The sequence below is a fragment of the Balaenoptera musculus genome, chromosome 5 (genome assembly GCF_009873245.2).
Source record: "Balaenoptera musculus isolate JJ_BM4_2016_0621 chromosome 5, mBalMus1.pri.v3, whole genome shotgun sequence".
Taxonomy (NCBI): Eukaryota; Metazoa; Chordata; class Mammalia; order Artiodactyla; family Balaenopteridae; genus Balaenoptera; species Balaenoptera musculus.
The window spans coordinates 119,654,934-119,727,022 of NC_045789.1; the positions used below are offsets into that span (position 1 = coordinate 119,654,934).

Sequence of the window (72,089 nt, forward strand, 5' to 3'; positions counted from 1 at the left end):
TTCCAATTCAAAAGGATTCATAAGATTCAAAGATGTACCATTGCAAACAAAGACTGTGACGCTGCAGTCTGGACCGACTGGGGGATTTTCTCCTGACTGTTGCTGAGCCTGCGAGTGGACTTGCTCATGGATAACACAGCTGTCTGCAAGCCCTACGGTTTTGTCTCAAAACTTGTAGCGACAGGTGCATCTTGTCACTCTCTGGTGTACATTACAGGCCTGCCTTGTTTATCATTCCAAGATGAGCTCTTGACGGGAGTGACCCTGACAGTACAGAATATAATCAAATGCCCTTTGAACCAAGGAAGTGGAATTTATTGCTGTTAACACATTTTACAGTTTATGGGGTCATCAGCCCTTTAGCTCCTGAGATCTTTTTCAAGCGTGGCTTTGAATCTACAAATACAACTGATTTATATCACAGAATTGACATGAAATGTGATACTTAGTGTTTCCTTTTATAAATTCCTTACCTCATATGTGAACTATAATAATAATTTTAAAAGAGTGAATAAGATAATTTTTTCCTTCCCTTATCTAGCTCAGCAAGGAATAATGGCATACTTCTTCAACAGTGAATTTTCTGTATTGGAGAAAAAGATGTTTCAACATTAATATAGTCAATTTTTAAATAACCGCATTACAATTTCAAATGCATTCTGTAAGCTCCAATCAATATATCTTAAGGTTATCTCTGAAAAATAATGTAATAAATAAATTAAATAAATAGAAATATTATCTTGAAATACTATAGAAATCTCACCTGTCCACTATTTTTATCAACTACAATCAATAACATTTTTTTGGAATATGAAAAAAATTTAAATTTAAAACAATTGCTATTTGCTAAGGGTGTGTGTATTTTAACGTAAGATCTGGGATTTAAATTAATAATTGATTAGAAGATAAATGTTTTTAAGCAAAAAGAAAGTATTGTTAAATTCTAACAAGAAAAAAAGAATGAAAGTAAGTCATATTGATTCAGTAACTCTACATGAAGTTGAAAACAATTGGTATTAAATTAAATGAGATATATTTCCTAATCATAACCAAGGACTCATTTACTCAGACACATGTTAGTTTACCTTAAATGCAATTAAAAGCAAAGCCATTTTAGTTCAAGTACAATGAGAATTAGTTCATTAAAATGGCTGTTTATCCTTAAAAAGCCATTTAAAGAATTTTGTGAACTTATACCATTGAATGACTGTCGCATTTTGTAATACATGATGAACCTCAAAGATGTGCAATATGATGACGTATATGTCCTTGACATGTTTCTTGGTTATATACAACAGAAATCAACTCTGACTAACTGGAGTCAAATAGATTTATTGGAAAAATTTCAGGTAACTAACAAATTTGGAGACATGTTGGCAAATAAGGTTAAGGGACCAGGAAGGATCAAAGGGAGGCTTGGTCACCAAGAACACAAGCACAGTCAAATGCTGCCCCTGGTGCAGCCGCCACTATTTCCTCCCCACAGAGCCCCTCTACTCTTAACCTCACTACCTCTGCTTCTCTAGAATACCAGTATAGCAGTGTCTGCCATAGCAATATCTAGTTCTGCTTCCTGGCATTATTTGGCTCAGGCTCAAGGTCCCAGAGAGAAGGTACCTCATATGGGTTTGAGGAGACCAACTGCATATTGCCAGGCAAAGCTCTAATGGGTTATGTGTTGAACCACATCCTCTCCCCACCTTCCCAAATTCATACGTTGCTTAGTACCTCAGAATGTGACCTTATTTGGAAATGGGGTCATTGCAGATGTAATCAGTTAAAATGAGATCATACTGGAGTAAAATGGACCCCTAATCCAATATGAGTGGTGTCCTTATAAAAAGAAGAAATTTGGAGATAGAGAGGCACACAGGGAGAATGCCAGGTGAACATCAAGATAGAGATCGGGGTGATGCATCTACAAACCAAGGAATGCCAGAGATTCCCAGCAAACAACTAGAGTAAGAGGAGAGGCATGTCACAGATTCCTCCTCATGGCCCTCGGAAGGAACATCTCTGCTAATACCTTGGTCTCAGATTTCTAGCCTCCAGAGCTGTAAGGTGTTTTTTTTCTGTTTTTTAAACCACCCAGTTTGTGGTACTCTGTAAGCCCCATCACAGGCAAACTAATACAGTCCATCTCTTACCAAGACTCCAGCAGTAGCATATTCTCCAAACCCAAGCAAAGGGTTTACACACAGCAGTTTTTTTCTTAAGTAAAGAAAACAGGAAAAAACAAAGTCTATATTTATCTGATACATTTCTTTAATATAAATAATAAGCCTGATAATTAAAATCTATAAGTAGATTTTACTTAACTGAATTTTTAATTAGGATACCTACACTGATGTTATTTAATTATTACTCTAGAATTAAAAATTGCTACATGCTAGCAATTTTCTTTTTATTTTTTTGGAAGAACTTGGTCATATTTGAGATTTAACCCCAAGTTATTTATTATCAAAAACATAAACTAATACAAATTGTGATCCTTGATAAATAGCTTAAAAGAATACATTAAATTCACTGTCTTTTCTACCTTATTTCTCAGCCTTTTCTCAAACAAAAGCAACCTAGCTTCCAGCTGAAAACTCCCCTACTAAAATTGCTCTGTCGAAATTCCAACAATATAGCCTTCCTAGTCGCTGAATTTGTGTTTGCCATTTACAGTCCTAATTCTCCTCGGGTTCTGCTGAATTTAATTGGGTTGAGCGAGTCTTCTCCTCAGCCACTGAATGATTTTAACTTTTCTTCTGCCCTTTGAGTGCTTTTGTAGTCACCATACTTTCTTCTGTTCTGTGGTCTTTGACGCATATTTTCTGCTTAGGTGATTTTTGTCTCCTTTCACAGCTTAAACTTTTTCTCTCCTCCAGATCTCTAACTCTGCCAACTTCTCTGAATTCCAGATCCTTATGGATATTTCCTTTCTGTCCACTTTGGCATTTGCATTCAACATGTTTCAAGGTCAGTTAATCATGATGCTTAATCTTTTTTCTTCTTTTTCTTCCCTCCTCCCATGTCCTCTGGTATAGATACCTCCAGCCTCTTTGTCCCCTAGGACCTACCTAAACATGAGTCCTGGGATTTCCTCATCTCTTTCACCTTATAAGTTCAGACGGTAGCTACAACAGTAATTATTATTATCTCATCCTTCATTATTCCAGTAATAGTTGCCCTGTTTTGAGGAAAACAGCCCATATACCAGGGGTTCCCAACCTCCGGGCCATGGACGGGTACTGGTCCGCGGCCTGTTAGGAACCGGGCCGCACAGCAGGAGGTGAGTGGCGGGAGGGTGAGCGAAGCTTCATCTGCCGCCCCTGCTCCCCATCGCTCCCCGTCGCTCCCCACTGCTTGTGTTACCGCCTGAACCGTCACTCTCATTACCGCCTAACCCATAATGCTGCCAACCCCTCACCCACCTCCCAGTCCATGGAAAAAATTGTCTTCCGCGAAACCGGTCCCTGGTGCCAGAAAGGTTGGAGACCGCTGCCATGTACCATTCATCTGTCACTCTACAGTTTTAGTGAGTAGATCAGGCTGACTTTCTGACCAGAGTGACACCTTGAGGAGTGACAACTTCACACAGTGGGGCAATTGGAGTCCTTCCCCACACGTGTTCAAAAGGTAGCTACAGGAAGAAGGCTTCTTTCCTTTCTAATGATGAAATTGTGAAAATGCAAGGCCAGAATATTCTGCCGACATGTTCCACTGCCCTATATCGCCCACCTGTCCATCTACTGTAAGAGAAAATAAAGCTGTTGTGTTAAGTGAGGAAGACACGAGAGGTGGAACATGATGAACAAAGCTAGCGTCCTTGGTTCCAGACACCCTGGAGGCCAGGTTGCTGTCCTTCCCCATCCAAAGGTTCGTTAGCTGGGATAGTCTTTGCCCACTTCTTTACTTACCCAGAATGCCACATTTGATGGATTTTCCCATTCATAATTTAATTACGTCACTCCCTGCTTAAAGGCGTTTCATCATCCTTCATTACCTGTGGAGTAAAGAACTTAAAGACACTCCAAGCCCCATACAATCTTGATGTAAAATTTCCCTTTTCATCTACTACAAGTTGTTCTCTTAATGAATTTTAGGCACATGTAATTTTATTTATATTATGTGATTTTATTTAACTTGCTGTCGATTTTACTTAACCTGTTGTATAGCAAGAAAATTATATGGTGTATAGCGCCCTTTTATATTTTTCTAAGATTCACAGAAGTCAAATAAGACCAATGTGAATATTCAAGTTTTGTGTAGGTTCTGAGTCATATTGAATTGTGCCCCTTCAGCAGTCATCTAGGGGGTTGTCTGAGAAACTGAAGCTAAACCTGTGTTTTCTGCTCAGAGAAAAGTGGAAGCAGAGCCAGCTGATATCCAGGAACCTGCCTTCAATTTGGTTCCACTAGTGATGTCCTAAAGGCTACCTGGAAGCTTTGTCCGTCCACCCAGAATTTCCTGGCTTTGCAGCATAGATGTAGGCCTGGTTGCACAATCGAATGCGTGTTACTATGCACACCTGTTCCAAAGTTGACTCCATGGAAGATACTCCCCCTTCCCCATCTCACTCTTTTGAGGCTGTCTTCAAATTTATAATAACCAGCTCTCCCCCACCCCAGAGAAGAAAATTTGTCCATTGAAAATTTTAGGTTTTACTTTAAAGATTTTCATTATAAATTTCATTGCTTTCATACCTTAAATACTCTTCAGTGAAACAACTTTATCTGCTGGCAGTGAATTGAAACAAATCTTTCATTCTAACACTTTTTGCCTTTTGTGGAACACTTAAATATTCTTGGGAAGAGTTGCCAAGTGCACTTAAAAAATTTTACCACCTCTTGTCTGAAGAAAATGTCTTGCCTGTTAAAAAGAACTGTGTCAATTTTCAGCAGCCTTCTGAAGGTGGGTTAATTTTTAAGATCAGTCTGTTGAAAAACAAAAGGAGTTTTGTGGGGGCCTGATCAACAGAAAAAAATTATTAAGAGTTCACAAGTCAGGCTGAAGATCTCTGAGTCCTCTAGGCTTTTCTTCCATGCGGTTGCAATTGTATTTTAATAATGAAACTGATGGGGTGTTTATAGCTTAAGAATCAGGAGTCACAGGATCTACCTTGGCTTGGAATCATTTATATAACCTCAGGCAAGTCACTTGCCAGTGAACGCCTCAACTCAATTATCATCAAAATTGTGATGTGAGAATCATCGGAGCGAATTCTGAGGTGTCATGTAGTTTGATACTGTTTGTCTTTCTTATGCCTTTGCATCTCATGTTCCAGCAATTTAGCCTTAGGCTCACAAAAGCACAGGTACTGCCAGGAGTCAATGCTTTGGAAAAAGGTTTCGTAGTTTCAGAAGTCAGCTCTGGCAATCTTTTATGTGGAACGCTCAAACCCTGTCTGTTAGCAAGACTGTGGTATTTGAAATGATTTGTTGGGTAATTTAAAATCACCCCTAGACATAGAAAAGTTCTGGCCAAAGATCAACTCTCTAATGGTGCAACAACGTCAATAGGTCAAAAGATCTCTGTTATTAATATTATTATCTACATGGTTTAACATTTTTAATATGGCAAAATATTTACAGGGCCATTTTCTCTGTTCTGTTAAGAGTTGTCTAGAAGGAAATTAATTTACACTCCTCATCTAGACTCTTTTTAAAGGCAATGGCACCTCCAATTTTCTCTTCTTCTGCACCCTGGTCATACATAGCACAAAACCTTCAAAAGCTGCTTAGGTCTATTTGCTCCATGTAACACAAGCTGTTTACAGCTCAGAATCTTTTCATCAGGACTGAATAGGGCTCTGGGTTTCTGCTACTTGCATTTCCTTCTTGTTGGAAACGAGTCACCTGTTTTGGATTCCTCAGCAGGACACTTTCATGGCTTTCTGTTCCTCAGTATCCTTTGATGGCTCCACTTCTACTGCCCGATCTTGGAGTCCTTGGCTTTCTTCTCCCTTTATTATCATAGCTTTCATGACCATATGTATTCTGATGACACACACGTTTGGAACTCCAGCCCAGAACAGCTTCTCTTAGACTAATTTTGAAACCTAAATGCCTAGTTGTAAACATACACTTCTCAGACTTGATGAAGACAGAAGTCTCACGTTCTACCCACTCGCTCCAACGTGGTTGCTCTCCTTGTTTGCTCTGCCTCAGTCAATAACCTCACCATCCGTCTTGTTGCTCCAGCTAATCTCCCTTTCCTATATGCTCCTCAGCAACAATCCCTGTCTGTTACCTCCGAGAGTATCTCAAATCCATTGTCTCTTCTGCCTCTCCCTGCCCGTCATCTCCATCCAATCCTTCATCGCAGTGAGGGCAGTGCCTGCCTTTCTCTGGTCTCTGGCTTCTAATCTCGCCGTCACCACACAGACGCCAGAGTGATCTCTTTAAAATGAAGAAATTACTCCTTTGTTCAAAAGATTTCCCTTTTTTGTCTTCACACCTAAAATAAAACCCTTTCTTCTTACCATAGCCTATAAGGTACTGCATAACTGGCCTCTACATACCTCTCTAAACCCATCTGGTGCTACCCTGCCTTTGTTCATTATGCTCCAGACATGCCGGCCCTCTGGCCACTGAGAGAACATTATAAGTCTTTCCCACTTCCAAGCCTTAGTCCTTTCTGTGTCCAAGATACGGAAAACACCCCCTGTCACTCCCACTGTTGTCGTGACTAGTTTATTCCGTTATCAGCTTTTCAAAGTCAACTTCTCAGAGAGGCCCTCTATGAATATATTCTTCCAACTTCATACCTATCATAGCACTTTTTGAATAAACACCTTTGAGTTTTTGTATTTTGTTTTGTTTGGCAGTGCCACATGGCCTGTGGGATCTTAGTTCCCTGACCAGGGATCGAACCCGGCGCCCTCGGCAGTGAAAGCGCAGAGTCCTAACCACTGGACCGCCAGGGAAGTCCCTCATAGCACTTTTAATCTTATGAAAGTCTTTCTAAAACCTACAATTACTGTCTTCATTTATTTGTTTGCCAGCACATTGTCTGTCTCCACCATTAGAACACAAGCTCTGTGAGAACAACGCCTATGCCTTCTTCAAACATTTTATCTTCAACTCTAGCATTATGTGAATATAGTAGGTACTTAATAAATACTGATTATTTTTTTAAATTAATGAGTGAATGAACACCAACCCTGATTCTTGGTTTCTATTCTGGTACTCCTCAGTAAAAGTATTTTATATAGTCTGTGTCTTCTATTTTAGCAATAATCAGTATAACATAGCCTTCTAACCAATATTTGTTTTAAATGTGCAGCTTATATGTGTGGTTTTACAATTATGCTCTCAAATTTGATGAGTGTGTGTAGTTTCACTGGTCACAGACTTTTCCTATCAGGAATACATTCCCATCAATAACACATTAGACCCCCTTAGCAATGAACTGTACTCTGTTTTCTACATTTTCTCTCACAGACAATGAGGCTGTGGGATAGCCTCATTCTTGTCAGCTGCCTGATTCGACTGAGGTTGTGGAGAAGCTTTCATTTGAGTACAATTTGGAGATCAGAGAAAATGATTTGTAAAGCACATCTTCAATTTCAAAATTTAGCACCATGGTTTCCCACCATCCTTAAGGCCTCTAATTGCTCCCCTAACACACAGAAGGTAATTATTGATAAAACATTGAACTTTTCTCATTTATTTACAGGCATGTAGCCTTGTAATAGTTAATATCCTCATGCTTGCATGTGAGCAGTAGATTATGATAGTTTATTCAGACCACAAATTCTGAGGGCCTAATATGTGCAGAGGTTGTGTGAGGTGGTGGGTATATAGAGATAAACACTACATAGTCCTTGCCTTCAAGGATGTTGCATTTCAGGAATGTACAATCATGATTCAGTGGGATAAATATCACGATATAGGTATAGATGAGTTACTACGGAAGAGCAGAGGTAAAGCAGGGGTGGGTTGAATTCCTGTTGCATTCTAGGCATTGTGCAATCATTTTACATGCAAAAATCTCATTGGATTTTTACAACCATCTGGGCTGATAGAAATTGAGCTCATGGAAATCTTGGAACTTGATCAATATCACATAGCTAGAAAGTGGTAGGGTGAGAATTCCAAGCTGGGTCTATCAAACTTCAGACCCCATACTCTTTCCACTATTGCAAGTTGCCTAATTCTTCATAGGACATGAGATGGTGGGAACTAGGAAGAATCAGGAATAGACTGAGAGATGACATGACATTTAGAATAAGGAAATATGCATGAGACTCACAGGTCATTTAATTGGGATTGTCTTTTTGGAGGGAGAGAAAACTACCAGCAGGTAGAAAGCATCAGGAACAAAGTGAACACATTCAAGAAATGGCAAGCATTTCAGAGCAGCTGAAGTTTAAGGAGAAAAAAATTCAAACTTAGATATGACCATTATTAGCCTGAGGACACAGCCATGAGCCACAATGGCATCAGTAATATTCACTTGATGGGCACTACTGGATTAATTCCATAGACACAGCATTTTGCTCCCATTACAAAAGGATTTTGATTAAAGTTCCACACTTCATCCACTTATAATGATACCATTAATCAAAGGAAATGCAGTCTTCTAAATTATCTTCTACAATTACATATCACACAGTGATCTGACTGCATTGTACAGAACCATCTTTTGCAATTCACTAATGCCAAGAGAGGTCACTGATGTTTTCTAACATTGTAGGTCTACCTCCGAGCCACTATGGAAACACAGTTGAACTCTCTGTGGCAAAATCTAGTCAAAGTATCTTTTACTTTTCTTCTTCAGTTTTCCCTATTTAAAAGAGGATGCATCTACTTAAAAATGAATGCTATGATACCTCATGAGTAAAATAACGGGCAATGATGTAACATATTTTTTTTCTTCATTTATTCTGATATATATCTTCTAAAAGACAGGATTTAAGTAAGTCTAATTATTTTTTTTTATCATTTTGCACCTTTATAGTATCAGTGAACACACCTGTCATTTTCCCTTCTAGCTAAATGACATCATCTAATCTTTGAACACATATGTGAGCTTACACTGAAAAGTGAACTCAAAGAAATATTGGAGTATTAAACATATATTGTACCTCTCATGTTTATAAAAATCATATCCACTTCTAGAGACCACTTGGTTTTATTTTTCTTACCGTTTGATATTATCTCACATCTGTGGAAATATGAGTGAAAGATCAACTCACTTGGCAAAAGAAAATTATGGAAACCCTTATGGAATGAAGTGTTCGATATGAAAACTGAACACCTGGTCTTAGGGGTAATTCCAAGTAGAATAGGGGGTCCCCAGGAGAATGTGAGCTGAAGTAACCATTTTAAAGACACTGCACACATTTCTCTTTGTGAAACTTGCTTGGCACCTCATAGTGAAAATATCATCTGTATTTCTCCATGAGAATGTTTGAAATTCTATGTTTAAAATAAATACTATATCCTTACCTTTAGTGTCTCTTTAAGCTCTAGAGTATAGTCATGCTTCCTTGTGAATCACGGAGGGAGAAGAATATTCGTATAACGCCTTTAGGTTCTTAATGCAGATACATACAAAACTAGGAGGGGAAAATAGCCTTCCATGTGCAGGCACACTCTCTGTCATTCCAACATGCTTAAAACTTGCAGGGGAATGTACCTAAATACTAGATGAACAAGGTCCGGACACAAGATTTTTTTCTGCTTTTCTGGGAAGGTGGAATGTGTCCTACAGATTTCACCAGTATATTCCCCTGACCTACAATCTATACTTGTCTTCATGATCAGAGCTCTTCTAAGACTTAAATGTGTTCTATAGATTTTGATCAGTAAGAAAGAAGTTATATTTACTCTAAGCTTCTATAAGACGTGAATTCTAGAACTACATGAACATTTCCTTCTGTGCTTATTACCCTTGTCAGCAGCACGAATTTCTGGCAAAGAAAAAATATATATATATGACAAACAATTATAAGGGAACTTGCAGGAAACAACTTCTATGTTAGAATGTCCACCATGTTTATATGATTTTTGAATTATTTCTTTTTACACCAACATCCCAGAAGATGTTTGCAAGTAGAATCACATTTGAATTGGCTTGAATGTAATTAAATTTTGTTGTATCCAAACCTCAGCAAATGCAAAGCCATTGCTACACAAAAGTAGTTGGCCAGGAAGGGAAAGATGGACGGTTGCATCTGAAAATATTCTCAGTACTTGTGCTGAATTAACAGAATGCTCCAGTACTATGTGAAATGATGGCTGTTAAGACTATGAGGAAAAGCTTTGGAAGAAGCCTTAAGAAACTGTCACACTGTGGGACACAGGGAGAAGAAAGGCAAAAAGTAACGCACCTTTTTCCCACCAACCAACACTAATGCCTTTCCTCCCATCTTGTTCCCCTGCTGTTAGAATATGGCTACTTAATTTTTTTAATAAAATTTAGGCAGATACTCAGTTTACACTGGGGTAGCAAGCAAGGTGTCCTGCTTAAAAACATGTTTTGCAATGACAAATACTGCCCGGGTTTATCCCTTTTTAACTTACTATGCCTGAAAGCAATATTAATCTTAAAAGCACCAGCATTCTAATCTGCATATGTGCGTGGGTTTTGCAGCCATGCTCTATGGAGTAGAAGTTAAACCCATTCATTTGCTCACCAAAGTTGACTGAAAATACCTTTCAAAGAAGAATCTTGGAGTAGTCTTCAGGCATTCACTTAGCCTTTTTATGCATTTTCAAAAATCTACACAAATATCTGAGAAGGCCTATGGGTGTGTTTTTAGCTGACAGTAAGAAAATAGTCCCACTCCAGGCACTTGATACTGAATACAACGTAGTACAAAGTGCTACTCAATGTTTGTCAAAAGCACTGGAATAGAATAAATACTCAGAAGAATTGTTTCCAGGACTCACTTCCAGGTACTGTAAACGCTGAGCCTGGTTAAACCAGCTGGGCCGAATGATGAGCTGCATCGTGTCTCTGCAGGATCGTGTTTTCTGAGTGGCTCCCTAAAGTGAGCCTGAAAACACGTGTTGTGGCATGTACTGCTTCAGTTCTTAGAGCTTTGCCTCAGCACAGCTCGTGGTCAGGAACAAGGAGTCTGGAGCTGGACTCCTTGGCTGTGTCCTGGGTCAGCCCCGCAGTAATTCAGTGACCTTAAGCAGGTCTCTTAATTTCCGTGCCTCTTTGCTGATCTGGACCTTTCCAGACTATATATGAACCTCAGGCTAAGAAAACCTAATTTACTCCACAATTCAAATGGAAGAAATTGCCCTTTTAGTTTTAAGTTAGTTGATCTGGTTTACACCAGTTTAAGCAAAATGGTAATTCATGGGATTATCTCAGAGAATCCAGGGGAATATTGTAAAATCTAGCCTCAGGAAGAAAAGGAACCAGGCCTTCTTCAGTCTTAGAATCAGGAGACCATACCTCCTGAGCATGGCTGTTAACAGCATGCTGAACACCGTGATCCTCAGTGAGGGCTATTCCAGCTGCACTTCCAGCTGCCAAGCAGGAGAGAACTCACTGAGCGCTCATTACATGAGAGGTATTATGCTAAGGACTTGAGATGCATCTGTGAAACTGATAGGTATAGAGCCACATCTATAGTTTAATTCTACACAGTGTATGGAACAATGTCTAATCCAAAATACATTTGCGGAAGGAAAGGAGGGAGGGAGGGAGGGAGGCAGGAAGGGAGGAAGGCAGGAAGGCAGGCAGGCAGGCATTTACACAGAGCATGTTGTGGCTCGGGATGGATTTATGGTATTCTATGCAGGCACTTAGGAGAAACCCTTAGCAAAAAACAGTTTTCTCTGCCCCTCTTCACAGCCCAACTTTAAAAAATATTGTGTTTATCTCTTGTTCCTTCTTCAACCAACTTGTATCCAGTTTCCACCCCATCAATTCATAAGAAAGGGTACTTGTCAAGACAACTCATGACCCCCCGCATTACCAAATTTACCAGGTGATTTTCTGTCTGCATCTTACACAAATTCTCAGTTGTATATGACATAGCAGAACACTCATTCCCTATTGAAAAATCCTCTTGTCTATGACATCATGGTCTCTTGATTTTCTCCTGCCTCTGAGAACACTTTACCTCAGATTTCTTTGCTAGTTCTTTCTCTTCTTCCCAACCTCTGAATGTGAGTTTTCCTCAAGGTTTACTCTTTGGCACTCTTCACTTATCCCCTCTTCCTCTCTTCCCCCTCTCTCTTCTCTGTCTCTCTTCATATATATATATATTCCTTTCATAGCTGATCTCATCCAATCCTGTGGTTTTAAATACCACTTTTATTCTAAGAAATCCTAAATTTATTTAGATTAATAATTAAATAATTTGTAATATATAAATTTATAATAATCTAATTAATCCTTAATTTATTAATTTAGAGCCTTCTCCCTCCAACATCTCTAATTGCCAGCATCTTCCCATGCTACTAAACTTTCACATCTCCGCTGATATTGCAACATCTCATTGGCTGTTAACAGGCCACCCTGATCACAGTCACTGAATACAGTTGACCTTTGGGCAACATGGGTTTGAACCACGGGGTCCACTCATACTCAGATTTTTTTCAGTAGTAGATACTGCAGTACGATCCGATCCACGATTGGTTGAATCCGTGGATTCAGAACCGTGAATACGGAAGAACCACATATGTGGAGTGCCGACTACAAGTTACATGTGGATTTCGGACTGTGCAGAGTGGGCGCCCCCAAACCCTCCACGTTGTTCAAGGGTCAACTGGATTCCCTTTATTTGGTTTACTTACTTTGTTTTCCCGACTCCACCACTAGTCTCTAAGCTTTCCAAAGCAGCACCATGTCTATTTTCATCACCCTATCCCAAGCCCCTGTCACAGGCCTGACACTTAAGTAGATCTTCGGGGAATGTTTGATTAAGAAATGATTGATATCTAACCAGGACACAGGAGTGTCCAACCAAGACACCTGGAGAAAGGAGGAAAACTAAGAATGTCTAGGTGGTATGGGGGTGACAGGGTAGAGAGAAGACTGCTCCGTTATAGGCAGAAGATGCAGCGTGTGCAAACATTTGTAGACGGGGTGTTTAGAGGGACGAGGGTAAGTGGGTGGCATGGTGCTTGGCAGTCTGTCATTTTAAACTAGACTGTACAAGAGGTTAGTGTTTTAGCTTTATGTGTGGTTTAAAACCTTTTAAAGCACATGCGTCTGATTGTTTATTACTTCTTATAATTACATGTTTGCATAGCTTTAATTTCCAGTTGACGCTTAATCAGCAGTGTCTTAGCGCACTTCAGTTTTTAGGTTTTTCCCCTGTAAACTACACCGTGACCTGTAAACAACCCCTTGAGAACCTGCTGCTTTAAGGAATCTTGCGATCACATTGTAAAAGGAGAAAATCTTTATGAATGTGAATTTTTTGTCCTTCAGATTATTATTTGAGATACGATGTTCAGATATTCATTTAGTTTGACAGTTTGTTTGATGAAATGGAAAGCTGCTCAGTGCAAAAAGGGTACACATCTATCGAAATTTCTTTTTCACCCTCTATCCCTGTGGTGGTTTCTGGTCCTGCTGTTAGAGACCCTGGGTGCAGGGAGGTAGGAGAAACACAAGAGGAAGGGCGAGAGAAGTAGAAATGAGATGCTGGGTGCTGAAAATCACATTAAGGACAAAGTCTTTGTATTTTTGTAACAACAGTTAGTAGCTATTAAATAATTTAAAGATATTCAAAATACATTTTAAAAATCATTATTGGCTACTGTATTAGTTTGCTGGGGTTGCTATAACAAAATACCATGGACCAAGTGGCTTAAACAACAGAAATTTATTTTCTCACAGTTCTGGAGGCTAGAAGTGAAAACCAAGGTGTTGGCTGAGTTGGTACCTTCTGAGGGTTGTGAGGGAAGGATCTGTTCCAGGTCTTTCTCTTTGCCTTGTAGATGGCCATCTACTCCCTATGTCTCTTCATATCGTCTTCCCTCTATGATGGTTCTGTGTCTAATTCCCTTTTTATAAAGACACTGATCATATTGGATTGGGGCCCACCCTAGTGACCTCATTTTAACTTACTTCTATAAAGACCCTATCTCCAAATAAGGTCACACTCTGAGGCACTGGAGATTAAGAGTTCACATACGAATTTGAGGGGACAAAATTTAGCCCATAGCAGTTACCATGTAGAGAATGGATTAAGGTGGAGATTTGGGTTGGAGTCAAGAACAGTTACAAAGGCAGTGAGCAAAACAGGTGACAAATGCTGTGAGTGGATCTTGGTTCTTGGACATATTTGTATAAAAATATAAGTGGATTTGAGAGTTGTTTAGGAATGCAAATTTGCAAATAGTGTTCGTTGTTTGTATGGATGGGTCAGGAGGAGGGTAGAGTCAAGAAGTTTCTATAAGCTTCCAGCATAAATCACTGTGAATACTGGTTCTAGTCACAATATAAGGAATACAAGAATAGTTTGAAGATGATGATTTCTCTTTTGGGTGTGATGATTTTAGGTGTCTGGAGAATGTCCCAGCAAAGATAACCAGGAAAATTGGGTCTGAATCTGAGCTGGAAACCACAGCGTTACACACTCAGCTTGTTTATTTCCTATGTTTCTTCCCTAAAATAAGCATGTAGGCTATAATTGGTTTGTTGAGTGTTTTAGCTGTATCTCACAAGTTGTGATATTCAGCAAATCCATACAGAACATCTGCTACGTGCCAGGCACTGTCTGGGCCATTAGGGATTTCTCAGTGCATAAACCAGAAAAGACCCCTGCCTTTATTCCAGTGGAGGGAGACACATAATAAAAAATAAATATATGATAAATATGTCAAATATATAATATGTTAGCAGGTGGTAAATGCAATTTTAAAAGATAATTAACTCAGGTTCATGGGATCAGGAATACCACAGGGCCCGGGGATGAGGGGAAACATGCAATATTTTTTTTTTTTTTTCAGATTTTTTTTGATGTGGACCGTTTTTACAGTCTTTATTGAATTTGTTACAGTATTGCCTCTGTTTCATGTTTTGGCTTTTTTGCCTGGGAGGCATGTGGGATCCTAGCTCCCTGACCAGGGATCGAACCCACATCCCCCCGCACTGGAAGGTGAAGTCTTAACAACTGGACCACCAGGGAAGTCCCAAGCATGCGATATTAAATAGGTTTGTAATGGAGCCTCAGTAAGAAGGAGAAATTTTCGGAAAGACTTGAAGATGATGAGATAATTCACCAAAGGTGTTTCTGGAAGAAGAGAGTTCTAGGTAGAGGGAAGAACTAGAGCATAAGGCCTAAGAGGGTGCATGCTTGATGCATTCTAGGAACCAGCAAAGGGGCTGGACCATGGAGTGAGCACTGTAGGAGTAGTAGAATAGGCGATTGGAGAGGTAATGGAGGGGAAGACTGTGAGAGCCTTATAGACCATTGTAAAGCTTTTCTTTTAAATGAGGTGGGAAGGCACTGCAGGGTTTTGCCAAGTGGTGACAGGATCCAACTTGCCATATAAAGGATCGTGTTGGCTACAGTGTTAAAAACAGACCACAGTGGGACAAGGGTAGACCAGTTAGAAGATAATGTGATAGAAGGTGGCTTACACTAGGGCAGTTGCAGTGTAGATGATGAGAACTAGTCTTATCTGGGATGTATTTTTTACAAGTAGAGTCCTCAGGATTTCTTCACCCACTGGATGTGGGTGAGAGAAAGAGGAGACAAGAATGATTCTAAGTCTTTTGGCCTAAGAACCTGAAGACAGGGAAACCTATGAGTGGAGTGGGTCTGGTGGGGAAGTTAGGTGTTTGCTCTTAGCCGGGCTCTGTATGAGATGTCTATTTATCATTCGAGTGATTATGCTGAGTGGGCAGTTGATTGAACAAGTATATGGTATTCTGAATAGAGACCTGTTCTGGTGATTTAAAATTGGGATTTGTGAAATTCATTTGTATTGTGGTCAGGGAATGTGATCTTTCTTTTACTGAATATTTGAGATCAATTGACATACTTGTTTTATGGTCTAATATGTGATCATTTTGTAAATTCATGTTTGCGAAGAATGCATAGTCTCTACTGGCTGTTCCCCTTGATTTCTTTACCAATTTTTAATCTCCTTGACTTATCAATAAATTACATGTGAGTGTGTGTGTTATTGTGTGTGTATATCTGTGTGTGGGTATGTAGGCTAACATAAATTTAGAATATCTAATCCTGGATAAGACAGACTAATTGCTAGAAAAATAAATGCACTAGTTTTCTTTTGATCAGTATTTTGTTCATCTCTTTTCACCCTCTTAGTTCCAGTTCTCAGTTTTATGTTGCTTTGAGCATCTCTCTTATAAGCAGGATGTATTAGATTTTTTTCTGTTTGGCTTCTATCCATTTATAATCTCTGAATTTTATTGTATGAGTTTAATTGCTTTATAATAGTTTTGTTTTGTATTGACTTTTTGTTGAATTATAACAAATTCAGAAAACTGCACAAATCATACATATGCACTCAATGAATTTTCACAAATTGAACACCCCTGTGAAACCAACATCAAGAACCAAAACACTAGGGCTTCCTTGGTGGCGCAGTGGTTAAGAATCCGCCTGCCATTGCAGGGGACACGGGTTCAAGCCTTGGTCCGGGGACATCCCACATGCCGTGGAGCAACTAAGCCCGTGTGCTACAACTACTGAAGCCTATGTGCCACAACTACTGAAGCCCGTGTGCCACAACTACTGAAGCCCGCATACATAGAGCCTGTGCTCTGCAACAAGAGAAGCCACCATAGTGAGAAGCTTGCGCACTGCAACAAAGAGTAGCCCCCGCTCGGCACAACTAGAGAAAGCCCATGTGCAGCAACAAAGACCCAGCGCAGCCAAAAAATAAAATTAAAAAATAAGTAAAAAAGAAACAAAACACTGTCATACCCCAAAAGTTTTCTTATGGCCCCTTCCAGTGCCTCTTCTCCACCTAGCATATACACTATCCTGACTTCTAACATTGTAGATTAGCTTAGCCTGCACTTTTAAAATTTATATAATTAGTGTCATACAGTATATATTCTTTTTTGTCTGAATAGTTATAGGGATGGGTATGTGCATAGAGCTGTGATAAAACAAAGTATAGCAAAATATTAGTGGTATAATCTCAGTGGTGAGTATTTTGCTGTTTACTGTAAAATTCTTTTAATTTTGCTGTATTTTTGAAAATTATCATAATAATATATTAGAAAAATGCATTGTTATATTATTCTGACTTTCTAGTAAAAGAGAGGTTAAAATTAAGAATTTAGCAATTTGTATAGGGACTTGCTAGCTCTAGTTTTTTCAGCAGCCATCAGCAGCTTGCAGTGCCATTGGCAAATATTTCTCTGTAACTGAGAAGAATGGCTTACTGGGATATTCACAGCTTGCCAAATTATTCTTAACAATCATCCTACATTCTTTATTCTAATTCTATATTAATTGAATCATCTTCTAATTTTCGTATAATTTCTCAAAGAAAAGGAAGCGAATATAGTAATTTAGACCCATGTTTGATAATTATCTTTCTCATTGTAAATTAACATATTATTTTTTGTTAGAAAACAGAGTTGTCTGAATTTGGTTTCCTGAACAGCTCAAGACAAATTAGCCATTAAGATCAGGCTTCATGGCACTCAGGGAGAAGCTGTATGCCTAAGACAATCTCTTAAATGCCTAATAGCAAACTACAAAGTCCCAATTATGTAATCTGATGGTCTCTTTATATTTATTAATATCATGTACAATAAAGGATGCGTGAAGGTCTCCATTTCCGTGAAATTGCTTCAAAACTAATTGGGATAAAAATATATATATTTAGGGACTTACCTGGCAGTCCAGTGGTTGAGACTTCACCTTCCAATGTGGGGGGTGCGAGTTCAATCCCTGGTCGGGGAGCCAAGATCCCACACGCCTGGCGGCCAAAAAACCAAAACATAAAACAGAAGCAATATTGTAACAAATTCAATAAAGACTTTAAAAATGGTCCACATCAAAAAAAAAAAAAACTTAAAAAAATGTACCTGTTTATATTTAATTTCTCTTTCAAACAGAAAGTGTAATTCCCATATCAGCAATATTGTGCTATTACAGGCATTTTGGATACAGAAATAGCCTTGTTATAAAATGGCCATTATGGGATTATTCATTAAAGTGGTATTCTATTATCTCTCATCCCCTCCAGTACTGTAATAGGTTACTTTTCTTAAAAAATAACGTTACCGTTATAAAAATTTTCCCAATTTAACTTTGTACCTCAATTGGGGGAAAAAAGCGCAATTTTACACATTCAGCAATATTGGATGTATGTTTCTTCACACTTAGTAATTCCTTATCAACTAAAATATATTTTGCAAAACTATGGAGACATGTTTTAGGGTACACTGAACCTTCCCTCAAAAGAAAACTTGAAAGTAAATTGCTAATTTAAAATTTTTCCCTAAAATTCTAGAGGGAGCTTTGAGATTATGCAGAGACGATAAGCATCCTTATGACTTTCTTTATTGTAACTATTAAGATGCTCAACTGCAGCTAAACTGAATTAAATTGCCTTTCAATAGTCTTTTAATGGAAAAGCCACAGGGTGGCCATACAATTGCTTTGAAAAATTATAGTTTTTTCCCTTTAGCAGAATTTAAGGACATAATGTATACCATATTCTCTTCTGAGCACTAAAAATGAAAAGGCACCTGCATAGCGGGCAAAGAGTATAATTTTAGTCTAAAAAACACTAAATTCCTATCATTAAGAACCATGTTTGTACTTTCTAAGTTCTTTCAGTTCTGTATTCATGTAAAAGAACATACAAATTAAATATACAAATAAATAAGAGTTATAGAAACATTGTAGGAAGTGAATCTGCAAGAGATGAACAGGTGAAATCTCAAAAGTAAGTGAGTGACTGGGATATCACAGTAGAGAAAAAGAGTTCTGATCTCAAAATCAGAACACTATTCTGCTTCTTCAGTTTTGATAATGTACCGGCGCTTGGACAAATGTTTTAGTATCTCTGAGCCTCAGAACTAATCATAAGACAAAATGGGGAGAGTTCATTATGAGGATTCAATGGGCTAATATAAACAGAAACTCTGTACACATTGAATGATGTTGTGCAAATGGTGATTCCTTTTTATATTTGAGGACGTTTTCTCTCTCTCAGCATGCCTAAGGCTGTTTATCCTACATGTGAAAGGGAGATTCTGACTGTGACAGTGTCCCATCCTGGGTTGTGCTGTGTGATGATGGGCAGCCTCATACACTACATAGCAAAGAGACTAGTGACTTAGGAAGTGTGATTTGAGCAATGTTGTGAGGCCCCTCCTGCCCCAGAAATATCTCAGAAAAAATAGCCTTCCATTGCCTGGAACTGTTACAACTCATATTCATATTTTATATTTCTATTATTATAATATTTAATTGGGTTATGATATTTTCTTCTTCCTCTTCTCTTCCTTTCCTGAACAATTCAGTCCTAACACCATTAGGTGAGGCAGAGCATGTATTAGTTTTCTATCGCTGCCATAACAAATCACCACAAACACACTGGTTACAAACAACACGAATTTATCATCTTACAGTTATGGAACTCAGAAGTCCAAGATGGGTCTCACTGGGCTAAAATCAAGGTATCAGCAGGACTGCATTCCTTTCTGGAGGCTCTAATGGAAAATCCATTTCTTTATCATTTCCAGCTCCTAGCGACTGCCTGCACTCCTTGTGCAGGCCATCTTCAACCCAGCCATGTTGGGCTGAAGGATTCTTATGCTGCCATCTCTTAAGTTCTCTCTCTTCTGCCTTCCTCTAGGTATGATGACCTTTTTGATTAGATTGAGCCCACTTGGATAATCCAGGATAATCTTCCCATATCAAGGTCACCTGTTTAGCAACCTTAATTCCCCTTTGCCGTGTTCCCTAACATATTAACACATTAGGATGTGGACATATTTGGGGAGCCATTATTCTTCCTACCACCACAGGTCACTGTGCCAGCAGTGCTTGGGTGTTGCAGTGGCTCAGAATAGGGTGTTGTAGCCTCAGTAGGGTCGACGTGGTAGCCCCACAGACAAGAGGAATACAGAGTGTTAGAACCCAGGCAGGGTGAAGGGTTCACTCCCATAGTAGGGCTGTCATGCAGGTTGTCAGGTCCCAAGTAGGGTGAAGAGGGCATTCAGGTGTGGGTGCAGGCTGGCACACAGTGTTAGAACTAAGCAGTGTAAGGAGGGCATCCACACCTGAGGGCAGCCTGCCATGTGATATAGGAGCCTATATGGGGGAAGAAGGCTTTCCACACATGGGGGTGTTCCAACATCAGGTCACAGAACCCAAGGAAGGTGTCCATGCCTATGGGAAGTTGAAGATTGGCATGGAGATTCAGAGCCTGAGCTGGTTAAAGAGGGCATCTCCACAAGAGGTGGCCCAGTGCAGGATGTCAGAGCCGTAGAGGGAAGCCTCCTCCAGGAGGGGTGGCCTGGACTGGGATGTCAGGACCACGCAGGTGAGAAGGGCTTGTGGGAGGGCATTTGACATGGAGACTAGCGTGCAAGGTACCCGTATATGCGGGCAGAGCAGACTGGGTGTCAGAGCCCAAGCAGAATAAAGAGTAAGTACACATAGAAAGGGGGTGCTGAGCTTTATGAGGAGATTCTTTCCCCCAGGGCAGGGGCACACATGGGAGACAGAGCCTGAGCTACTCAAGAAGGGAATATATACATAAGGCAATCCAATACAGGGTGTCAAACCACAGCAATGGTGAGGCGAGTGTCCTGTGGACCAACATGGAGTGATGGAGCCCAAGAGGGGTGAAAAGGGCATTCGGGCAGAGGAACATCCTGGCATGGGGAGGCAGCAGGGTGAGAAGGGCATCCACATGGGAAAGTTGGGGGTAACAGATTTGAGAGGTTGGTGACAAATAAGGGAATTGGTTAATGGGAGCCAAGTTTCTCACTGTCTGAAAAGTCAGATATAGAAAAGGAGAAAACTAGCACAAACCATGTAGTATTAAATGTGGTATAATCACATAGCTTTCAATAGGTAAATAAATAGCAAAATCAATGCAGAGGTAACTATGTGTATGTGTGAGCATGCATATATACCTTTCCACCACTGACAGGGCTGGGTCCAGCGACACCGCAATAATAATGAACACATCTAGTTCTTAAATCCCACTCTCCAGTAAAAGGAACTCAAACTTTTAGGGAAAAAATGACTAATTTCAGGGCTGGAGCAGCAAGCCTCAGTAAAATAAGTCTAGAAGATCTTGTTTCCAGAAAGGAAATGTTCAAAGAATGATGAGGACATGTCCAAAAGAAACTGGAGCCAGCATGAATGGGCTCCCACTGGCCAAATCAGGAAAAATTTAAGCATCAAAGTAAATGATAACGGAGTATAATTCATTGAATAAAATAGGAAATCTCAAGTCCTTACAAATACAGAAAAATAAATGTATAAATTGAAAGTTTTTTTAACGTAAAGGGATATTTACATAACTCAAAGTACCTCTCTCCACAAAACACACTTTGCAAAGCAGTGAAGAGTAACTTTACAGTAGAGAAATTTGGTGACACAACACAACCTTTCTCAATCAGGATACCACTTTTGAGTCAAAGAATACACATTTGGGTGATTATTTTCTCAATTCCTCCAAGAATGGTACATTCTAAATGCATAAGAAATAAATGAATTCACTACATACAAGGAATGTCTTAGAGCAGGGCTTGGTAAAATACAGCCTGCAGGACAAATCCAGCCAGCTATCTTTTTTTGGTATTTATCATGAGCCAAGAATGACTTCTTACATTTTTAAATGGTCAAAAAGAAGTTAAAAGAAAAAAAAAAAGAAGACGATTTTGTGATATGTGAATATTATATGAAATTCAAATCTCATCATCCATTAATAGAATTTTACTGAAAGGTAGCCAGAGTTATTTGTTTACTCATTATCTATGGCTCTTTCACGTTACAATGGCCTAAATTATTACTATCTGGCCATTTACAGAAAAAATTTGCCAAGCCCAGCCTTAGAATATTAGGGGTTCATTCTCTCAGAGAATCTTTGTTTGAAAAAAACTGGACCAAGGAGAACATTATCAGTAATGAAACAAAGTGAAATTGTGTGTCACCGATTAGGATGCATGAGTTAATGGATGTTCAATTATGTCAAATACTTTTTCTTCACCTAAAGTGATAAATTTTTTTAGTTTGTTAATTATATTGACTGATTTTAAAATGAAACAACCTTGCTTTCCTGAGAAAAACCCACTAGAGTATTGTGTGTTATCTTGTTTTAATGTTGCTATATTTTCTAATATTTGATTAAGGATTATTATATGTCCATTTAATGAGGAATATTAGTCTTTAATTTTCTTGTAATGTTTTATCTGCTTTTAGTGTGTGGCTAATTTGGGACTCAGAATGTTTGGCTGTGTCTCCTCCTGTTCTGTCTTTTGGAAGTTTATATAGAATTGGTATTATCTTTTCCTTCAATATTTGGTAGAATTTACTAATGAGTTTGAGTCTGAAACCATCTGAACTCTGGGGCATATTCCACCTCTTCTTTTTTTTTTTTTTTCTTTAATTTATTTATTTTATTTATTTTATTTTTGGCTGTGTTGAGTCTTCGTGGCCACACACAGGCTTTCTCTAGTTGCAGCAAGCAGGGGCTACTCTTCGTTGTGGTGTGCGGGCTTCTCATTGTGGTGGCTTCTCTTGCTGCAGAGCACAGGATCTAGGCGCACAGGCTTCAGTAGTTCTGGCACACAGGCTCAGTAGTTGTGGCTCGCAGGCTCTAGAGCGCAGGCTCGGTAGTTGTGGCGCACGGGCTTGGCTGCTTTGCGGCATGTGGGATCTTCCTGGACCAGGGCTCGAACCCATGTCCCCTACATTGTCAGGCGGATTCTTAACCACTGCACCACCAGGGAAGTCCCTCCACCTCTTCTTTACTGTGATTCTTTTCCTGTCTCAGGTAGTTTCTTCCTGCAATGTGTGTGTGTCGGTCCTGGGCCAAAGACTTGAGAGACCACTCTGCAAATTTTTAGAGTTCTCTCTATGCAACTCCTTTCTTCCTGGTATTTGGCCCTGCTACTCTGACTTAGCATCCAAAATCCAACTCCATTTCCTCAAAGCATCGAGATCACCAGGCTCTGTTTTGGTTTCCCCCTTCCCACCTCTTCACTATGGCCTAAAAGCTCTCTCCAGGCAGTAAGCTGAGGCAATTACAGAGCTTGTATCATTTTTTTCTCTTCTGTTGGGGATGACTGTCTGAGCTGCCTGTTCTCCAAAGTCTGAGAAATGTTTGTTCTTTTTTTTTTTTTAACAACTTTATTGGAGTATAATTGCTTTACAATGTTGTGTTAGTTTCTGCTGTATAACAAAGTGAATCAGCTCTACGTATACATATATCCCCATATCCCCTCCCTCTTGCGTTTCCCTCCCACCCTCCCTATCCCACCCCTCTAGGTGGTCACAAAGCACCGAGCTGATCTCCCTGTGCTATGCGGCTGCTTCCCATTAACTATCTGTTTTACATTTGGCAGTGCATATATGTCGATGCTGCTCTCTCACTTAGTGCCAGCTTACCCCTCCCCCTCCTCATGTCCTCAGGTCCATTCTCTACGTCTCTGTCTTTATTCCTGTCCTGCCCCTAGGTTCTTCAGAACCTTTTTTTTTTCTTAGATTCCATATATATGTGTTAGAATATGGTATTTGTTTTTCTCTTTCTGACTTACTTCACTCTGTATGACAGACTCTAGGTCCATCCACCTCACTACAAATAACTCGGTTTCATTCCTTTTTATGGCTGAGTAACATTCCACTGTATATATGTGCCACATCTTCTTTATCCATTCATCTGTTGATGGACACTTAGGTTGCTTCCATGTCCTGGCTACTGTAAATAGTGCTGCAGTGAACATTGTAGTACATGTCTCTTTTTGAATTATGGTTTTCTTAGGGTATATGCCCAGCAGTGGGATTGCTGGGTTGTATGGTAGTTCTATTTTTAGTTTTTTAAGGAACCTCCATACTGTTGTCCATAGCGGCTGTATCAATTTATTTTCCCACCAACAGTGCAAGTGGGTCCCCTTTCCTCCACACCCTCTCCAGTATTTATTGTTTGTAGATTTTTTGATGATGGCTATTCTGACCAGTGCGAGGTGATACCTTATTGTAGTTTTGATTTGCATTTCTCTAATGATTAGTGATGTTGAGCATCCTTTCACATGTTTGTTGGCAATCTGTATATCTTCTTTGGAGAAATGTCTGGTTAGGTCTTCTGCCCATTTTTGGATTGGGTTGTTTGTTTTTTTGATATTGAGCTGCATGAGCTCCTTGTAAATTTTAGGGATTAATCCTTTCTCAGTTGCTTCATTTGCAAATATTTTCTCCCATTCTGAGGGTTGTCTTTTCGCCTTGTTTATGGTTACCTTTGCTGTGCAAAAGCTTTTAACTTTCATTAGGTCCCTTTTTTTTATTTTTGTTTTTATTTCCATTTCTCTAGGAGGTGGGTCAAAAAGGATCTTGCTGTGATTTATGTCATAGACTGTTCTGCCTGTGTTTTCCTCTAAGGTTTCATAGTGTCTGGCCTTACATTTAGGTCTTTAATCCATTTTGAGTTTATTTTTGTGTATGGTGTTAGGGAGTGTTCTAATTTCATTCTTTTGCATGTATCTGTCCAGTTTTGCCAGCACCACTTATTGAATAGGCTGTCTTTTCTCCATTGTATACTCTTGCCTCCTTTATCAAAGATAAGGTGACCATATGTGCGTGGGTTTATCTCTGGGTCTATCTGGGATTATCTGGGTTTATCTCTTCAGGGTCTTTTGTGTTTCCATACAAACTGTGCAATTTTTTGTTCTATTTCTGTGAAAAGTGCCACGGGTAGTTTGATAGGAATTGCATTGAATCTGTAGATTGCTTTGGGTAGTATAGTCATTTTCACAATGTTGATTCTTCCAATAACATGGTATGTCTCTCCATCTGTTTGTATCATCTTTAATTTCTTTCATCAGTATCTTATAGTTTTCTGCATGCAGGTCTTTTGTCTCCTTAAGTAGGTTTATTCCCACATATTGTATTCTTTTTGTTGCAGTGGTAAATGGGAGTGTTTCCTTAATTTCTCTTTCAGATTTTTCATCATTAGTGTATAGGAAAGCAAGAGATTTCTGTGCATTAATTTTGTATCCTGCTACTCTACCAAATTCATTGATTAGCTCTAGTAGTTTTCTGGTAGCATCTTTAGGATTCTCTATGTATAGTATCCTGTCATTTGCAAACAGTGACAGTTTTACTTTTTCGTTTCCAGTTTGGATTCCTTTTATTTCTTTTTCTTCTCTGATTGCTGGGGCTAAAACTTCCAAAACTATGTTGAATAATAGTGGTGAGAGTAGGCAACCTTGTCTTGTTCCTGATCTTAGTGGAAATGGTTTCAGTTTTTCACCATTGAGGACGATGTTGGCTGTGGGTTTGTCATATATGGCCTTTATTATGTTGAGGTAAGTTCCCTCTATGCCTACTTTTTGGAGTGTTTTTAGCATAAATGGGTGTTGAATTTTGTCAAAAGCTTTTTCTGCATCTATTGAGATGATCATATGGTTTTTCTCCTTCAGTTTGTTAATATGGTGTATCATGTTGATTGATTTGCATATATTGAAGAATCCTTGCATTCCTGGGATAAACCCCACTTGGTCATGGTGTATGATCCTTCCAATGTGCTATTGGATTCTGTTTGCTAGTATTTTGTTGAGGATTTTTGCATCTGTGTTTTCTCAGTGATATAGGCCTGTAGTTTTCTTTTTTTGAGACATCTTTGTCTGGTTTTGGTGCCAGGGTGATAGTGGCCTCGTAGAATGAGTTTGGGAGTGTTCCTCCCTGTGCTATATTTTGGAAGAGTTTGAGAAGGATGGGTGTTAGCTCTTCTATAAATGTTTGATAGAATTTGCCTGTGAAGCCATCTGGTCTTGGGCTTTTGTCTGTTGGAAGATTTTTAATCACAGTTTCAATTTCAGTGCTTGTGATTGGTCTGTTCATATTTTCTATTTCTTCCTGGTTCAGTCTCGGAAGGTTGTGCTTTTCTAAGAATTTGTCCATTGCTTCCAGGTTGTCCATTTTATTGGCATAGAGTTGCTTATAGTACTCTCTCATGATCCTTTGTATTTCTGCAGTGTCAGTTGTTACCTCTACTTTTTCATTTGTAATTCTGTTCATTTGTGTCTTCTCCCTTTTTTTCTGATGAGTCTCACTAATGGTTTATCAATTTTGTTTATCTTCTCAAAGAACCAGATTTTACTTTTATTGATCTTTGCTATCGTTTCCTTCATTTCTTTTTCATTTATTTCTGATCTGATCTTTATGATTCCTTTCCTTCTGCTAATTCTGGGGGTTTTTTGTTCTTCTTTCTCTAATTGCTTTAGGTGTAAGGTTAGGTTGTTTATTTGAGTTTTTTCTTGTTTCTTGAAGTAGGATTGTATTGCTATAAACTTCCCTCTTAGAACTGCTTTTGCTGCATCCCATAGGTTTTGGGTCTTCGTGTTTTCACTGTCACTTCTTTCTAGGTATTTTTTTATTTCCTCAGTGATCTCTTGGTTATTTAGTAGTGTATTGTTTAGCCTCCATGTGTTTGTATTTCTTACAGTTTTTTTTCCTGTAATTGATATCTACTCTCATAGCATTGTGGTTGGAAAAGATACTTGATATGATATCAATTTTCTTAAATTTACCAAGGCTTGATTTGTGACCCAAGGTATGATCTATCCTGGAGAATGTTCCATGAGCAGTTGAGAAGAATGTGTATTCTATTGTTTTTGGCTGAAATGTCCTATAAATACCAATTAAGTCCATCTTGTTTAATGTATCGTTTAAAGCTTGTGTTTCCTTATTTATTTTCATTTTGGATGATTTGTCCATTGGTGAAAGTGGGGTGTTAAAGTCCCCTACTATGATTATGTTATTATCAATATCCCCTTTTATGGCTGTTAGCATTTGACTTATGTATTCAGGTGCTCCTTTGTTCGGTGCATAAATATTTACAATTGTTATATCTTCTTCTTGGATTGATACCTTGATCATTATATAGTGTCTTTCTATGTCTCTTGTAATAGTCTTTATTTTAAAGTCTGTTTTATCTGATATGAGAATTGCTACTCTAGCTTTCTTTTGATTTCCATTTGCATGGAATATCTTTTTCCATCCCCTCACTTTTAGTTTGTAAATGTCCCTAGTTCTGAAATGGCTCTCTTGTAGACAGCATATATTCAGGTCTTGTTTTTGTATCCATTCAGCTAGTCTGTGTCCTTTGGTTGGAGCATTTAATCCATTTACATTTAAGGTAATTATCGATATTATGTTCCTAATACCATTTTCTTAATTGTTTTGTGTTTGTTTTTGTAGGTCTTTTTGTTCTCTTGTGTTTCCTTCCTAGAGAAGTTCCTTTAGCATTTGCTGTAAAGCTGGTTTGGTGGTGCTGAATTCTCTTAGCTTTTGCTTGTCTGTAAAGTTTTAATTTTTCCATAGAATCTGAATGAGATCCTTGCTGGGTAGAGTAATCTTGCTTGTAGGTTTTTCCCTTTCATCACTTTAAATATGTCCTGCCACTCCCTTGTGGCTTGCAGAGTTTCTGCTGAAAGATCAGCTGATAACCTTATGGGATTTTCCCTGTATGTTATTTGTTGCTTTTTCCTTGCTGCTTTTAATATTTTTTCTTTGTATTTAATTTTTGATAGTTTTATTAATATGTGTCTTGGCATGTTTCTCCTTGGATTTATCCTGTATGGGACTCTCTGCGCTTCCTGGACTTTTTTGACTATTTCCTTTCCCATATTAGGGAATTTTTCAACTATAATCTCTTCTAATATTTTCTCAGTCCCTTTCTTTTTCTCTTCTGCTTCTGGGACCCCTATAGTGCAAATTTTGCTGTGTTTAGTGTTGTCCCGGAGGTCTCTGAGACTGTACTCAATTCTTTTCATTCTTTTTTCTTTATTCTGCTCTGTGCTAGTTATTGCCACTACTTTATCTTCCAGGTCACTTATCCGTTCTTCTGCCTCAGTTATTCTGCTATTGATTCCTTCTAGAGAATTTTTAATTTCATTTATTGTGTTGTTCATCGTTGTTTGTTTGCTCTTTAATTCTTCTGGTCCTTGTTAAACTTTTCTTGTATTTTCTCCATTCTAGCTCCAAGATTTTGGATCATCTTTACTGTCATTACTCTGAATTCTTTTTCATGTAGACTGCCTATTTCCTCTTTATTTGTTTGGTCTGGTGGGTTTTTACCTTGCTCCTTCATCTGCTGTGTATTTCTCTGTCTTCTCATTTTGCTTAACTTACTGTGTTTGGGGTCTCCTTTTCACAGGCTGCAGGTTCGTAGTTCCCATTGTTTTTGGTGTCTGCCCCCAGTGGGTAAGGTTGGTTCAGTGAGTTGTGTAGGCTTCCTGGTGGAGGGGACTGGTGCCTGCGTTCTGGTGGATGAGGCTGGATCTTGTCTTTCTGTTGGGCAGGACCACATCTGGTGGTGTGTTTTGGGGTGTCTGTGAACTTAGTATGATTTTAGGCAGCCTCTCTGCTAATGGGTGGGGTTGTGTCCTTGTCTTCCTAGTTGTTTGGCATGGGGCATCCAGCACTGTGGCTTGCTTGTCGTTGAGTGGAGCTGGGTCTTAGCACTGAGACTGAGATCTCTGGGAGATATCTCGCTGATTGATTTTAGGTGGGGCTGAGAGGTCTCTGATGATCCAGTGTCCTAAACTCAGCTCTCCCACCTCAGAGGCTCAGGCCTGACACCAAGCCAGAGCACCAAGACCCTTTCAGCCACATGGCTGGAGGATGGGCAAGTCAGAAAGGAATCAGGTTTCCAGCCCTTGGATGGTGGCCGACTTGGGATTGCGGCTCCACAGCTCCACCTCAGCGGCTGGCGTAGCTGCCCTGGGAGCTTCGGGGAATTGTTTCTGTAGGAGCCAATGTGTGCAGAGGCCTTGCACCTGACGCGTAGGATTGGCTTTCCCAGCATAGAACTGCTGTGGGGACACACCTTGGCACTTGTGTGGAGAAGCGCTGCACACACCACCACTCAAATGTTTGTTCTTATAGTAGACTTTTCTAGTTGATTTCAGTTGGGAAAGTAAGTTGGCTTTTATTACATCCTCATAACCAAGAACAGAAGTCATGCAATATTGTTTTACATTTATGTAGCATCTTCCAAATTGCAACCAAGGGATTTTTTTTATTGGTCAACAAACATTTTAAAAATACCCATTGAATAAACATTAGAAGAAATACAAAAATGCCCCACCTTTGACTGTTAGTTCAGCGTTGGCACTCCAAAAAACTTCTTCCTTATTCTTTAATCATGGAAGAGCAATTTTAAGTTTAAAAAGTTTTGAGATTCCATGTAAAAAGCAAGATTTTGAAATTATTTAAAATGGAAGCAACTCATTGAATTGTTTCATGGTTTTTGTATGCATGTATTTGTATGAACAAAAACTAAAGTACATCTTCAATGATATTCTAAAACAAAAAATAAAAATTTAATTTACCACAAATTTTGAAGCTTATATTAAGAGATTCTATGTCATAAGAGAGTAAACAGGGAGAAATAATTAGTAGGCTTATTTCATTCATGTATACATATAATTTCTAGATACTGATATAATCTCTCTATTCCCTCTAAAAGAAGCAACATCCTCTTCTAAAGAAATAGACATTATACAATAATTCTACTTTACCATGAAATTCTTCATTGATAAGAAGTTTTTCTTTTCTTTTCTGAATGTTTTCCCTCCTAACAGAGATATCTACAATAGAACACTAAATTTACTTATATTGAAATCATTACCATCATCTCATGAATTCTTTGTTATCAAATTTATTGGATTAACAATTGTGTTCTCTTTATATAATACTCATGGCACATCCACAGTCTATTGAGAGCTGTTCTATTATAATAGTAGTAGTAGTGCCAGGAACAACCAGTTCAGAGCACCTCCTGAATTGTAGTTTCCAACTATGTAATTTTCCAACTGAATTTAATATTATAATTAGAATTCAGCAATTGATAACATCATGGAAGCTTTTTCATTTAAAAACTAGAACAATCTCACTCATAAAAGTGAGATTTAGTAATCATACTAAGAGTCATATTCAGTAATCATACTAAGAATGAAAAAATCTGAACTGCCTTAAAAAGGAGCCACCTTTCTGGGATTGTAACTGAGCAATATTCAATATTAGGAAGCAGGAGCAATGTTTGATATTAGGAAGCATTTTTCTAAGAAAGTCATATTAGGAAATACATAGCTACAGTGTGAATGATGAAAGAGAAAAATACAGGAGGACAAAAATATTTTGTCTTATTTTGATAAATATTAATAAGCAGGAACATTCACTAAGAAAAATATCAACTTGAAAATAAATGAGAAAATGCAATGGGTACTTAGGCAAGGGAAGAAAACAGCTAACTTTGTTTACTGTTAAATATAAAGCATAAATATGATGGTGCTGAAGGATAATTTTACAGTACACACATAGCAAATATATGTTATTTCATACAGTAAATCACATTTCTCTTATATTATAGCATTGAGTGACATCATGAATCTCTCTTCAAAATGCTGAATTTTTCAAAAACCCTTAGTGTTGCCCCTCAACCCTGCCCCTAGTCACAGGCAAAGAGGGTTCTGCTTTGGGCTCTATACTTCAGAGAGTCCACATATTATAAACAAAATAAAAGAACAAATACAGTTACTAAAGAACATGTGGGCACTTCTGCACATGGGATCCAGCTCCCAGTGCCAGCAAGATGTGACCTGGAACTCCAAATATCATCTCTTATTTCTGAAACTGTTCAGACCCCAGTAAATATTTCTCATATCTTAGTCCATATGTCCATCTGAACACCAAGAAGATTTGTAGATTGTGCATTTGCTGATATCAGAAATAGGGTAACGTTTTCGTTGCGTTGGAGAGGATGTAGGTGATGGCAGTGCTTAGGTAAAAGACAGGCTAATTAATTTAAAAATTCTTTCTCCCATATAGTATGAACACAGTCAATCCTTTTATTGTTAATTTTTATTTTATATTGGAGTAGAGTTGATTAACAATGTTGTGTTAGTTTCAGTGTATAGCAAAGTGATTCAATTATACATATACATGTATCTATTCTTTTTCAAATTCTTTTCCCACTTAGGTTATTACAGAGTATTGAGCAGCATTCCCTGTGCTATACAGTAGGTCCTTGTTGGTTATCTACTTTAAATATAGCAGTGTGTACATGTCAATCCTAAACTCCCAATCTGTCCCTCCCCCCACCCACCCTTCCCCCAAGGTAACTATAAATTCATACTCTAAGTCAGTGAATCTGTTTCTGTTTTGTAAATAAGCTCATTTGTATCAGTTTTTTTTTTTTAGATTCTGCATATAAGTGATATCATATGATATTTGTCTTTCTCTGTCTGACTTCTTCACTTAGTATGATAATCTCCAGGTCCATCCATGTTGGTTCAAATGGGATTATTTCATTCTTTTTAATGGCTAAGTAATATTCCATTGTATATATGTACCATATCTTCTTTACTCATTCATCTGTCAATGGACATTTAGGTTGCTTCCATGCACTGCAGTGAGCATTGGGGTGCATATATCCTTTTGAACCGTGGTTTTCTCTGGAAATATGCCCAGGAATGGGATTGCTGGATCATGTGGTAGCTCTATTTTTAGTTTCATAAGGAACCTCCATACTTTTCTCCATAGTGACTGTACCAATTTATATTCCCACCAACAGTGTAGGAGGTTTCCCTTCTCTTCACACCCTCTCCAGCATTTATTGTTTGTAGACTTTTTGATAGTGGCCATTCTGACTGGTGTGAGGTGATATCTCATTGTAGTTTTGATTTGTATTTCTCTAATAATTAGTGATGTTGAGCATCTTTTCTTGTGCCTCTTGGCCATCTGTATGTCTTCTTTGGAGAAATGTTTATTTAGGTCTTCTGCCCATTTTTGGATTGGGTTGTCTGTTTGTTTGTTTGATATTGAGCTGCATAAGCTGTTTGTATATTTTAGAGATCAATCCCTTGTTGGTCACATCATTTGCAAGTATTTTCTCCCATTCTGTGGGTTGTCTTTTCGTTTTGTTTATGATTTTCTTTGCTGTACAAAAACTTTGAAGTTTAATTAGGTCCCATTTGCTTATTTCTGTTTTTATTTCCATTAGTCTAGGAGATGGATCAAAAAAGATATTGCTGCAATTTATGTCAAAGAGTGTTCTACCTATGTTTTCCTCTGAGAGTTTTATATTATCTAGTCTTACATTTAGGTCTTTAGTCCATTTTGAGTTTATTTTTCTGTATGGTTTAAGAGAATGTTCTGATTGCATTCTTTTACATGTAGCTGTCCAGTTTTCTCAGCACCACTTATTGAAGAGACTGTCTTTTCTCTATTGTATATTCTTGCCTCCTTTGTCATAGATTAATTGACCATAGGTGTGTGGGTTTATTTCTGGGCTTTCTATCCTGTTCCATTTATCTATATTTCTGTTTTTGTGCCACTACCATACTGTTTTGATGACTGTAGCTTTGTGGTATAATCTGAAATCAGGGAGCCTAATTCCTCCAGCTCAGTTTTTCTTTCTCAGGATTGTGTTGGCTATTCAGGGTCTTTTGTGTCTCCATAAAAATTTTTAAATTTTAAGATTTTTTTTGTTCCAGTTCAGTGAAAGATGCCATTGGTAATTTGATAGGGATTGCATTGAATCTGTAGATTGACTTGGATAGTATAGTCATTTTGACAATATTGATTCTTCCAATCCAAGAACATGGTATATCTTTCAATTTGTTTCTGTCATCTTCGATTTCTTTCATCAGCCTCTCATAGTTTTCAGGGTACAGGTCTTTTGTCTCCTTAGGTAGGTTTATTCCTAGGTATTTTATTCTTTTTTATTCTTTGTTGTTAGTGTATAGAAATGCAAGAGATTTCTGTGTATTTATCTTGTATCCTGCAGCTTTACTGAATTCATTGATGAACTGTAGTAGTTTTCTGGTAGCATCTTTAGGATTTTCTATGTATATATAGTATCATGTCATCTGGAAACATTAACATTTTTACTTCTTCTTTTCCAATTTGGATTCCCTTTATTGCTTTTTCTTCTCTGATTGCTGTGGCTAGGACTTCCAAAACTATGTTGAATAAAAGTGGCACGAGTGGACATCCTTGTCTTATTCCTGATCTTAGAGGAAATATTTTCAGCTTTTCACCTTTTAGTATGATGTGAGCTGTAGGTTTGTCATATATGGCCTATATTATGTTGTGGTATGTTCCCTCTGTGCCCACTTTCTGGAGAGATTTTATCATAAATTCATGTTGAATTTTGTCAAAAGCTTTTCCTGCATCTGTTGAGATGATCATATTATTTATTTATTTATTTATTTATTATTATTATTTTTTGGCTGAATTGGGTCTTCATTGCCGTACGCAGGCTTTCTCTAGTTGTGGCGAGTTGGGGCTACTCTTTGTTGTAGTGTGCAGGCTTCTCATTCTGGTGGCCTCTCTTGTTGCAGAGCATGGGCTCTACGTGTGTGGGCTTCAGTAGTTGCAGCATGCGGGCTCTATTAGTAGTTGTGGCTCATGAGCTCTAAAGCGCAGGCTCAGTAGTTGTGGTGCATGGGCTTAGTTCCTCCACGGCATGTGGGCTCTTACTGGACCAGGGCTTGAACCCATGCCCCTGCATTGGCAGGCAGATTCTTAACCACTGCACCACCAGGGAAGTCCCAATCATATGATTTTTATTTTTCAATTTGTTGATATGGTGTATCACACTGATTGATTTGTGGAAGTTAAAAAATCCTTGAATCCCTGAGATAAATCCCATTTGATTATGGTTTACAATCCTTTTAATGTATTATTGGATTCAGTTTGTTAGTATCTTGTTGAGGGTTTTTGCGTCTATGTTCATCAGTGATATTGGCCTGTAATTTTCTTTTTTGTGTGTTATCTTTGTCTGTTTTGGGTATTAAGGTGATGGTGGCCTCATAGAATGAGTTTGGGAGTGTTCCTTCCTCTACAATTTTTTGGAATAGTTTCAGAAGGATAGGTGTTAACTCTTCTCTAAATATTTGGTAGAATTCCCCCATGAAGCTATCGGGTCCTAGACTTTTGTTTGTTGGGAGTTTTAAATCACAGTTTCAACATTTCAGTACTTGTTTTTGGTCTGTTCATATTTTCTATTTCCTCCTGGTTCAGTCTTGGGAGATTGTACCTTTCTAGGAATTTGTCCATTTCTCCTAGATTGTCCATTTTAGTGGCATATAGTTGCTTGTAGTAGTAGTCTCTTATGATCCTTTTGCATTTCTGTGGTGTCCATTGTAACTTCTCCTTTTTCATTTCTAATTCTATTGATCTGAGCCCTCTCCCTCTTTTTCTTGCTGAGTCTCACTAAAGGTTTATCAATTTTGTTTATCTTTTCGAAGAATCAGCTTTTAGTTTCGTTGATCTTTTCTATTGCTTTCTTCATCTCTATTTCACTTATTTCTGCTCTGATCTTTACGATTTCTTTCCTTCTACTAACTTTGGGTGTGGTTTGTTATTCCTTCTCTAGTTGCTTTAGGTGTAAGTTTAAGTTGTTTATTTAAAATTTTTCTTGTTTCCCGAGGTAAGATTATATTGCTATAAACTTCCCTCTTAGAACAGCTTTTGCTGCATCCCATAGGTTTTGAATCATCGTTCTTTCGTGTTCATTTGCCTCTAGGAATTTTTAAATTTCCTCTTTGATTTCTTCAGTGATCCATTGGGTTTTTAGTAGCATATTGTTTAGCCTCCACGTGTATGTGTTTCTTACAGTTTTTTTTTTCTTGTAGTTGATTTCTAATCTTATAGTGTTGTGGTCAGAAAAGATGCTTCATATGATTTCAATTTTCTTAAATATACCGAGGCTTGATTTGTGACCCAAGATGTGATCTATCCTGGAGAATGTTCCATGTGCACTTGAGAAGAATGTGTATTCTGCTCCTTCTGGATGGAATGCTTTATAAATATCAATTAAACCCATCTGGTCTAATGTGTCATTTAAGGCCTGTGTTTCCTTGATTTTCTGTCTGGATGATCTGTCCATTGATGAAAGTTGGTTGTTAAAGTCCCCCACTATTACTGTGTTACTGTAGATTTCTCCTTTTATGGCTGTTAGTATTTGCCTTATATATTGAGGTGCTCCTATGATGGGTGTGTTTATAGTTATAAGTGTTATATCTTCTTCTTGGCTTTATCCTTTGATCATTATGTAGTGTCTCTTGTAACAGTCTTTATTTTAAAGTCTTTTTAGTCAATTCTTGAATAATGAAGTACCATTTTCTAGTAGTGTCAAGCATCTGTCCTAACTTTTCTGTGTGTTTCAATTTGTGGTTTTGCAACTACTCATGAATTAGCAGAGAACTCATATCAGCTGCAGATGGTGGCTGAAGAACAGTTTGTAGTACTCTACAAATCATTTTACTGTTAAATTTAAATATATGTGGAACTAGATATAAAATACATGAAGCATAAAATCCTTTAAATGGCAACTAGATGAACATTGAACTCTAAAATTGTGAGTAGTGTTACTTTAATAAAAATGTTTAATAAAATTTAAGTAAATTTTCAAAATAAATTTTCAAAATAATGTCAGCTTTATTTAAATAATTTTGTGTTAGTTTTTATTATTTAGATAATTTTAATTTTTAATACTCTAAAAGAAAAAAGTTTTTAAAAATACATATAAATGCTTTAATGTTTCACTGAAACACAATAAACATTCAGAAAGTACACATAGTGTAGTTCTGTGAATTTTAATAAACTGCACAGCCAAATAGCCAGTATCTAGATGAAGAAAGAGAACACTGTCTGCAACTACGAGTTGCATAATGCTTTCTTCCAGTCACTATCCCCTTCCCAAGATTACCATTATTACGTCATTACAATCCCTTCATCTTTTACATAGAACATATAATATCAATAATTATGAGAGTAATATTCCCTCATCTTCACAGGTGCCACCAAGACTCAAGAGGAGGGGATTATATGGGGCATATGTGCCAGGGAGTGGAAGTCATGGAGAGCATCTTAGAATTTTGCCCACTATAGTAGGCTATCCATTTTCAGATGCTATCTATTTTATAGAAATATATAATAAATATTTATATTTTAAACTAAGTTCCTCAAGATCAGACACATAATGGGTCATAAAGCTGAGGCCGGAATGCAAGTATTCTAGCACAAGGTCCAGTGATCTTTCTAGTATATTAAGCTAGGCTCACCCTGTTAATTGTCTTCCAAATGTCTTTCTGTTTGTCTATTTATTAACACATTTTAAATATGGCAACTGTCACTAACAGTTTTAGGAGTATGGGGATTTTCTTTAAAAAACAATTGTGTAGACCTTCCACGTTAGAGAGCTAATACTTCTATTTAATCAGGCTGAAGTTAATAATCACAATTCATACTGAATAACAGATATTGTTAAATAACTCTGCACTTTCAACTACTCAGAGACCCAGAAAATCCAGGTTGGGCACTGCTCTAAATGGCATCTGTCCTTTAGAGAGTAAAATGGATTCACATCTCTTGTTTTAGTCTGAATTCATGTGGCTTTTAGTGTTTGTCCCCCATGAATTAAAGGATCTCAGATGCTATGCCTCCTCAAAAATAGTTTTTTAGCAATCATGACAAATAATCTTCTCCTATTTAAAATATTATAGGACAATTATCTATAACATTTTATACAAGACACATGGACTGACAGGCTTGCAAAATGTGGCCTGAGCAATGTCCTACCTAATGCAGGCTCCAGTTGATGAATATAAGAATGGGTGTTTGCTTACTGCAGAGGTTAGAATCAGATGCTCTAAGTGGCGCTTCCAGCCTCATTCTGCAAGAACCTACCCAACAGGAGACTTGAGGCACTGCCGAGACCGCTGGAACCAACTCTTTCATCCCACACAAGTTCCCAGCCATTCTTGTCTGCCAAAATAAGAAGGTAATAATTGGGGTAGGAGACTGGCAGCCAAGCCCAGAGAATTCATAACAGGTTCACTCTGCCAAGATGCGAAATATGCTGAGATATCTCAGATGCTCCCTGAAGTAGCCTCGGAAAACGCTATTCACTTACCCTCATCTAGAAACCACAGCTTCTTCTTGTAGAAAGTTCTGTGGCTGAAGCTGGCAGTGGTTAAGTTTCCACACAGCAAATAGAGTAAATAAATGCAATATTTGCTTTTTTAAAAGTTAACTAAAACTGCTGATTTCCAGCTGCGGGTAGAAAAATATAATTGTCAAGATTTCCCTAGGAAAATTGAGATTCTTGTATTTCATGAAATCGATAGTGTTAATCTAGTTAAAAGTATTAACCAACACACCGAAAGCATCAGAGTAGGCATAAAAGAGGTCTTTTTGAAAATAAGTAAAGCATTGTTGAAGAATTATGGCTCTTCTTCCCATTGATTTCCATTCTCTGCAATAACCAGAGACTTCTAGAGTTGGAAGGAATCTTAGGGATCATTTAGGCCTCCTGTGGCCCTTTTTCTGAGCAAGAAAAAGAGATCCAGAGATGTAAGATAACTTACTCAAATTCACAGCACTAGGTCCTGGTAAATTCAGAGCTAGGGCTTAATTCTGGTATCACCAAATCAGCATCAGGGCATAGGTACGCTCTTTTCAAATAATGTCCTGCCATCAGTCCAACTGAGGACCCCACCCTCTGCCCACCATGTGTCCCTTTACAGTGAACAGCTAACACTTGAACACTTGAAACTACTTGTTCTCCTCTGTGGCTCAAACACAACTTCCCTTGTAATCTAAACTCCAGTCCCCCTCTTTCACTCTCTCAGTAGATGCCAAAGCCAAGGTGACATAAAGTTTCTCTTTCCTTAACAAACTGTGTTTTATCAAGAGCGGCCACAGCCCTGCTGGTTCTGATGTCAGCAGCTCCAGCATTCTGGGGAACCTTCTGAGCTTCTGCCAAGAACCCTCAAGATCTGTCAAAATTGTATCTCCTTTAGAACGAGTTCTGAAAACATCCCAGGTCTTCTGAACAAATTTCCCAACAGTTTAATTCCCCACAAGATAACAAGTCTTCCAGATAATTTCTCTGTAGCTCTATTTCACATTAAATGTTGCCATTACTTCTTGCTTCAATCCCATTGTTTTTCGTTTTACATGAACCCTTTTAGTTCTTCCCCTCACTACTATCTAATTATCTTTCTTTCTTTGAGATTCCCACCAGTTTAATATAATGAGGTCCAACTTTTTTCTGCTCTGAAACACCATTGGTCCCAGTGGGAATTCTTAACCTGAGATTTCAGGAGACCTAGCAACTGTTAGAAATTTTATACAAAACAATTTGTATATGTGCATATTTGCTTTTATCTAAAGAATTAATCACAGCTTTAATTAGAATCTCAAAAGACTGATGCATAGAAAAAGGTTGAGATTGATTATTCTATGAAATCAGACCCACACAAGGCACTCACTTCTTGCCTCTGTGACTCTTTTTGTCCCTCTTTCCATTAGTTACAGCCCCTCCCATTCCCCGCTGCCCACACACCTCAAGTACTCATCAGCCTGTAGCATGGAATACACATGGCCCTCATTTCTCTGTGGCATATGTAAGCATCAAAAAGGATCACTGCTAGTTTAGCCCGAAACTATGTGTTAATGATTCACTGTAGGATGATTATGACTAAAAGGGACACTCTCTACAGGCCAATACTCTTTGGTTGATAAGTAAAGTCAGGTGATGGATCACAGACTGAATGCATTCTGGGAGGAGGCACTATCTTGGTTGTTATGCATTTTGCAAATAGTCAATGTAATACTGCTAAAATTAGAGACCAGAAATAGCTCTCAAATATACATTCATTAGTGTAGAACTACAATGCTCAATGCACAAATTTAAGATGGAATGCGGGGGAGGGGAGGGAGGGGAGGAGGGGAGCCTGGGTTACTCAAAAAAGACTTGAGTTGCAGCCATAGGAGCACAGTGCCAAATCTAGCCAGGGGAATAAACATGCTGCTTTTCTGGTGAAGTATTTCCCAGTTGTGTGCTGTTCTTAGGGAATGATATGCTGGCTATAACGTATGCAGTTCTAATTAACTTTCAAAGCAATTTTCAGAAAGCAGCAAACTGAGGAAAGATTGTATATGAGCTGGAACTTTGCTTATTTATTACTTTGATGAATGTAAAGACAGATACTATATTTCCCCAGTAGAAATTATTATCAACACTGTATCAATATAATATTGAATGACATCCCAGCCAAAGGCCTCTTTTTATTTACTTCAGAGTGAAAATAAGAAAAGCATGAATAACCTGTTAATATATCCATGACTGATTAGTTGCCTGGTATTCAGGAAACCAGTTATGAATATCAGCTTCTGCTGTAACAAAATGTTCCAAATTTATTGCTTCAGTATGAAACCAATGTAATGAATCACATGCCTTACATGGACAAATGTCAGAAAATAAAGGTGGTTTCAATACATTGTTATTACTAGAAGAATAATTTGAACAAACACTCCAAGTTTTGAATGTTTCTGGTAGGTGAGAAACTTTGAATATGTGCAACTCTTTAAATGAGGTTCAAGGTCACCTTACAACAACGGGCTGTAATCGATATTCTGGGCATTTGTAGTTCTCCACGATGCTACACCAAAATAGAAGTTACAATGACTTTTCACTATGTGTTGCCAAATGCCGGACATTGAACATTGCTATTAGAAGCAAAGTTGGGATCTCAGTACGTTTTTAAGGAGACCGTGGTATCCATTTTGTGATATTTAGGGCAGAAATTTAATTTTGGGTGTTGTTATCTGACTCTGTCTAGTCAGCAAAATAAATATGCAGTTGATTTATGAAAGATTAAAAAAAACCCTTAATGGGCATTGCATGATTTCTTCAAACAATAAATGGATTTGAATGTAGGCTAAATTCAGAGACCATATTTTGCACCATTTCAATGGCTACAATTCCATGGTAGGCATGGGGAAAAAGATCTATTTTGCTACTACAGATAGTGTCTACCCTGAGGTATTGAGTTACCATGCAATGATGAATATTTCTAAGACCTTGAGCTTTACTGAACATCTGCTTTTCACAACCACATTTTAAGGGGAAAAAAATCTAAGAGACTGAAAAAACATACAAAATCCCCAGGACAGGAGAATTTTCCTTCTCATCTCTTCCATAAACCAGGACCAGATTCCAAATTGAAACCACTGATCACATGAGGACATTTTCAAAGGTGTTGCTTTGCATCGGTCTTTTGTGAAGCACAATTTGGGGGCGAAGGTGAGTGTGGTTTGGAGAACACCCTGTAACAATCAGAGTTCCCAAAACAGAGCAGAGGGAGGCCAAAGGGATCAGACAAATAAACTCCTCTCCCTCTCTTCAGGGGTCAAGCAGATCCTGTTTCATGTCTAAGATGTACACACTGAGTTCTTAGTCTCTTGCTATATAAGGTGGTAAAAGAGTTGGAGTCACCTACACAGAAAAATCTGCAGACACAACATTGGCTTTCAGTCGAGTAAAAGATGTGACAGCCAGCCTGCCCTTCCATGGATGAAAAAAATGCATGCCCAGTCTTACCATAAAGTCAAGGGACTTTCCCCCTTTCACAGATTATGTAACACTTTCCTGAAAAGTGGGGTACACTGCCGATTTCATGTAGTGATGAGATGAAAGCCCATCCAGTGATTCCTGTAGACATGAGCTGCTCACATAGCTCTCCTTCACTATGCAGTAAAAAAGAACCCTGCCTGAGTTATCACTGAAAATATTTTCCCCTTAGATATAAATTTCTTGAGTCACCTATTCTGAAAGGTCTGTCATGTTTTATATGTCCAAGAGATTTCACTGAGCAAAAATTTAATGATTTGAGACAGATACAGCTACTAATATAAAATCAGAGTAACATTCTATTACCTGTTTACTTCATGTTCAGTTAGGAACACAATTATATCTAAATTCTAATATTATAATAGTGATATAGTCATATCAGTTGTGGGATAGTGACTCCCCAAAAAAGCCAGAAGAATGAAGACTCATAGAACTGCTAAAATGGTTTGGTGGCCTTCAGTTTTAGAGAAGAGGGAAAAGATGTTTGCCAGAAGCCTCAGGGCTTTCTCCTCCATCATCGATTTCCCCTTTCTACTGGAACTTTCCCATGAATATGCAGCCATGTTCTGGGGACTTCCTGTTATTTAAAAAATGATAACAGCTCCCTTCCAACCCCTTTATTTCCCCTTAAGCACCACCATATTCCTCTGCTACCTTCACAGCAAAACCTCTAGAAAGAGTTGTCTGTAGAGGTTGTCCTGACTGTCTCATCTCAGCATCTCCCCCCCACTCTGCACTCACACATCACTTCCAGCCCCGCTGCGGAGGCTGTTCTTGTCATGTCCTCAGGGGTCTTCATGTCGCTGCCACCTGGCTTCTATCCTTCTCTATGATTTATGTAAGAGCAAAATGGATATGTATTAAGAATCATTTTGTAGCTATCTTTTCATTGCCTGCTATTTATATGACAAAAAGAATTGAAAAAAATCTTCAAGGGTTGACTGTATGTTGAACACTGTTATAGACATCAAAAGAATACTAAAAATAATTTTCCCAGTGAGTTTTCTTCTATTTAAAAAGACAAAATAGGGACACCTACTAAAATATAAGAGCAATTACCAATTATATCCACAAAAGTAAAAGGATAAAAACAATACAGTTAATGTGTGTTCAAGTCAAATAGAATAAAGGATTAAATGGAAGTACAAAGGAAGCCAGTAAGCTCAAGCAGTCTTTCTGAAACAATTGACTTTTGACCAGGAGTAGAAGGAAGTAGTAAAAGGGAAGAAAATAAACTCCTTTACTAAACACCTGATATTAAATTCCAAATAGTATACTATTCTATTTCCATTCAACTGATTCCCATATTTTCCTTAGGATTCAGCCTAAACAGCTAAAGCCTGTCTGAATCCTTCCCTGCCACTAAGCCTCATACCTTCTCTATTGCTTCACTGTATATACTACATTATATTCACCTCGTAATGTGTCTGTCTCCCCCATTGGTCTGTAAGCTCTTTTTCCTCCTTTACCCATAGTGACAACCAAGCAGCAACTGGCATTTTTTTTTTTTTTGGCCATGCCATGCACTATGTGGGATCTTAATTCCCCAACCAGGGGTCAAACCCATGCCCCCTGCAGTGGAAGAGAAGAGCCTTAACCACTGGACCACCAGAGAAGTCCCCCTTTTTTAAAAAATTTTTATTAAAATTTTTTTTTTGCAACTGGCATTTAGCAGCTGACCAACAACTGCTTGTTGTATGACTCTTAATGCCCACAACAGCCCTGAGATGAAATCGTTATTAATGATAAATATCCTTATTAATGTTACAGAGAAGAAAACAGAGAACCCGAGAGGTTAAAGAGATCCTAACTCTTACGAAGCTGAATTTATGACTTTATGTCTTTATGTCAACCCCAAGGCTTCGGACCTAAAGCCCAAGCCTAGTTTACCATCCCATGTTGTCATCTCAGCAAGTGTTGCTCGAAAATAGCAGGCAACTAATTCCAGGGATATAGGCAGGAAATAGTAAATGGAACGTGAGAGTCAGACATCAGAGTGATTTGTTTAAAGCACAGGGGCCCTGTCGAAAAATCATGGAAACTGTTGCTTCTTCTCATGTTTTGCCATAAGCATTATGTTCTCGCACTCTCTGCCTTCTTTCTGGGTTACCTCAGTAACCTCCATAAATTCAGTTGTCATCTGTGTACTGATGATTCCAAACCACATACCTCTAGTTCAGACTGCTTTCGTGAGGCTCTGAACCATATCCGTCAGCCCCTAGACATGTCCCTGGATGCCTCTGTATATAGGCCACTTAACCTGATGGGGAAGCTTAAGAGTCTCCATATATATATATTTAACACTCAACAAATGCCATTTCTTTATTATTAATATCAAAAATATGGAATGCTTCACGAATTTGCGTGTCATGCTTGCGCAGGGGCCATGCTAATCATCTCTGTATCGTTCCAATTTTAGTATATGTGTTTCCGAAGCAAGCACGCCATATATTTTTAAAGCCTATCGCATTTAAAAACTTAGACTAGATCAGTGTGTTCCTGAGGAAATTATTGGGATGGATGATGCATGTTACAGAAGTCAGTTTTGTTTGTATAGAGACACTTCATATGTTACTAAAATCCCACCCTAATTTTTCCCAGCTTAATTTTCAGGACATCTCACGTTCAGCTGTGTGGTCTAATCACATCTAACTACTTATCTTCCCTGACCGCGCCCACACTTCTATGTTCCAATGCTCCTGCCACGTTGTCTACGTAGATGATACACCGCTCATCCTCATTCTATCAGTCAGGTTCCAGCAGAAAAATGGAAACTGCACTAAGGTGTTGCAGTAGAGGGATTTAGTATAGAGATCAGCTTACACATGCTCTGAAGGCCTAAAAGAGCACCAAGAGGATACTGAGGTCATCCAGAAGTGATAACTGCAGAGACAGCTCCAACTAGGTCTAAGGGAACAAAAGGGCAGAGATTGGGAGTATTAGAGCCAAGGAGCCTGAGGGAGAGATTATCATAGAGTTGATACTCAGACCTCTGGCGGGGGGGGGAGCCACCTGGCTGCCGCCGGAACTGCAGGAACTGAGACACGGGGCCTGTGGAGCCAGAGCGCGGAACCCTGGGGAGCAGGTACCAAGCAGCTGCTGGCGGTGCCTCTGCGGGATAGGATGTGGTTGGTGCCCAAGGCCTGTTAGAAACGGGAGGTTGGAACTTATGCTTACTCAGCTTGCGTTCCAAACGTCAGTCTGTCAGAAGCCAGTGCCTGACCTGGAAGCCCTACACAGTGGGTACAACATTTCCTATCCCTGTGTCCCTCCTGTGCAGTCTATTCCACCCACCACTGCCAAAATGCTCTCCCTAACAACACCACACTAAACATAATCTCTGCGTTCTCAAATCCCTATCATCATTCCTCACTGACTAATGTTTTAAATATATCCTCCTCTCTCTGGTGTTGAAGGCCTTCTAGTGTTCTAGCCCTTTTTCACTGCTTCCCTAAGTGCCTTTTATGCTCCCACAGGACCTAGCTCTTGCTTAGAAATGCACCAAATTTTCTATCTTCAACATCTAATAGGCCACAAATCTCTGCCTCATCTTGCCTCTGAATTTATTTTTAAATAGTAATATGCATATATGCAAAAGTCACCTTGACTTTCATTTGCAAAGCGTCACAACCAGAGTGAATGAGGTAGCTGCTGCAGAATAAAAACTTTGCATAGTTTCAATGAAAATAAGGGGCCTAATTTTAGCCAATTAAAACTTAAGTGACAACTAAATGTGTAACTAAGCTGAAAGAATTGAACTCTGTCAATGCACAAGTTTTACACCTTTTCTGATTTTCACCTATATGGTAGACTGGTTAGAAGGGATAATTTCTAAATTCTCAGCAATTCAGCAACTAAGATTCTGACTTGGGCCACGTGCAGACACAGTGAGTAGAACAGGAGTTTACTGCATGTGTGAGTTGTAGCATTTCAGAAAATTCTAGAGCAACATTTTTTCCTTATTAGCCCTTTGAGTTGCAAAACTAGCTTTCAACAGGAAAAGCAAGTTTGCTACTTACCCTTGAAAGGTGTCTCTTTTATGTGTGAAAACACTAAGGTGAAAATGTCATCTATTTCACATTTCCTTGAGCTTGTGAAATCTAAAGGGATGTGAAATTTTCTTTTATTCAGATGATTCAGATTGAAGGTATAGAAATATCTCCTGCCAATGTGTATCTCCTGGTGCTACCTTATCATTTTACTTTTTAACAGACAAATATTAAATTTTTTGTTATTTCCTTTAAGGTATACAATTACAATTATTTCCCTTTATGTAAAAAAGACAAAAATTATCCTGGAATTCTGAATTTGTGATAAAAAAAAGGCAAATCTTGTCTGACAGTTAATTGCTTACAGCACTTTAAATCCAATTTCTTTGTATAAGCTCCAGATCAATTTCTAAATAATGAGAATGTAAATACAAGTAATCTTTTTAATTTACTATATATCCAAATTATGCCAGTCTGTAACTTATTCAACTTCCTAAGTCATACATTCATTTAACCTGCCTTGGGTGCCCACCTGCCACCTGCTCTATGCAGAATTCCTTATGTCATTTCTGGAACTCTTCCAACAGTTATGGGTCACAATGACAGCACACAACTCCATTGGCTGAGCACTTGTTTGCAATGATGTGCTACACATGTTGGCTAGTACTGCCACAATTTAATGCTTCGGTTCCTCCTGTACTCTTGAGTAGATGTCATCTGGTCTGAATTTTGGATCCCTTTGATGATGCATGTTAGGTAACTGTCATCTGGAGAACAGAGACATTGACCAGCCAATTAAATATTCTGAAAACCAGGAAGTTTATGTAGGTGAGGATAATTAGTCTTAAAAATAAACACAGAATAAAAAAAACCTCAGGAAGTGGAAACTAGCCAGGATCCCATCTAATAAAAATAGAGTTGAATTTTAAATTTGGGGGGGGTTAAAAAATCATTTACATAAAAGTTTTCTTGAGTTTGAGATTATGTTTTAATACTGTCTGTAAAAGCAGTGTTGACCTACTATTATTGTATTGAAACCTCTTCACTTTGAAGAAACCGAGTATTGGAAACAGTAAGTAAGTAGCTCTTGATGTCCCAAGCCCTCTCCTCAACCCGCACCAGCAGACAGTTCACAGCAGATTCTTTCTCTAAGTGCAAGTGGAGCTTCTGCTCTGGGAACATTCACCTCCCCTACTTTCCTACAATCACCCCATTGTATCATATGATGTGCTAAAACAAATGTTTTCTTGGTTCTTCATGGTAACAGCACTATCACTTCATTATTTAAAAAGAGAGAAAAGCATATTTTAAATTCTGCTTTTCCAAAATTATTCTTATTCCATATGTGATTTTTTAAACCTATCTTCAAACTATTCAAATAGAGCTAAATTACAAAAATGGGAGGGGAAATATATTTTCTTGATTTTCTCAGCAAGATTTTTTGCATGAATTATAAGCCTGAATAAATGTTTCAGCTGTATATTTTTATGTGTCCTTCCATTGAGAAATTGTATAACATAAAAAAAAAATACTCCTAATGAGAACTGTCAATGCTTTTCTTGAGTTGGAATTAGACATTTTGGTCATAGTATAGATGCTTTTTTAATGTTACACATTTGCTCTAAAAGAGCTTTTACTTTTAATAGCAGGACTAATTTGGAAATATAAGACTTGACTGAAAAAATGCCTACAAAGACATCAATAGTGCTACTTTGTAAGTGACAATTCTGGATTTTTGATGGAAAAATTGTTATAAAAGAAGTTTCATTGTGTTAATCTTATATAGTTAAAATCAAATAATGTCCAACACTTCAGGTGAATTAAATAAAAGGATTCCAAAATTATACACCGTAGTGTAAAATATTTACCATATAGAGGAAACAATAAAACCTGGGAAGATGAATAGACTAAAACTGGGACTGTGAGAAGAAAACAGCCGCTAGTCTGATTTGTAATAGATGCAAAAGCTTTACACCTGAAAATTACAATTATCATCAAGTTAAGAATTTAGCTCTACTATCCAACTGAACAGTTTCGGGAAAAAATGGAAAAAGCAGTAAGTTAAGTGTGAGAAATAGAAACATGAAAGCACTATTTTAAATAACTATCAGACAATAATAAATTAATCAAAGACCTGTCTCTTCTCTTGTTTCAAAAGAAATAAATATTAGGAGCAGAAAGTCAGACTCTGAAAAATATTTTCCTCCTGTTATTAGTATATTTAAGGATTTTATAGCCCGGCCTCATCAAAGGGCAAAAGAAGTGCCCCTGACTGCATTGGTGTTATACTAGATTACAACAGGAAACAGTTAAAGTCTTGACTCTTAGATTCAACAGCCATAGTCTCACAGTTATTCACAAATGTTAAGCAGACCTGTAAGGAAATAAGTTGAGAGATTATTTGAAAATGGTTGATGATAGTAACAATAGCTAATAGAATATTAAGTTAGGCATAAGGTCATCACTTTGAGAGCATTATCATATTTAATTCTATCAGATCAACATCAAACATAGAAGTAGATATTATTGTGACTATTTTTCAGATAAGGAAACAAATATCAACAGCTCTTCAATTTTGGATAGACATGTTATATGATTAAGATAGCTTTCAAACTAACTTTGGACTTTGAAGAGCTTATTCTGTTCTGACTGTAGAAATTTAAATTTAGACCTAATCACAGTAAGATAATATAGACCTTTTTGATAATGAGGATGACACACTTCTGTCATAATCACATACAGCAAAATGTTTATCTCTTCTTTATATAAGATGCATTTGAGAAACCACCATCAAAAGCATATCCTAGCTTTCCGGTAATTACATTAGCTAACGTTTAAGTGCTTGCCTGTTCCAGGCACTTTTCCAAGTGCTCTGCATATATTAACTCTTTTAATATATGACCACCTTATGAGGTAAGTATTTATTATCCTCATTATACTGATGGGGAAACAGAGAGATAAAGCGACATGGTCATATGGCTCATCAGTGGCAGAGCCAAGATTCAGATCTAGGCATTCTGGCTTCAGAATCTGCCTTCTTAACTATCATTTAAAACCTCTTTTTCCATTGACATTAATTTAACCTAAATAATAATATTTCCAGAGATCTCACTACTAAAAGGGATCTGTGGTTGACAATGTAAAACACACACACACACACATAATTGTGGGAATAACACTTATTCAGTCCCTTCTGTGTGTGCCAGGCTCAATGCTATACTACATAGGCTTAAATCAAAATTTCTAAGTCACAGAGTAATTTCCAAAACTCAAATGATTTTAAGAGCATCATAATCGCAGGCTGTCACACAGCATGCTTTACGTAAGCACAGTGCCTTGATCAAAGTCAGCATCTGCTACACGTGGATTGGATGCCAGATCTCTCCAACACCAAAGATGGTTTCTTCATTATACTTTGCAAAAAGTGTAAGAAGTTTTCCTATTTAAATTATTTGACGAAATAAAATGTTAAAAAATAGAATAACAAAATATTTGAAAATCAACTATACTTCACTAAAAAATATATTTGAATACATATTCAAGGCAACAGTGAAAGTTATATCACATTACATTCTCCGAAAGCAAAATGGCTAACTCCCTGCACATCTGCAAAAAATTAAATATGTACATATATATACATATGTAAATATTTATATTGAAAAGAGAAGGAACATTGCTATTTCTCTAATAGACTATTTTCCTGCATTTTTCTTACATCTATACTCAAACTACTTACTATTTCCTAAATATCCTATATCCTTGAAATTTATTTGGAATGCGTTTACATTCTTTGGCATATCCTCCCATCATGAAATCCTGTTTATACTTCAAGGACAGTTTACCTACTGCCTCTTCAGACAGTACTACACCAATTTCTCTACCATATTAAGCTGACACTATCATATGGCAATTATCCTATTGTATCATGCTTTCTATGTTTGTCTCTTACTAGACAGATTGTTCCTTAACACACAAGCCATGTTCCCTTGCTTATTTAAAAAATTACTTTATGTCAAACATGTTATCTTTGGCTTATCTTCTCCTAGAATTAAAAGTTCTGTATCATATTTTAATTATTGTAGGTTAAATTTTAAGTGTTCTAAGAACACTTTAATATAAGTTTTAGAGAATTTTGTTCATTTGCCGATTTTTAGGTCTTTGATTTCTGCTTTTGTTCTTTTTTTTTAACTTACATATGTATTTATTTAAACCTCACAAAGTATACGTTTATTCATATGCATTAAAGTTGATCATTAACACAGTATAGACTTAACCTTGGTTCTTTTTTTTTTTAACATCTTTATTAGAGTATAATTGCTTTAAAATGTTGTATTAGTTTCTGCTGTATAACAAAGTGAATCAACTATATGTATACATATATCCCCGTATCCCGTCCCTCTTGCATCTCCCTCCCACCCTCCTTATCCCACCCCTCTAGGTGATCACAAAGCACTGAGATGATCTCCCTGTGCAATGCAGCTGCTTCCCACTAGCTATCCATTTTACATTTGGTAGTGCATATATGTCAATGCCACTCTCTCACTTAGTCCCAGCTTACCATTCCCCCCTCCCCAAGTCCTCAAGTCCATTCTCTACATCTGCGTCTTTATTCCTGTCCTGCCCCTAGGTTCTTCAATAGCATTTTTTTTTAGATTCCATATATATGTGTTAGCATACAGTATTTGTTTTTCTCTTTCTGACTAACTTCACTCTGTATGACAGACTCTAGGTCCATCCACCTCATTACAAATAACTCAGTTTCATTCCTTTTCATGGCTGAGTAATATTCCATTGCATATATGTGCCACATCTTCTTTATCCATTCATCTGTTGATGGACACTTAGGTTGCTTCCATGTCCTGGCTATTGTAAATAGTGCTGCAATGAACATTCTGGTACATGACTCCTTTGAATTATGGTTTTCTCAGGGTATATGCCCAGTAGTGGGATTGCTGGGTCATATGGTAGTTCTATTTTTAGTTTTTCAAGGAACCTCCATACTGTTGTCCATAGCAGCTGTATCAATTTACATTCCCACCAGCAGTGCAACAGGGTTCCCTTTTCCCACACCCTCTCCAGCATATACTGTTTGTAGATTTTTGGATGATGGCCATTCTGACCAGTGTGAGGTGATACCTCATTGTAGTTTTGATTTGCATTTCTCTAATGATTAGTGATGTTGAGCATCCTTTCATGTGTTTGTTGGCAATCTGTATATCTTCTTTGGAGAAATGTCTATTTAGGTCTTCTGCCCATTTTTGGATTGGGTTGTTTCTTTTTTTGATATTGAGCTACAAGAGCTGCTTGTATATTTTGGAGATTAATCCTTTGTCAGTTGCTTCATTTGCAAATACTTTCTCACATTCTGAGGGTTGTCTTTTCGTCTTGTTTATGGTTTCCTTTGCTGTGCGAAAGCTTTTAAGTTTCATTGGGTCCCATTTGTTTATTTTTGTTTTTATTTCCATTTCTCTAGGAGGTGGGTCAAAAAGGATCTTACTGTGATTTATGTCATAGAATGTTCTGCCTATGTTTTCCTCTAAGAGTTTGATAGTGTCTGGTCTTACATTTAGGTCTTTAATCCATTTTGAGTTTATTTTTGTATATGGTGTTAGGGAGTGTTCTAATTTCATTCTTTTTCATGTACCTGTCCAGTTTTGCCAGCACCACTTATTGAAGAGGCTGTCTTCTCTCCACTGTATACTCTTGCCTCCTTTGTGAAAGATAAGGTGACCATATGTGCATGGGTTTATCTCTGGGCTTTCTATCCTGTTCCATTGATCTATATTTCTGTTTTTGTGCCAGTACCATACGGTCTTGATTATTGTAGCTTTCTGGTATAGTCTGAAGTCACGGAGCCTGATTCCTCAGGCTCCGTTTTTCTTTTTCAAGATTGCTTTGGCTATTTGGGGTATTTTGTGTTTCCATACAAATTGTGAAATGTTTTTCTTCTAGTTCTGTGAAAAATGTCATTGGGAGTTTGATAGGGATTGCACTGAATCTGTAGATTGCTTTGGAAAGTATAGTCATTTTCAAAATATGGACTCTTCCAATCCAAGAACATGGTATATCTCCCAATCTGTTTTTATCATCTTTAATTTCTTTCATCAGTGTCTTATAGTTTTCTGCATACAGGTTTTTTGTCTCCTTAGGTAGGTTTATTCCTAGGTATTTTATTCTTTTTGTTGCAGTGGTAAATGAGAGTGTTTCCTTAATTTCTCTTTCAGATTTTTCATCATTAGTGTGTAGGAATGCAAGAGATTTCTGTGCATTAATTTTGTATGGTGCTACTCTACCAAATTCATTGATTAGCTCTAGTAGTTTTCTGGTAGCATCTTTAGGATTCTCTATGTAGAGTATCATGTCATCTGTAAACAGTGACAGTTTTACTTCTTCTTTTCCGATTTGGATTCCTTTTATTTCTTTTTCTTCTCTGATTGCCGTGGCTAAAACTTCCAAAACTATGTTGAATAATAGTGGTGAGAGTGGGCAAACTTGTCTCGTTCCTGATCTTAGAAGAAATGGTTTCAGTTTTTCAATATTGAGAATGATGTTGGCTGTGGGTTTGTCATATATGGCTTTTATTATGTTGAGGTAAGTTCCCTCTATGCTTACTTTCGGGAGAGTTTTTTTCATAAATAGGTGTTGAATTTTGTCAAAAGCTTTTTCTACATCTATTGAGATTATCATATGGTTTTTATCCTTCAATTTGTTAATGTGGTGTATCACATTGATTGATTTGTGTATATTGAAGAATCCTTGCATTCCTGGGATAAACGCCACTTGATCATGGTGTATGATCCTTTAAATGTGCTGTTGGATTCTGTTTGCTAGTATTTTGTTGAGAATTTTTGCATCTATGTTCATCAGTGATATTGGCCTGTAGTTTTCTTTTTTTGTGACATCTTTGTCTGGTTTTGGTATCAGGGTGATCGTGGCCTTGTAGAATGAGTTTGGGAGTGTTCCTCCCTCTGCTATATTTTGGAAGAGTTTGAGAAGGATAGGTGTTAGCTCTTCTCTAAATATTTGATAGAATTCACCTTGGAAGCCATCTGGTCCTGGGCTTTTGTTTGTTGGAAGATTTTTAATCACAGTTTCAATTTCAGTGCTTGTGATTAGTCTCTTCATATTTTCTGTTTCTTCCTGGTTCAGTCTCGGAAGGTTGTGCATTTCTAAGAATTTGTCCATTTCTTCCAGGTTGTCCATTTTATTGGCATAGAGTTGCTTGTAGTAATCTCTCATGATCCTTTGTATTTCTGCAGTGTCAGTTGTTACTTCTCCTTTTTCATTTCTAATTCTGTTGATTTGAGTCTTCTCCCTTTTTTTCTGATGAGTCTGGCTAATGGTTTATCAATTTTGTTTATCTTCTCAAAGAACCAGATTTTACTTTTATTGATCTTTGCTATTATTTCCTTCATTTCTTTTTCCTTTATTTCTGATCTGATCTTTATGATTTCTTTCCTTCTGCTAACTTTGGGGTTTTTTCTTATTATTCTGTCTCTAATTGCTTTAGCTATAAGGTTAGGGTGTTTATTGAGATTTTTCTTGTTTCTTGATGTAGGATTGTATTGCTATAAACTTCCCTCTTAGAACGGCTTTCGCAGCATCCCATAGGTTTTTGGTCATCGTGTTTTCATTGTCATTTGTTTCTAGGTATTTTTTGATTTCCTCTTTGATTTCTTCAGTGATCTCTTGGTTATTTAGTAGCATATTGTTTAGCCTCCATGTGTTTGTATTTTTTACAGTTTTTTTCCTGTGATTGATATCTAGTCTCATAGTGTTGTGGTCGGAAAAAGTACTTGATACTATATCAATTTTCTTAAATTTACCAAGGCCTGCTTTGTGACCCAAGATATGGTCTGTCCTGAAGAATGTTCCATGAGCACTTGAGAAGAAAGTGTATTCTGTTGTTTTTGGATGGAATGTCCTATAAATATCAATTAAGTCCATGTTGTTTAATGTGTCATTTAAAGCTTGTGGTTCATTATTTATTTTCATTTTGGATGATCTGTCCATTGGTGAAAGATCATCATGTATTGAAATGCTCCTATGTTGGGTGCAAAAATATTTACAATTGTTATGTCTTCTTCTTGGATTGATCCCTTGAGCATTATGTAGTGTCCTTCTTTGTCTCTTGCAATAGTCTTTATTTTAAAGTCTATTTTGTCTGATATGAGAATTGCTACTCCAGTGTGCTTTTGTTCTTACCTTCAATAACTATTCCAGTTTTTGGTCTTTTCTTACTGCCAATTTTTATCTCTACATTTATTTACCTAGAAATATTTCTTTCTCTCATCCATCTGCCTTCTTATCTTATTCATCATTCAGCAATACTTATTAAGTAAAATTATGAAAACAGTAGTAATGAGTCAGTGATCCTTGCCTTCATACAGCTTATATTTTTACTCTGTGATTTCTTGCATGGCTTTCTGCTCCAATATCTTCTGTTATCCTATTAAGAGTACTAAATAATTTCATAACATTTTCTTTGGTTCTTATATTGAAATGTTTTCAAAGATATGAATTTCTTCTGATTGATCAGAGAAACACTCTATTACCTTTATGCAAGTGAATGTGTGTAGCTCACTGGTGTCTACCTTCTTTTCAACTGCCATGGCTCTTCTGCCCTGAACAAAATCTGCTCCTTCCCCTGCTGCCTGTCAACACAGTAAAGAGACCAGTATCTGATAACATCAAATCCCCAGTCTAAACTCCTACAAGGCCTCTTCCTAGATCTGTTCTATGTTTTAAACACATAAATCATTACCATCAGCCTTCCCTCCGCCTCAGTTCTCATCCCTACCTTTGACCTCCACACAGACTTCCTGTCCAGAAGTCTTATTGCATGTAGGTGGAAAAATAGAATTGTGGAACAGTGGTGTAGAATAAAGGAAGAAGCACTCTGACACTCTCCAGAAAGCAGAACCCACACATTAAAGGGATTCTCTTCACTCTCCTGGTTGGTATAATCTTTGTATTTCTGAGCCAGTAGATAAACATTGAAAGAATGACAGGATTTCTAAAATCTTTAAGTCAGTTTCTCATTGTTCTGGAAATATGGGCTCCTTGTGGGATACACATTACCCTGTGCAATCTGCTTCCGATAAATTTGTTGTTGAACATTTTTAGATTCTGGCAATGGGTTGATTACTGCTTCTCGTGTTTCTTATGAACATTTTCATCATTGTCTTTGTCTTCATAATAATTTTAATGAGAAGTTAGGAGAGAGCAACAGAGCCTGCATGAGATATACCATTTAAAAACTAAAGTCTAACTTTTTTAAAATTTATTTTCTTGAAATATAGTTGATTTACAATGTTGTGTTAATTTCTGCTGTACAGCAAAGTGGTTCAGTTATATATATATATATATATATATATATATATACACACACACACACACGCATTCTTTTTCATATTCTTTTCCATTATGGTTTATCACAGGATATTGAATATAGGTCCCTGTGCTATACAGTAAGACCTGTTGTTTATCCATCCTATATATAATAGTTTGCATCTGCTAATCCCAAACTCCTACTCCATTCTTTCCTCACCACACCCCCCTTGGCAACCACAAGTCTGTTCTCTACATCTGTGAGTCTGTTTGTGTTTCGTAGATAAATTCATTTGTGTCATATTTTAGATTCCACATATAAGTGATATCATATGGTATTCGTCTCTCTCTTTCTGATTTACTTAATATGATCATCTCTAGTTCCATCCATGTTGCTGCAAATGGCATTATTTCATTCTTTTTTATGGCTGGGTTGTATTCCATTGTGTGTGTGTATGTATGTGTGTGTATATATATTATATATATATATATATATCACATCTTCTTTATCCATTCGTCTGTCAATGGACATTTAGGTTGTTTCCATGTCTTGCCTATAGTAAACAGTGCTGCAATGAACAGTGGGGAGCACGTATCCTTTCAAACCATGGTTTTCTCCAGCTATATGCCCAGGAGTGGGATTGCTGCATCATATGGTGGCTCTATTTTTAGTTTTTCAAGGAACTTCCATACTGTTCTCCATAGTGGCTGCACCAATTTACATTCCCACCAACAGTGTAAGAGAGTTCCCTTTTCTCCAAACCCTCTCCAGCATTTGTTATTTGTAGATTTTTAATGATGGCCTTTCTGACCAGTGTGAAGTGGTACCTCAAAACCAATCAGTGGTTTTGATTTGCATTTCTCTAATAATTAGCGATGTTGAGCATCTTGTTATGTGCCTGTTGGCCATCTGTATGTCTTCTTTGGAGAAATGTCTATTTAGGTCTTCTGCCCGTTTTTCAATTGGGTTGTTTTTTTGTTGTAGTTGTTGAGTTGTATGAGCTGTTTGTACATTTTGGAAATTAAGCTCCTGTCAGTCGCATAATTTGCAAATATTTTCTCCCAGTCTTTAGGTTGTCTGTTCATTTTTTTATGGTTTCCTTTGCTGTACAAAAGCTTCTAAGTTTGATTAGGTCATTTGTTTATTTTTGTGAAGTCTAACTTTTATATTTAAAGCTGAAACATTTAAATTCTCTGATTTCCATTATAATAATTAAGCTTGAAAACCAAATAAGGAAGTGGCTTAAATTATACAACTAGAATGTTGCTGTGTATGACAGAGAACCTGTAGAGTAGAGAAGTTTAGGCATCAATAACTGTGAATGGTCTGAGAAGAGATTACCTTACTTGGAAGCTAACCAATTAGCCTACCACAGTTACATGAATGTGGCAGAAAACATGAGAATCCCATGTCAGAAACAAAGGAAAGTTTATTATTCACAACAATAGCGGTACCTAGAGTATCATCACTTTTACACCAGTTTTCTGAGCCTCATTTCCCACAAAACAATGCAACAAGAGCCATATGCATGCATCAAGGGTACATGCAGTAGGTCATGGTACAGAAGAGGAACTCCAAGTTTAGGAAACCCTAATATTTTACAACAGGCTAAAAGCAAGCCTGCCCAGCTTTTTCTCCTGAAGGAGATATTATGTTTATTATACTAGATAGTAAGTATGTTCTCTCTTTGCTCTGGAAGGAAATACTGTAACTTTCAAGACAGCATTATACCAACATCCTTGAAAAAATAATCCAGAATAAAAGGCTGTCATTGGCTGTGCTTAAAAGATGTGCAGAAATACCAGAGGCCCACGGAGAACTGTCTCAACAGTAGAGAAGAGGAAAAAACTAACATTTTAAAAGCAATTATTATAGTCCAGGTGCAGCAAGAGGTGCTTTATACACATTATTTTATTAAATCTTAACATCCTATGAAGTATGCAGTATCTCAGCTGCATTAAATCATCTGCCAATGTCACCTGTATACACAATGATATAGTCAGAATTTGAACCTAGATTTATCTCACTCTGAATGCCTTCTACTTTAAGTTGAAATTTAATTTCAGAAAGCAGAATTTTTTTAGAGAATAATACATTATCACATTTTCAGTGACCAAAAGTGTAAAGAAAAAAAAAAAGATTACTCATTAAGAGTTTTTTTAAGTTTATAAATTAAAAAATAAAGTTTGCAAAAATTTTGGTGATGTTTCTAGAGGCTTCCACTCCAGAGAGAGGATGAAGCTGAGTAACTTAGGCAATCTCACAGTTTGCCTGCAAGGAGCAGCTGGAGGCTGCCTCTTCTGGAAATTGCCATGAGCTCAGTACCTTGGACACCTCCTCAACGTATTGTTTGTAGCTTATGCTACCGTGTGCATTAACATTGTCCTAGGGAACGAATAATTCTATTCCTTTCCATCCTTTAACCAAAAAGCAGTATATTATCACCATCATCTAAAATTATCATTTCTATATCCTAAATAATGCCTTTGAAATGTTTCTTAAATAACTCTAAAATTTAGGTACAGGTGACTGTCCAGAAATACCATTCACCTTATTTAAAATAAGTATGTATTTTAAATAAGGGAAGCACTCCCTTCGCATCAACACTTCTTAACTCATATCACTTATTTTTCTCCACAGCACTTATAACCAACATATTACATATTTTACGTGATAGCTTGTCTGCCTCCTACAATTAAAACATAAAGCTACATGAAGGCAGATATTTCACCGTTTTTCTTCATGCCTACAGTATCTTCCATACCTAGAACAGGCATATCACTGGACACTCAGTGAATACACTTTAAATTAGTGGATATGAATTAATAGTTCTAGTGCAGTTATTTAGATGCTATATAAATATTTCTTATTTAAGCTACAGTCACATTCCAAACGTTACCCTTGATGTCTGTGTCCCCAAGCAGACTTTTGCTGGTTTAACAGCTCATGTTTCATATTTACAACATGTTTATATTTCTGCTTTGTGAATTTACCCTGATTATAAGTGTACTGAAGCAATAAGTATATCATTTTGAAAATCAGATAGGATTAAAGTGGAAACACAATAAATGAGGAGGTTGTTAAGTCTTTCAAAAATAATGGCATTGGTTTTCTTTGTTGTTATTGTTCTTTAATCTGTTTCAAATTCCTAAAAACAAAAATGTGGGGAAAAAGTTTATATTCCCCCTATTGTAAAATATATATATATATATATATATATATATATATATATATATATACACATAGAGTAGAAGTAGAAGCCCTCAGGCTGTTTTAATATGGATTATCTACACCCAGCTGCAATTCTTGCAACTCCTCTTGAGACTGCCCTAGTTCTTTCAAGGTGTTGCTCTGCTGGTGAAAGAGGACACATCTCTTAGACCAGGCAGTTACATAGTGGAAATAATCACCAACAGATGGTGATAATCTGTTACCAGTCTAATGGCGATCCCTGAAGATATGCTGGGAAATGAAGTTTTCACTAAAGGACACTTGCTACTAAAGTACAAAGTGAGTAAACAGAATATCCGGTATAGCTAGAAGGGAAGCTGCTTCTGATTAGAGAAGAGGAATACACAGCCAGTTTAAGTTCCAGTGGCAGAAATCACTCTACATCAATTTCTGTATCTACTCTTGACTTTTAGCCTTGTTGACTATTCAGCCACTTACCCCGCTATTTCCTGAGCATTGGATGTGCTTAGTGACAGCTGATAGGTCAAAGACACCTAACACATGTGGACACATACACCTTGGCCTGTCTGGGAGAATTCATCTTCTTCACTTTTGGCTTTTAGACAGGGAGCAAAGGTCAAGACTGCTGAGGATTTATTTCTTTGCTCATCCTTATGGTGGGATGTATAACCTGGATATTATTAAGATACAGGAGATTTTTAAAGAGGTTTTTTATTTATGTGGTTTCTTCAGACTTACTCAGCTACTGCCTGTTATGGACAATAGTAAATACCACTTAATTAGAAACATGATGAGCTAAGAATGCTGGCTATAAACATGCTACTCAAAGAGTGGTGCATGGACCAGCATCATCTGGGAACTCACCAAAAATGCAGAATTTCAGCCCCACTCCAGACTAATTGAATAGGAACCTGCATTTTTTTCAAGATCTCCAGGTCACGCATAGGCACATTAAAATTTGAGAAATATTCCCTTGACTCTGTAAGATTTTTAATGGGCATTCCAAATTACAAAGAGGACCCTAAAAAATAAGATTTGTATAGTAGGGTAAATTGAATATGCCACCCTGATGGGATAATGTTGCTGTTCTCAAGAACTGATCCTTGGTAAATTTCTCCACTCTCATTACGAGAGTGATATCAATTCCAATGGCCCAAATCCATACGTTCAATCAGCAGACCGTCTCATAAACTTCTTTATACCCACACATCTCCTGCCAAGCTCAACCTCAGTGTATTAAAAAATGAACTTATTCTTTTCCCCTCAGATTTTTCTCGACCTGTGTCCTTCCTCTATCTTGGTGAAGAGCTTTAGTACTAACAGCACGTGAACAAGAAAACTTAATGTGTATCATGGGTTCTTTCTTCTCCCTGTGTTCCATATCTGACAATTCACTATTCCTCATTCATTGGCACCTTCAGGATATCTCTTGAATCTCTCTCTACTCTCATTTCTACTGTTCTTTTAGTTTAGGCTTTCATTATTTCTCACCTGACCTATTCCTACAAAATTCAAGTAGTCAATTTGTCTACCATTTTGTGTCTCTCTAGAAAAATTTCTAAAACATAACTCTGATCATGTCATTTGATTAAGCCATTAAAAGTAAAACCTTATGACTACTCATTTCTTAAAAGATTAAACCGTTTAAAAATCAGCCCCAAACTACCTTTCTAAATTCACTTCTGGCCCCTGTGGTCCTTGAACTCTTCACTCAGTCTGTAGAACTGCTTCTCACTCCTTGCAGATGAGAACTCCTTTTGCAGATGGGTGCCTTGGAAATGCCCTTTCCACCTACTCAAATGATTTTCCTCCTCTTTTCTGTGTGACAAACTCTTATTCATACTTCAAGACTCAACTCAAATGCCTTAATGGATATAATTAACAAAATAGAATTCTCTATGCTAAATTACAGTCTTCTATAAATTGGTAGATAAATTACAATCTACTGTATATCATCACCTTTTACAATATGAATTGCAGGTTCTCTCATCAAGGGGTCGAGTCTATGTCCTCACCACTTGACTTTGGCCTGGATTCATGACTCACTTTGTTCAGTAGAACACAGTGAAAGTGACAGTGTGCCAGCCTGAGCCCAGGCCTCAGGAGATTTTGCAGGCTTCTACCCCTGCTCAGAGACATGCTGCCGCCCTGTGAACAAGCCGAGGCTGACCTACAGCAGTCTAGACAACTGTGTCACCTGAAATCATTCAAAACAACCTAATGTCATCTCACACCTAAATATGTGGCAGAGACCAACCCAAATCAGCAGAACTGCCTGCCTAACCCATAGTAGAACCTCCCTTCTGACCCAGAGATTAATAATAAAAAAAAGAATGCTTACTGTTTTAACCCACTGTTTTCTTTTATTTGATTTTAAAATAGCAATGGCTGACTGATACAGATATAAAATTTTAAACCTTTAGCAAGATTAAGCACATTATAGCTACAGACCAAATTTGGACCACAGCCTGTTTTAGTACATAGTGCAGCCTTTGAACTAAAAATGGTTTTTACATTTTCAAAGGATTGTTAAAGAAAAAAGGAGACAGAGATTGTATGTGGCCTATAAAGCCTAAAATGAATACTCTCTAGACCTTTACAGACAACGTTTGCCAATCCCTGAACCATAGTAAAGGGTAATATGTTTTAATGGTAGAAGGGTTAAAAAATAGACCAATTGACAGACTGGAGATCCCAGGAATGAATCCACACATACATGGACTCATTATATGACAGAGTTGGTATTATAGACCTGTAAGGAAAAGATGGGTTTTTCAGTAAAAGTTGCCTGGATAATTGGTTATCTATATGAAAAGAAAAAAAGAAAAAGAAGAAAATGGGGACCACTTACAAATAATTTTAGGCAAAACTGTAAAGATTCAGAAGATAACATAACCTTGAATAGAGAAAGATTTCTTAAACAAGATACAAAAGCACCGACTCTGAAGAAAAAGATTGATAAAGTTATGACATTAAAATGTAAAACTTCAAGTTATTAAGTTGTGCTATAAAGTGAATAAAAAGATTAATCCCAGAGGGGGAGAATGTATTTGTAATATGTGTAACTAACAAAGACTACTGTTAAGAATAAAGAATTCCTACAAAGCAGTAAGAAGAGACAGACACCATGGTGGAAAACTGAGGAAAAGATTGAGCAGGCACTTGACAAAAGACAAATCCAAATGGCCAATAAGTATATTAAAATGCACTCAACCTCATTAATAGGAAAAAGAAAATTAAAGTCACAATAAGATACTATTAGGAACCCATCATATTAGCAAACACAAGAAGATGAACAAATCAGTCTTAGATGAACTCAGTGGGATTGCACATTCTCTCCTGATGGAATAGAAAGTGGTCTAGGCACTTTGGAAAAATATTTGGGATAATTTTTTTTTAATTTTTATTAGAGTATAGGTGATTTACAGTGTTGTGTTAGTTTCTGCTGTATAGAAAAGTGAATTAGTTATACATATACATGTATCCACTCTTTTTTAGATTCTTTTCCCATGTAGGTCATTACAGAGTATTGAGTAGAGTTCCCAGTGCTATACAGTAGGTCCTTGTTAGTTATCTATTTTATGTATAGTAGTGTATATATGTCAATCCAAATCTCCCAATTTACCCCTTCCTCCCCCTTTCCCCTTTGGTAACCATAAGTTTGTTTTCTATGTGAGTCTCTTTCTGTTTTGTAAATAAGTTCATTTGTATCTTTTTTTTTTTTTAGATTCCACATATAAGGGATATCATTTGATGTTTGCCTTTCTCTGTCCAGCTTACTTTACTTAGTATGATAATCTCTAGGTCCATCCATGTTGCTGCAAATGGCATTATTTCATTATTTTTTATGGCTAATATTCCACTGCATATATGTACCACATCTTCTTTATCCATTCCTCTGTTGATGGACGTTTAGGTTGCTTCCATGTCCTGACTATTGCAGACAGTCCTGCAATGAACATTAGGTTGCATGCAATCCTTTTGGATTATGGTTTTCTCCAGATATATGCCCAGGAGTGGGATCGCTGGATCATATGGTAGTTCTATTTTTAGTTTTTTAAGGAACCTCCATATTTTCTCCACAGTGGTTGTAACAATTTACATTCCCACCAGCAGTGTAGGAGGGTTCCCTTTTCTCCACACCCTCTCCAGCATTTATTTGTTTGTAGATTTTTTGATGTTGGCCATTCTGACTGGTGTGACGTGATACCACATTGTAGTTTTGATTTGCATGTCTCTAATAATTAGTGATGTTGAGTATCTTTTCATGTGCTTTTTGGCCATCTGTATGACTTTTTTAGAGAGATGTCTATTTAGACCTTCTGACTATTTTTTGATTGCGTTGTTTGTTTTTTTGACATAGAGCTGCATGAGCTGTTTGTATATTTTGGAGATTAATCCTTTGTCAGTTGCTTCGTTTGCAAATATTTTCTCCCATTTTGTGGGTTGTCTTTTTGTTTTGTTTATGGTTTCCTTTGCTGTGCAGAAGCTTTTAAGTTTAATTAGGTCCCATTTGTTTATTTTTGTTTTAATTTTTTTTACTGTAGGAGGTAGATCAAAAACAATATTGCTGCGATTAACGTCAGAGAGTGTTCTGCCTGTTTTCCTCTAGGAGTTTTATAGTGTCCGGCCTTACATTTACATCTTTGATCCAGTTTGAGTTTATTTTTGTGTATCGTGTTAGAGAGTGTTCTAATTTCATTTGTTTACATGTGGCTGTCCAGTTTTCCCAGCACCACTTATTGAAGAGGCTGTCTTTTCTTGAATGTATATTCTTGCCTCCTTTGTCATAGATTAGTTGACCATAGGTGTGTGAATTTATTTCTGGGCTTTCTATCCTGTTTCATTGATCTATATTTCTGGTTTTGTGCCAGTACCATATTGTTTTGATTACTGTAGGCTTGTAGTATAGTCTGAAGTTATGGAGTCTGATTCCTCCAATTCCATTTTTCTTTTCTCAGGATTGCTTTGGCTATCCAGGGTCTTTTGTGTTTCCATATAAATTTTAGAATTTTTTGTTCTAGTTCTGTGAAAAATGCCATTGGTAATTTGATAGCAATTGCATTGAATCTGTAGATTGCTTTGGGTAGTATAGTCATTTTGACAATATTGATTCTTCCAATCCAAGCACATGGTATGTATCCTTCCTGTTTGGGATAATTTTATAATATTGAAGATACTTTTATCCTCTGGTTGAGCAATTCAAGTCCTTATTATACACCCTAGATGAGGATCTAGTGTGACCTCCAGGACCACAGCATCAACATGACCTGGGAACTTGTTAGAAATGCACATTATCAGGCCCTACCCCAGATCAACTGAATCAGAACTCTTGGGGGAGGGACCCATCAATTTGTATTAAATTAGCTAAGTGGTTCTGATGCTAAAATCTGAAAACCACTGCTCTAGACAAACACATTTGTTTCCCCAGGTGCATGCTCAAAGATGTTCACAGTTCATACATTAGTTTTCAAGAGTCCAGGCTAGGAACAACCCAAATTTCATCAATAGTCAGATGGGTAATAAATTGTGTCATAATCACATAATGGAACTTACTTACCATAAATAAACTTCAGCTTCTTGCAATAATATGGCTCTATCTCACAAACATAAGGTTCAGAACAGAGAAGATGCAAAAGAAAACTCGCAGTATGATTTTACTAATATAATGCTCAAAAATGGACAATAAGCATGATGGGGAAATGCATGTATAGGATGGTTTTTAAAAAGTAATGGATATGCACAATAGCCAAGACATGCAAGCAACCTAAACGTCCATCAACAGAGGAATGGATAAAGAAGATGTGGTACATATATGCAATGGAATATTACTCAGCCATAAAAAGAATGACATAATGCCATTTGCAGCAACATAGATGGGCCTAGAGATTATCATACTAAGTGAAGTAAGCCAGACAGAGAAAGGCAAACATCAAATGATATCACTTAAACGTGGAATCTAAAAAAAAAAAAGAATACAAAATACACAAATGAACTTATTTACAAAACAGAAAGAGACTCACATAGAAAACAAACTTATGGTTACCAAAGGGGAAAGGGGGAGGGAGAAATAAATTCGGAGGTTGGGATTAACATATACACACTGCTATATATAAAATAGATCAAAAACAAGGACATACTGTATAGCAGAGGGAAATATACTCAATATTGTATAATAACCTATAAGAGAAAATAATCTGAAAAAAGAAAAAATATATGAGTGTGTGTATGTGTATATCACAATCACTGTTCTGTACACCTGAAACTAACACATTGTAAATCAGCTATACGTCAATTAAATTTAAAAAAGCAAAGGAATTATCATCACTAAAGTCTAGGTGTGTTTATCTGTGGGGATATATCAATTAGGTAATGGCAGTGTCAGTGTTCTCTTTCTTGTCCTTATTAGTGATTATATGGGTGTTCACTTCACAGTTATTTCCAAAATGTAAACATTTTTCATGTACCCTTAAAGATACATGATATATCACACTGTTAGGAAAAACACACACATACATACAAGATCTATTTATAAACAGGAATCTGAGTATGCTACAATTTTCATTCAAGAGATAATGCATGTAAAGTTCTCAATAACATGGCTATCTATATGAAATGCTCTTTAAATGTTACCTGTTATTGTCATTAAAATATTATATTATAAGCATTAATTGAATAATGTGAAATTTTATTCAATTGATTTGAATTCTGAAGTATTTTCCCTCTGCCCAGAAACATTTAAAAATTATCCTTTATATTAAAAAGAAATTACCTAAGAACTCATAGTGAAATAGGACTGAAGGTGTCTACTTTTAAAAGTTGAGTTTTTGCCTCATATCTTGTTAGTTGTTCCTTTTTTTTTTTAACTGATTCTGAAAGCTGTTAAGGACAAACCACAATACAGTTGCACGTCTCTAAGAGAGAAACGAGTCCAGTTTTTCAGCTCAGCTCAGATACTCATCAGTAGTTGATAATGAATTCACAGATGGGGTCCCATCGTAATGACCAGAGGGTAAAAGAGAGTGAAGTTTTGACACCGGATTGTAAACTTTGCCAAGGAAGGCCTGGTAATAAAAGAATAATGCCAGCCTCTGAAGACCTTCATCATCTCACTCCACCAGTAAGTGGTCAATCCCCTTAATGGAGCAGGTTCACTAGAAACTTTCAGTGAAGTCATGCAAACTTTGATAGCTTTTTCTAACCACTCTGCCATTTCCTTCAGCAACAAAATGACTCTAAAGACTGGTGAGTCATATACTGACCCAAAGCTAACAAACAGGGGTTGTGTGTGAGTGGAGCGGGGAGGGTCTGAAGACAGGGCCAGATATCAGAGAGGCCAAATCCCAGGCTACCAGGTTTCTACCTTCAGTCAACTTGAGTATTACCTACAGGCAGCATGTGAATAATTAGGTAATTATGCTCCCCTGTGCAGTGTCTGAAAACAGTAGAAGTACAGTGCTAACCTCCACTGCAGAAAAGATTACATAACCTTTGGTATTTAAAAATAACCTAAAACCGAAAAGCAAAAAATGACATAACGTGCTCCCTTCCATTCTTAATTATGACTTTAATACTGTAAAAAAAAAAAAATGTGCTCTGCATTCTCTGTTTTCTATAGCAGAAGCACTAGAGTTCTGGGTTGATGCCTAGCCCAAAACAGATACTAGATATATAAATTAAAATAGATGGCAAGATGGAAGGAGCAATTGTTAATTCATTGTTTCAAAGGTAGTACATAGTTGTTAGGGGTTGAATGTTTGCGTTCTCCCAAAATTCATATGTGGAAGCCTTAGACCTCAGTGTGATTGCATTTGGAGGTGCAGCCTTTGAGAGGTAATTAGGTTTAGATGAGGCCATGAGGGTGGGGACTCCATGATGGCATTAGTGTCCTTAGAATAAGAAGAGACCAGGGCTCTCACTCTCTGTCCTGCATGTGAGGATACAGCATAAAGGCAGCCATTCGCAGGAGGGCTCCCACCAGAACCTGACTCTGTTGGCATCCTGATCTCAGACTTCCAGCATCCAGAACTGTGAGAAGTAAATGCTTATTTTTGAATCCACCCAGTCTATGGTATTGTATTACGGCAGCCCAAGCTGACTAAAACAATAGCATAAATGCACAGTATATGCATTTGTGTGTATGTAATTAATCTGTTGTTTATTCTCTAAATAAATACATTTCCATAAATGGAAAGCCAGCTTGCTATTATTGCATAGCCACTAAAAAGCTTCAGTATATTATTTCTTGAAAATACATTTTCCTCTCGTTCTCTAACAAGAAGCATTATACTTAGCCAAGAGAAAGACGGTGTCGGAAATAGTCAGCTATTTTCTATCCACATATTCGCCACTCATATTGGTGATCTCTCCGTACCTACATTTCTGGTAATGAAGACACCTTTGGTTGGTGTTCCTTCAGTGAGGATTCTAAAACTCTGAATCCCCCCTCCTCTCTCTTTTCATCACTGGTGAGAGTGAATTTGTTTAAAATTTATTTGAAATACTGAAAAAGTATAATATGTTATTGTGGCTTAGGGAGTGATGGCAAAGTTAAATATTTTTGTACTTAAAAAACGTTCAGACAACACTTGATTCCTTGCTGACAAATAATGTATTTTTTACTTACTTTCTGACTTGGATTTTCTATATTACTCTTGTACCAATTCCCAGGGTGGATTTTAAACACACACGAAGACATGGTGAACAATATTACATAAGACAAATGAGAGTTGACTATCCTTATTAACACTAGGGGGCACATAATATTGCATTTTGAAAGATTAAATCACAAGAGTAATAATGACAGCCTTAGCATATACTTTACAAGTACCTCCCAGTACATCATATGATGTAATCCTAACACCATTCATGTCAGTGTGTATTAGTGTTCTCACCGTGTTCTTTTCCCCTAAGGCTGGGAGAAGCTAATCTCTGCAACAAGTGCTATTATCTATTATATAATATTTTTGATATATTAATGCTGTTGATATCAATGACATTAATATTTGCTAACAAGAGAATGTTTTTGCAAAGCTATTTGGAGATTCTTAGAAGTGGCCCGAGGGATCTAAAAGAAGAAACCATCAAGAGCAGATTATCGGGTTTTTTGTTTTGCTTCCCAAAATTCAAAAGGAAACCTGATAAAGTATCTTTTAAAGCTAATATTAGGAGAGACAAGTTTTAGAGTGTATGTGCTTCAAAAGGGGAGAGAAAATTTTAACATTAACGCTGCTCTACCCCTGACCGTTCTTAATTTTTAAAAATCCCAACAGTGCAGTGATGTTAATAAGCGACGTAACTTCTGAGATAAATGTGACTTCTGTCTGTGAAACATCATAGAGAAAGGGAAGCAAATAAGTTATGTGTTCCTGTGATAGTCAGGCTGAGGCCATAAATCTAGTTGATATAATTGTTCTTGCATACAAGTAGTGACCATAAAATATTCATTGCGAAGTCTTTAGGTACACTTATAATTTTTACAATATTCAGTATTTAAGGCTGTAAATATTCAATATTATAACATTCAATGGCAAAATACATGGGTATTATATTTACACAGATATTAGGTAATGTAGTATTTTATTTCCCTATTGTTTTTAATTATTCTCTTATTGGGTTGGAAAAGAGTTGATTTGAAAAAAAATGCTTTGATTTAATGTCCTGAGTTTATTTTCCACGTAATAACAACTATTGCTATGTGAAAAAAAGCAAACAAACAAAAACCCTCCAAACTTAGTGGCTTATGGATTCTGTGGGGCAGCAATTTAGATAGGACACATTGAGGCTGGCTTGTCTCTGCTCCGTGGTATCTGGGGTTCAGCTGGGGAGACGTGATGGTTGGGTGTGACTTGGCTGGATTCATTTGGAAGTGTCTTCACTCCTACGTCACGTGGTTAATGCTGACTGTCAGCTGGGACTCCTTTCCATGCATCACTGGCAGCCCCAAGTTCAGACACCCACCCGTGACCTCTCCGTGTAGTCTCTCCTTGTGGGATGGTTTGGGCTTCTTTACAGTGTGGCAGTAGAGTTCCAAGAGTGAGAGTCCACAGAGAACCAAGCAGAAGCTGTGTCATCTTTTATGAACTAGCCTTAAGTCACGTAATGTTCAAAGCACATCGCTGGTACTAACTCACTGAGTCCTAAGAACACACAGTGGCAGTCCGATGTTGCCTGGGGATGCCGTTATCCGAAAGTTTAAATGGGCAGAACATGCAAGATGGCTTCCTCACCTGGCTGGCCAGCTGGTACTGGCAGTCAGCTCCAAGCTCAGCTAGGCTGTTGTCTGCCGCACCCACGGGGGACTTTTCAAGCTTAATGGTCTTACCTCTTACATAAGAATGTCAAGAAAACCTTGTGGAATCTGCATGACCTTTTCCAATTGAATAATGGCCCCAGAAAGATGCTCACATCCTAATCTCCATAACCTGTGACTACATTACTTTAACATGGAAAAAGAAAATTTGCAGATGTGGTTAGTTAAGAATTTTCATATGGGGAGATTACCCTGGATTATCTAGGTAGGTGCTAAATGTAATCACGAAGGTTTTTATCAGGGAGGCAAGAGATCAGAGGTGGATAAAGGGGATGAGATGATGGAGGCAGAGGTTGGAGTGATGTGCTTTGAACACAGAAGAAGAGACCATGAGCCAAGGAGTATAGATGACTCTAGAAGGTAGAAAAGGGAGAAAACAGATTCTACCATAGAAAACAGATTCTACCCTAGAACTTTCGGAGAAAATACTGACCTCAGAGAAAATACTGACCTCAGCCCAGTGAATTTGATTTTAGATTTCTGACCTTGTGAACTGTAAGATAATAAATTTATGTTGTCTTAGGCCCTCAAGTTTATTGTGATTTGTTCCAGCAGCAATAGAAAACAAATACATCAGTACAGCTTCAGAAGTCACACAGTGTCATTTTTGCTACATGCTGCATTCTATTGGTTGTAAGTGAATCAGAAACCTCCAGATTCAAGGGGAACAAACACAGATCCCACCTATAGATGGAAGCAATGCCTAAGAATTTGCAACTATGTTTTACACTGGCATTATTAAAAATAATAATAACATTGACTATGAATAACATGAACCTTAGACTGTCAAACTGATTATCACCATACCAGTATGATTAGATATGAGTAATTAGAAATATTAAGAACAAAATATTAATAACACCATGAGTAACATGGACTTTAGTCTATCAACTGATTATTCTTGGATTTAGTCTAAACACCATTTTTCTTACAGCAGCTATATTTTCTGGATTAGTAGTTTTCAAATGTTTTGGAGACAGAACACCTGTAAGTCTGGATGATCTTTACAGAAAATAAAACAGCAAGCTACTTAACATTCTCTAAACCTCAGTTTTCTCAACTATAAAACATGTGTAATAATTAATAACTCAAAGTGTTGCTGTGTAAAATAAAGACAACATTCCTAGAAGAGGGTTAGTACACAGGTGATCAGACTTAAATTTCCAGAGTAGAAATTGGGGCTGCCAGAGATGCGCAGAAAGGAAAGGCAAGGTCTTCCTCTTACCTGAGGAAGACATGGTTGGGAGATGTCATGAAATTTATGCTGTTAAGGGGGAGGAGCATAGGCCGTCAAATAAAGGAGTCCAGGTCTGAGGTTCCCATAGAGTTGGCGGTACTGTAGCTTCTAGAACACTATTCCTTCCATCAGCATTAGGTAGCATAAAAATGAGCCTAAATGAAACACTCTAGTACCTGGTCCTTTGCTTCACCTTTGCTGTGTCCTCTCAGTTTCAGGTCCTTCTAAGATCCACTGTCCTTTTCCTCTTACCTTTCATCTCAGGCTTCCACTCTCATGGTCACACCCTGGACCATGAGTCCAAACCACTTCCATTAAAAATCTTTCAGTCCAATTTCTTATTTTCTCATCACAACCTGTATCACATTTGCTTGCTCAGATTTTCCTATTATGACCATTCTTTAAGTCAGTTTTTTTCACTGTGCATCAACTGCCTCGTATCTTCACTTCCATTCTTGTCCAGAGCAGAGTCTATGGCCATTTGCTATAATCAATCTATTGCAGACACCTGCAACTCGCTTGCCCATCTCTCCCTCCATAGTGCTAGCTTACCAACATCCCAGCTCTGAAAACAGTCAACCACCAACCTTCTCAGTAGTTAAATATAGCTGGAGGAAAGGGCACAGTAGGCTAGACTGGTTTCATTCTAAATTCATTCACTTCAAATTCGTTCTTAATACTATTTGGAAAGCCTGCAATATTTCCTGTCTTATGAGATGGCTAATTAAAACCTTTCCTTGTATCCTCTCATTTTCATGAAAACTCCATCTATCCTCCTCTGACCTTCAGTCTCAGTTTATGATCTGAGAAAATAAAAATCCTCAGACCCTTATCTTCCCATCACCAAAACTACAACCTACTTAAGTATATGCACCTATATTTGTTCCTCTTACTAAAACTGAGAACAGGTCCTTAGTCTATTATAACAGTCTCGTCTCCTACATTCCTACATACATCACCTTTCTGACCATCTGTATATTTCTTCATCATTAATGTCTCCCTCTCTACTAGGTCATCCCCATCAATATACATTGTCTGATATTTGAGAATAACATGGAGGTTAGAGCATGGGCTCAGGAGTCAGATCGCTCAGCTTCAGACCTGGATCCACCGTTAACTATCTGGCTAAACTCCCTCACTTATAGGAAGGGTTAATAATAACAGTGTACCTTACAGTGTTGTTCTGAGGATTAAATGTTATTACATGTCAAGCACATAGTAGGAAAGCTATGGCTATTAGTTATTATTAAAGTAGTATTTCCATTCCTAAAAAATTGCCTCACTTGACTGCACCAGTCATCCCCACTGCAGTCCTTTCCCTCTGCCACTCTTCACAGCCAGACTTCCCCGAAGAGCCTTCAACCAACATGCTTCCCCCAGGCTCGCCACTTACACAATCCAACTCACTCCAGTCTCATTTCTATCTCCTATCACTCCGATGAAATTTCTCTTTCAAGAAATTTCAAAAACCTCTTTACTACAGAAGCCAGGTCGCATTATTCTGTACTCATCACACTTAATTTAACACGTCAGCATCATGCCAGTGTTGCAAATGTCCCTTGTTTCACATGGCATTCCTCACTGGGCTTGCACGACAACATGCCCTTCTGGTTTTCTTTCTCCCTCTCTGGCTGCTTTGTCTTAGACTTTTTAAAACCTTCTACTTCACCTAACTTCTAACTTTCACATGATGAAATTCCTCTTCCCTCTGTATAAATTTTGCAAGGAGATTGTCTCTGAATACCATGCCAGTGACTTCCAATTTTACTTCTGTAGCCCAAACATTTCTTCTAAACTCTAGATCCACATATCAGACTACTTGACAATCCAAATGTAACTACTCGAAAGTCCAAAAAGTAACATGTGACAAATCTAAACTTTGATTTCTCCTTCATTCCATATCTGTTCTTCTCCCAGTCTTTGTCATTTTAATACTGTCATTTAATACAATCTCACAGCTACCCAAACCAGAGTTCTGGGTATCGTGTGCTTGATTCTCTCTCTCTCTCTCGCTCAGTTAAGAGTCAGAGCCATAGGTAAGTATTTGTGCATGTGTGATTTATTGAAGGAGTGCTCTCAAGAGAAATGGAATGAGAGAAGCAGGACAAGGCAGAGCGACAGTCTAAACAAGGATATGTTCTCAGGTGGAATCTACCAGCGCTCTGATCCCGTGGGGGGCTCTGGAGCGTACCTTGCACTCCACTCTTGCTTCCTCCTTTAGTCAAGGGAGTTGACTTACTCACTTCCATGTAAATTAGTCATTGGCTTTAAGACTTCCCCACAGAGGACAAGGGGAGTGTAAACCTCCTAGGCAAAACAGCAACCTTTTTTTTTTTTTTAAACATCTTTATTGGAGTATAATTGCTTTACAGTGGTGTGTTAGTTTCTGCTTTATAACAAAGTGAATCAGCTATACGTATACATATATCCCCATATCCCCTCCCTCTTGGCGTCTCCCCCCCACCCTCCCTATCCCACCCGTCTAGGTGGTCACAAAGCACCGAGCTGATCTCCCTGTGCTATGTGGCTGCTTCCCACTAGCTATCTATTTTACAATTGGTAGTGTATATATGTCCATGCCACTCTCTCACTTCGTCCCAGCTTACCCTTCCCCCTCCCCGTGTCCTCAAGTCCATTCTCTACATCTGCGTCTTTATTGCTGTCCTGCCCCTAGGTTCTTCAGAACCATTTTTTTTTTTTAGATTCCATATATATGTGTTAGCATACGGTATTTGTTTTTCTCTTTCTGACTTACTTCACTCTGTATGACAGACTCTAGGTCCATCCACCTCACTATAAATAACTCAATTTCGTTTCTTTTTATGGCTGAGTAATATTCCATTGTATATATGTGCCACATCTTCTTTATCCATTCATCTGTTGATGGACACTTAGGTTAAAGCAGCAACCTTTTGGCAGAGGTCAATTCTCTGGCAAAGGAGGCAACCGTGAGCTTTTACCTGCCAACACTAAAAGCAGGTGGAAGTGCCTTCCTTGGCCCGATAAAGGAAGACTGGTCTGGATCACATCCACATGCCTCTCCCCCAGCCTTCCCTATCTGCAATATTCCAATCTTCGTGTGTCCAGACCATTGACCAACCAGCTAAGCCAGTTGAAACTGCCTCTGAGTTGGTGTACATGTCCACATCCGCCCATTTCTCTCAGCTGAGCAGCTGCACTGACCGAAGCACTGCCTTTGGGAAACTTCCCCTCACCCCAGTCTTTCCCTGAGCAAGTCTGTATAGCAACAGCATTCCATTTTTCATTTACCTCCGTATATTATATATTACAGTCACTGGTCAGCCGAACTCAGGCTTTTCCCTCCCCCTTTAGCTGATCATAGGGACACCACCTTCGCTGTACAGATGAGCTGAGGCGGAGTTGCTGGAGCAACGGTGGTGGGTGAAGTGGTCTACAGCATTCTCTGTGCTACTTATTTGCACCTGATCCAGCA

General features: G+C 37.7%; 1 non-coding gene across 1 annotated transcript; it reads right to left on the reverse strand.

Moving 5' to 3' along the window:
- Positions 1–42,910: 42,910 nt before the first annotated feature.
- On the reverse strand, positions 42,911–43,017 carry LOC118896238. The gene has a single exon (XR_005020144.1). It is a non-coding gene; the product is annotated as a U6 spliceosomal RNA (small nuclear RNA).
- Positions 43,018–72,089: the final 29,072 nt, after the last annotated feature.